The following is a 72,089-nucleotide window of genomic DNA, read 5'->3' on the forward strand; positions in this document are numbered from 1 at the left end:
TTATTCATACTATATGCCTATGTAAACATACAAATTATGATACAAAAATTGTTTAATGTTTACTAATGAATATTTAGTAATCCCATAATGCCTTTTTTTTTTGGCTACCATTTTTTGTAACACTTCTGCCATTTTGGCCCATGTACCTATGTTTGTGACTGCAATATTTTGTAACTTCTTTAGGGAGCCATAGTAGTTTTTTGTTCTATATATATATTGCATATTGCTGAATATAAATGATTTAAATGCTGGAATTTGGTATTAATAATCATCTGATTAGATTGTCCCGTAAGCATTGGCGTTTGACTTAAACTTTAAGTACAGGCGAGATAAACATCTGTCAACAATTGTACGGCGGGGCCTATGGTTTAGCCTGGCCCCCCAAAATGTTTGTAAGAACCCATTTTTTTTCGATTTACTTAATTTTTGAAATGTCTAATGACTATGTTTTATTACCGGAATGATTGTTGTATAATATATATATATATATATGATACAATAATTACATAAGTGATATTATATAATATTATATGTTACAATACGTTTATATGCATATAGTTTCGTATACTTTGTATGATAGGATGTATGCTATTGTTTTTTTATTGTGTTGTAGGTACTTATCTTAACAATATTATTACGGGGGTATCCGGTAACTTGGTCGAGAACTTATTACGGGCGACCGCGTGTCGATATCAGGTTTACGACGGCGTTTTCCGCCGATAAACAAATGCTGGGTACCTATTATATTGCTAAGTGTTTACGCGTCTTATAAACTGTGTCGGCCGAGATAACTATATTTTTTAAGGTCTTGTAAATTTTTAATTGGCTTTTCGTGCTCCTAGGGAGTAGGGACTCCGTAAAGTATTTATTAAAATATTAAACTGTACGTAATTTTTAGGCACAATTTTTCATTACATGGCCCAGGGACGTAATTTTCGTTACTCAGGGTAAAGAACATTTCAACAAATTGTCATGCAAATTTTTTTGGGGCCTTTGTATTTCATATTGGGGTACCTTAAAAACTGATCCATGGTCCTTTGGTGTGCCAGGCCACTGATCGTGAACACTAAAGTTTCACTTAATCCGGGTGTAATGACTCCACACGACCACACATCAATTTTTTCCTATTGGCTATAATATTATAAGAAAAATACGTTTACCCGGGATAACACTGTAGTCTGTAATGGTACACAAATAAAAAATAAAGTAAATTTAAAAACAAATTAGGTATACTGGAAAATATCAAATATTTTAGTATATTTTTGTCATACAGTGTGTATCTCTATGGTTAGGATTGATAAGCGATATGAAAAGTCGATAGTTTTCATACAATCTAACTTTAGATTATTTAACTATACCATTGATTTTATAATACATATTTTATATTATAAAAATCAACGACCATACCTGTAGCGTGGGCTTGTAATGCATTTAAAGTGTTCAATGTATATGTCTATGGAAATTAATAATAATAGGTACCTAAGTAAGTGCAAAAACCGATAATGTTATGTTTTTATTTTAAATCGTGATTATTGGTTATGTCTTATTTTTTATTGTCTGGTACCTACTTGTTACACCAATGGACAACAGTTGAAGTAAGTTTATCTCCGTTAGTTTAAAAATTAGAGTGAGTAGACCTATTATAAAACTTTATAGTAAGAACATTATCTGTGTTTGTATGTGGGCTTTTACGATAAATTATTTAGCAATAGTTATACGTACGTACCTATATTAATATAGTGTAAATTAAAAGTGCTCATAACTCACTAAGATATTGGATTATCGTAAAAAAATCACGTACAAACATTGCAGTCACACAGATATAGTAATTGCTCTCACCACCAAGTTTCATAATAGATAAATTTACAATAATTTCTAACCCAATTGAACCCAAAGTGATCTGCTGAACTTAATTTTTATATGTTACGCAATTTTAAGATGGAGACAACAAATGGTTGTGTGCAATATTTGTTTTCTCTATATCTTTCATACCCATGCGCAAGGTAGTCAAAACGCAATCTAATAAAATTGTTTTTTTACGACTTTTGAGTAATCTTGGGGTCGTATTTACAATGTTCGGTTAAAGTTAACGGACACTTAACCGGCGAGATTCTGCCGGTAATAAAATCTGCCATCAGCCGGTTAGTGTTAACCGACACTTAACCGGGTATTCTTGTAACTTGTAAGAACGCCTTAGCGTTAAATCTCGTATAACTAAAATTATAGAAAATAATATTTTTCAGTGTTTGACATATCGGTTTGGTACTTTTTTTTATTATTTGATATTATTTGACTTTATATTCGCTTTGGAAAAAGAAAGTTATATTTGTAAATTTAAGTTAACAATTATTGTTTCAATATAATATTTGGACACACTGGTCATACCCTCAAAAATATTATTCCCTATAGGTAATTGTAATGATAAATTGTACCATGTCAAACATAAAAAATAATGATTTTGAACGAATGCGATTTGTCTGTGTTGCGAGTGGTCCAAAGCACAAAGAAAAAGATAAAAAAAACAAATGGTGCACTGACATCCTCACTATATTATACAGTTCGATCGGCCCTTAGATCATATACAATGGATAGAGTATATGCACAAAAAATCCTCAAAATATGCTTCTAAAAATGCTGTAATATGTTATAAAATATGTATTTATTTATTTATATGTACTTAAATATGCACTTAAAATTTTGTTTAAAACTATGTAAAAATATGTAACAATATTTATTAATTGATATGGTATTAAAAAAGTATAAAAAAGCTTTTAAAGTATTTTTTCCTCTTCGTCGCCATTCAACATTCTGTATCTTCAATCTATAAAGTATTAGCTCACATTAATAAAAACTGAAACAAATATTGAATTCATATTTTACCTTATTGCATTGGATGATCAGAAGTTCCTTAATGTGATCAAACGTTAAATTCCTCCGATTATCTGTAAGTACATTTTTATACATTGAAAAACTTCACTCGGCCTCAGCAGTATTTATAGGAGCGTACTTCATACATGCAATATCACTTGCATTTAAATCTTCAGGTAGTTCATAGTTTCCGTCTATTTCTTTAGAATAGAAATCTTATTTTTGGAAATAACGACCGGTGTCAATTTTATCGATTTTATGTGTCTGTGAACGTGAAAATACGACGAAAAACGAATGTATGTGTTGTAAATAATAATATGCACTTAAAAACTACAAATATGCATTCAATATATATTTAATAGTTAAAAACGTTGTAATATGCAAATTAAAATTGGTGTTATTTTAATAAGAGTGATCGAAATCTGAGAAAATTTTCATCAGATTTCAAAAAGCTTATTCCAATACATATATGCATTTGCATATAAATCCGGTCCCTAGTCATGACCTATAGATTACACGTTCATATTTATCATATCATTGGGAAAAATATGTGAATAGTCGCTTGTGCATAGATAGGTACATATTATAACTTGTGGCTTGTCGCTAACATGTACATCAAAATATTAAGCCGTGGCTCCATCCATTGTATATGATCTAAGGATCGGCCGATAGAGCGATGTGGCAACATCGCGTCGCGTGAGTGTGGTCGATACAGACACACCCCGCACCGGCACACCAACAAAAACAAGTGGCGCCAAGTGCCGTGGTCCGCGTTCCCGGATCGGCGGCGGCAACCAGTCGAACAGTACGACATTATAATATTATTATTTTAATGGTGAGAGGTGAGGCAGTGAGTTGTCGTTACCCATTGCCGTCTCCATGGCCTGACGGGCGGAGCTCCGAGCATTAACTATGTTTGATACTCGATTTAAGCGTACATTGGGGGGATTAGGGGGCTTAGCCGCTTAGCCATTTAAGAACTCCTAAAACTCTTCCAAAATATTTTGAAACTTCGTAACTATAATAAATTATGCTAATACGTGTTTATTTATATTTCTAGCCCTCCATAGACTTTTAACTAAATGTACGCTTATGTACTTGATAGGTACCTAGTATCGTAATTTGTAAGTATAGGTATGTACTTTTTAGTGATGTGCCTATACCTCTATCTACAGTAGAGTGTCTAAAAGACCAGTCGGAATTAGTCAGTTTTCAGATTCGACTCAAAGAATATGATTAAATAGTGGTGGCTACTCTAACAAAAACAGATAATATGAGGCACAAAAAGCTTTTATAAAAACAAAATTTAAACAACCAAAATGTTTTCCTGGACGTCGTACGTTAAACAATCGGATATCGGAGATATAGGTACTCTCCGATCTATACATCTTGTTGGCCTTAAATATTATACATAATACAGTATTAATATTATACATTTATGACCAATAAAGCATTTTGTATGCTATACAAAATTATTAAATAGGAAGGAGGACGAGTGGTTACCTCTAAGCTGCACATTAGGTTTCGAGTGGGTCACTATAATGAATCATGGGCCATATTGTGTTAAATTTGAATTCAATAATGAAACCACTGTACACGAAAAACGATTCTGAGTGGAGACGGCCCGTCAGCCTATATTCCTAAGTATACTTTATATGTCCTATGATATTATTGCTATTAAAGTACGTACCTAATATATATATATATATATATATATATTACTATTAATAGTATTATACAGTTGGTTGAAATGTTGAATTCATTTTTTCCAAAAATATTGTATTTGAAAAATGTATTTAAAATATAATCATATTAATAATTTGTGTATAAAATATAATAATGCATTTTAAAAGTTTCAAGTACCCACAAATAAAAATACAACAAAATAAATAAAATGGTTATTCTTTGATTAAACATAAAATTTAGACCAAATTTTCTGAAGGTCTGTCAGCGTATATTATAATAATATTTTCAAATCACAACAAAACTAACTAAGATCCTTATTCCCTGTTTAAATATCTAATTTTGACTAAATTAAAACTTGATATATCTTTAAAAATAACGGTCCAATATATTTTTTAAATTTTTGGTTCTAACATGTCGTACTACAAATTATTTATGAGTGACATTACATTACATTTTTAAGCCTTAGCTTATTTTTAACCACGAAATAATTTGTTAATGGTCGTGATGTTCACACATTTTGTTAAAATTTGATCTTTAAATGCTTTTGGGCTGAGCTAAATTTAACATGCCCAAAGCAGAGCCAGTTAACCAATTTTTTTAAGTAGTTAGAGTTTAGTTATCGTTAAATAAAAATAACTAAGCTAAGTTGAAGTTAATTTAAAAATATAAATTAATTTGAGTAATTAAGTTAAGTAACAAATTTTCAGGATAATAATAAATTGAATTAAGTTACTTTTTTCATAAATATAATACTACGGTAAAATCTCCTTATAACCCAATCGCTCGGTACTAACTGATTTTTCCGTTATAAGGAGACTAACATATACAGTAGGTGTATAGGTTATAAGGTAGGTATTATTGTTATTTTCCGTTATAAAGAGGTTCTATGGAATATCTTCGTAGAGCGTAGTTTGCAGTAAACACATTGCATTTTATGCGGGTACATAAAAAATAAGGCCCGTTGTTCCGAGGATTTTATTATTATCAATTAACAATATTAACAATTGATACATTTCGTAATTTCTTTGAAAATATATAATTACCTCAATTTTCTAATTATATTTCAAACAGGCAATAGTCACTATATTAAAAATGTATTTAATACAGGCGTCGGAGTCGGAGCATTAATCAGTAACTATTAAACTTACCATACTTACAAGATTCATGTGGTTACCTATTCATAGAATGCATGTACATCTTGTTGTGTTATAAAGATATTCATGTAAAAGTATGTTATTTTCGTTAAAGATAATACGAATATTCGTAAATAACTTTAGTTTTAACAAAATAACTATGTTAAATTTCAAATTACAATTATTTATTTATGAAATAACTTAGTTACTAACTAAGGTATTTTCTAATACTGTATATTTTTTAACTGATTTAGTACAAATTATCAAAAAAGGTAACTTATAATTGACTCTTAACTTATTAACTAGTTGCTGTCTAGCTTTGACATAGCCTATAAAAAAAGTTTAAGATTAAATTTACACTTTAGGCATGGATATTAAAATAATTATTTGTACATTTTCATCTGCAAAATTACAAACGTGTTCAACAATTGTTCAATTTCATTATTATAGCATTTATATTTTGAAATATTTTATTTTAGATTAATTGTAAAAACGAAAATCTAGTTTAATAATAATAATATTAGTTACTTCAATTAATATATTCAATGAATTTATGCTAGGTAAAAATCATATAAAAATTAGCTTTCTTTACCTGTAAATAAATTACTTCAAATTTCTATTGTAAATTCAGTAAGTTCTGGAACACCGATTGTAGTTTTTTAACTATACGACAAATCAAAAATTGGATTTAAATGGACGATTATATTACAACAACCGTTTATTGATTTTTTTTATCAAATAGGTATTTAACTGGATTGGTAAAAAAAGGTAGTAGGTAAATTGAGCCCCAGAAAAAAATGTTAGTGGTTGCGTTCATCCCATTTTTTAAATATTTAATTATTTTTATTAGAACTCAAATTTTATAAATATTGGATTTTATTATATTATTTACAAAATCTGAAAAATTATGAAATGTGAAAAAAACTATACACACTTACAATATTTTTGAAAATACAAGTAAGTTTAATGATTGTTTTTTTCTCCATATCATAAATAAATCACAACAAAACGACTTTTTTTAAACCATAGTAAAAGAAGGGTTATTAGTCATTTTACATGACGAATAACCCTTCTTTTGACTTATGACTCATGTAGAACATTAAAAAAACTGCTCTAGAATAATATTCATTATATTTCAAATTGGAGCTAGGCCCTAGGCACTGAATTTCCAACTGATGAACATATTACATAAGTACTTTACAATATGTGTACCTACAATACACTCAGTAGGTAGTTTTTAAATTGACAAACAAAACAATAAAATATTAAAAACCAGTGGCTCGTGCTAAGGTGCAATGGCGGAGTGCACTCCCTAAGTACATTTTAAAATAAAATCACCTTCACAATTATACTTCTTAAAGTAACTAGATAGGAATCAGACCGGAAGGTTTATATATTTCTTTCGAAATTATTTAAATGATTCAGAATATTGTATTGCAAAATAATAATATTTGAAGAACAACATTATCTTAATCCGGCAATTATTCCAGTGCAATAAGAATAATCTAAAAATCAAATGAAAGCTGGGCGACCAACGGGTGTAGACTCCGAAAGTATAAAGTGGGTCACAGACTTTCGTGTATAATTGTATACTGTATGGTGCTGCGGTCCGGGGCGCACACAAATGCGTGTTACACGGGTTATATTATCATATTATTATGGTTACATCGAGATGGGCGACGGTTGCGGGACTATAAATATTATTTTAGTGCGATCGTTTCTAGTAGCACATTTTCGGCGGCGACCTTTGCGCTATTTTACAGCGAGACGTGCTTAAGCGCAATATGTGGACGCCAATGATGGGGGCCGCGGGTCTTGATGCCGCGGCGAGACTATACTATATTATTATGGTGCGATAATTCTCGGCGAACATTTTTGGCGGCGGCCTGCGATTTTGTGTTTATAGCGCGACGAGTTCGATAATTACGTTTAATGATAGCTAAACAAATGTCGACTGACAGCAGTGATTGTAAAGTACTTGTTGTCTGTATTAATAAAATAAAAGTGTATTGTATTATTACTTTTTATTTTTATGAATGTATCTCGTAAATAAATATATAATTTGATGAGTAATTTAAGTTGGTCAGTGCCTCAGTGGCATCGAAGTCAAATTGTACAGGTGTGACAAATCATAGATTTAGTATTGATCTAAAATAGGTGGGGGTGGGGCAACTGCCGCTTCAAAAAACATTTTATTACACTACCATAACAAACTACCACGAGCCGTCACCGGAGCTAATATTTCACAAGGGCTACATAGCGAAGTGCTCCAACCTGAGTAGATCACAACTAATGTTATAGTGGAGCAAATAAAAATGTACAAAAAAAGCATTTTAATTTAATTAACTTTTTTCTTAGTTTTCGTTAAAATTACATTTTTTAAATGAGCACTTAAATTTCTTATTGACCCCTATAATTTTAGGTTTACAAATCTGTGGACACTTGACATGCGTGACATTGGCGTGCGCAGACTCAGGTTTCAGGGGCAGCAAGAGATTAATTCGGTCCATTCTTCAAATTCACCATTAAACCCAGCCCATAGTTTTACTATTTTTGCTATTGGGTATCAAAATTAATATTGTATTGATTATTTGTTTATTTGGATAAATAGTTGTACAGTTTTTATAGTAGACAGGTTTATTAGTTTTATACTGATAAATTCTATAATCATAAAACATTCATATCTATACTTGACCAAAAAAAAAAAAAATCATTTATAGAAATATAATTTTACTGAGGCCCATTATTTAATATTTGCCGGCCCCGGTAGCCCCAAATAAAGTCCAGGGGCAGCATATGCTGCCTCTACTGCCCCCGTGCGCACGCCTATGATGCGTGGGATAACCTTACTGTGGACATAACTTTGATATTGCGTATCGCCGTGTCCTAATTGAATGCGGGCGTTGTGATAGAAATAGAACAACATGGTGTCATGGTCAGAATTGAAATCGCTACCACTCCAACGCATCACCCGGATTCAATTAGGATGTAACGTAATGTACTTATGTCCTTGCTAGTGAGGGCGACTGCGTACGATTTCTATTCTGGCCATGCTGTTCTGCACGCAGTTGGTTGCCCGCTTGTGGCGAAACACAAGTTATTTGAATTTCCCCGCATGCATGCAAATCAGAAAGAACATCGAGTAACTGAATGCTATGTTTTTGTTAAAAATTAAATCAATCTATACTGTAAATTGTAATACTATTAGTAAAATAAATAACTTAAACTTTTAAACATAGTAATATCAAAAATGATGACTATCTTGTAAAGACAATAAGATAACACTATAGTACTAATGGAGTATACTGTATATACTATATACTAGACGCCAGCGGTTCTCAAACTGTGGTACATGTACCAATAGTGGTACGTGAATGACTACATGTTAGTACATGGAAGGCCTTAGATAATACGGAACCAGATATGTCATCACTAATATCAAATCTACAAATCCATGGCTTCCATTGAACATTTGTTATTTAATTCATACCTTCATTTTTAAACGCTAATAAATTTGTATAAATAAATAAATAATAATTATATTGTAGTATTTTACTGCATATTTATTTAAAATAAATGTATTTAACTCTGTAAAGTTTGTATCTTTCTATTTTTTTAATCATCAGTGGTACGCTACTGCTTGATAATATACTTGAGTGGTACACGAAAAAAAAGTTCGAGAAACGCTGCTATACGCCGTAACCTTTATACTCTTTAACAATATGTTTATTGTTTGCAGCCAAGTAGTCAATACCTAGGGCTGTAGTTAGTAGTTAATTGGAAACAAATGCAATTATGCAAAAATAGCACATACCTACTAATTTTTTGTTTTTACAAATAATAAACCAATTAATATAAACTAAAATATCGGGGGCCATACCCACAACAACACACTACGGTCACCCATGACAAAAATATAAAAAACTACTAAATTTCGAACTTTCAATTCGTTAAAAATGTATGTATCCACTGTATTTTTACCTGCCACATTATTGTTTTATGTGACTATATATATTGATGTAAGCAAAATATATTAACATAATAACATGTAATACCATTTATCTACCTATTATTTTATTATCAGCACAAATAATATTACTATTGATAAATATAACCAACTCGTAGTCGTCCGATTAATTATTTCAATTGAGTGATCGGGCAAATAGTACAATATTACTCACAAATAGTATAAATAGTATAAAAATATATTATACAGTGCAATAAAATATGATTTAAGCGATTTAACACAAAAATGTAATATTCACATAGGATGCGTTAAAATGGATAATTTAAAGAATTTGTCGGTTATTAGAAAGGTTATAGTACCCCACGACGGGGTAGAAACGGTGCAGAGACGGTGCTACACAGCACCGAAACTGCAATAATATGACGGTGACCGACCAGGAGCGTATGCTGTGAACTGTGATGGTGATGATCGCTGAGCGTTCGAACTATAGTGCGGAGTGGCAGATACAACTACTGCCGCCGACACCGAAGAACAGAACAGTAACGCCTTGTGCGTGCGACCCTGGTACACGGAGTCGGTAAAGTATACTGGGCGTGCACCCGACGCGTGACGTGTTTCAAAAACAAGTATTATCAATACCAATGGCCAATGCCCGCCAAGTATCCACTGACTGTAGCAATTGTATATATAGGTACAAGGTACTTTACAACGAGTGGGTTTTTTAAACAATAGTCATTTAAGACAACAGTATGAAATTTAATTAATTTTGCGCTCAACCGTGTTGTGTTTTTTAAAGGCAAAAAGGTAAAAAGTGCACAATCGTTACTCCTCAAAAAAAAGGCTTCATATCAATTGCGTTCCCGATATAAAAATTGCAAGTGACATACTAATAGCGTCCAGGTTTTTCTAAACGATTATACTAATTGTATCTCGATTATTTGAAATCAGAATATACCTACCAATGATAATCTCAATCAATAATAAAATAAAATTTTATCTTAAAACAAATATCGGATTATATAATGATTCCTCTGAACATATTTTCAATTTAGCACTTGTTATGGGATCTTTCCCGAATATTTTTAAACAAACTCTTATTGTTCCATTATTTAAAAGTGGTGATAAAAATATTTGCTCAAACTATCGCCCCATTTCATTAACTTTTACACTGTCGAAAATTTTGGAAAAATGTATTAAAACTAGATTGAATAACTTTCTAGAGCAATCATTTGTTTTTTCTGATAATCAATTTGGTTTTAGAAATAATAAAGGCACTTCTAAAGCTGTGCAAACTCTTGTTAGCTGTATTAATAACAAGTTAGATGATGGAAATAAAGTACTTGGCATTTTTCTACATGTCAAAAAAGCGTTCGATTGTGTTGACCATGAAATTTTACTTTCCAAATTAGACAAATATGGTATAAGGGGTGTTGCTAAAAACTTAATTGAGAGCTTCTATCAAATCGTCATCAACAAGTTCGAGTAAACAATATTTTTAGTAACTATAAGAGTGTTAAGTATGGTGTTCCACAGGGTACAGTACTTGGTCCACTATTATTCATTATTTATATTAATGATTTACTTCTTTTAAATTGTGAAGCTCAAATTTTTTGTTTTGCTGATGACACTACGCTTATAGTAAGTGATCGAGATAAATCAAATTTAATCTCCAAATCAACTAATATGTCAGTTATTAACAAATGGTTTATTGCAAACTCTCCGGAGATAAATTTTAATAAAACTATCTGTATCCCTTTTTCAATTTCTAAGGCTAATATGTTTAACGTTTATGATTGTATCAAAATACATGACTCAAATTGTATAGGCTGTCTAACTATTAATACTACCTGTAACTGTACCTCTTTAAAATCCGCCGATTCAATTAAACACCTTGGAATAGTTTTTGATAGATTCTTAAAGTGGAACTTGCACATTAATGAATTAATTAAAAAAGTAAGATGTATGTACAGTAAATTTAAAGTACTTAGTAGATTCTTATTGCCAAGCACAATGCGTATGGTTTTATGTGCCCTAGCTCAATCTGTTTATTCTTATGGAATATCTGCGTGGGGTGGTGCATATGAAGTACATTTAAAAATATTAGAAACTACAATAAATTCCTTGATAAGAATTTCATTTAATAAACCTCATAGAACAAGTACTGACATACTTTTTAAAAATTATAACCTAAAAACGCTAAAACAACTACATGCTAAGGAAATTTTTCTAAATTTATATCATATGAGGGCATGAGGCGTAGTGCAGTTTCTTTTACACATAATTATCATACTCGTCAAGTTGAAAATAATGTTTTTAAACTAAGAAAGTGTAAATAGAATTTGGTAAAAGAGACCCTTTTAATATTAGCATCGAAATTTGTAATATATTAGGGATTAACATCAGCAACTATAATAGTTTTAATAGTTATAAAAAATATATTATTGCTAAGATTAAATCTCTATCGTAAATTTAAAATATATATAGGATACAATATTATTATGTATTTAAAATTAGTAATTTTTTTAATTATATAATAGTTTATTTACTTGATATGTTATGTGCTATGTTATGCTATGTTCTTTTCTTTATCTCTTTTTTAGTTTTTTTACTTAAACATACTGTACACTCTTATATTTAAACAGGTTTTAGTTATAATTTTTGACAATTATGTAATTAATTATAGAACTCTGTGTCTCCTTCACAAGCTTTGCTTTTGGAGTCATCATCATTTCAAACTTTCCTAGTGTTATATTTTCTTTGTATATTTGTGAAATGAAATTTAAATAAATATTATTATTTTTTTTTTTTTTAAATAAGTAATAATAAAATCGATACGAGCATTTAATTATGACTATATGAGTACTTATGAAATAATAATGTATAGATACGTTTAGTATGTCTTTCAATTGCGTCCCGTCGACTGCAATCGGGCGTTTTTTTGTTTCTATTTCTTAAAATTGAAAATATGAATTTAATTGTGAGTGACGTTATGATTAGTGAAAAAAATAAAACATAGAATTTTTGTAAATGATTATAAATTTTGTTTTCATAAATTACTGAAAAATGATATACAGCATTTATATATTTCATATACCAGTTATGATTTAACTTTAATTCGCAAAACCAAGCATCTGTTATTCCCAAGCTGCAAAATAATATATTAGGTTTCCATGATTTATTGAAAGAAAACATCAAAAGTATTCAAAATGAACATTTTATGAAAATAATACATATTAGTTTTTTCAACAATAACTAATCTTAAGTTCTTAAATCAAGTTAACACAATACTTGTTGATGGAAGTTTTGAAAGTTGTCCTAAGTTTTTTACACAATTGTTCAAGTGTAAAAGTTTTGAATGGGAAGGAAAATAATTTATTTACATTGAACGCAATTAGTGAAGTTGTTTATTAATTAAATAATAATTATTATTGGATTGCAATTCACTCCAATTTTTTAATTAAATGAGCTAAATGTAATCTGCTGAGCGTAAAATTTGCTCTGTACATTAAACACTTGTAAGACGGAGACAACACATGCAGGTATAAAGTCCTCTTAAGGGGATTGGATACCGCCATATTCACCGTTTTTAAGAAGTTCAAAGCACATGTGCAGTTTTCTACGTACTTGCGAGATGCTTGTATAAATATGTGCGCAGAAATAGTGTATAAACGAAATATTGGAGCACTCCCGCATTTGCACACATATGTCAACGAATTACACAAATATTAATTAGATTGTCGTAAGTATCAATCTTTTAATTCTTTTGCCAATCACATAATTGAAAACTAATTTCTTACGTTTTTAAATAAACCTTACTACACATCAGGTATAGATATGAACATAATTTGTATCCGGCGCGACGGTAGTGGCGCGAAGCTAAGTAAAAAAAAAAAAAACTGTGTAAAAATAGTGAAATAGCCACTAACGTATAATAACTCAGGACACCGAGTTTTAACATTGAAAAATCGTCCTAATTTATGTCAATTCTTTGCCAACATCTAAAGGGCAAATTGCTGAACATATAAAGTAGTATGAGGTATCAATCGATCAGAAATATTGTACAAGTGGGAACAGAAGAATTCGCTAGCAGATTGGTTTGATAATTTGTAAGTTATAAGCAAAAATGTTAAAGTTCTTTTAAGACCGAGTTTGCGTACGGAAGAGTGGGGATAAGCGATGAGCCGATGTACTACGACGATGCACGGACGATATTATTACTCCACGGTGACAGCTGACAATATTGCAAAAACAAACAACAAACCATTTCGTAACTTGCAGTTTATTATAGAATACAAGATAATTAACACATCAACATTAAAAATAGTTGATATCACACCAAAAACACTTCGTTATAACTTCGTGTAAAAAAAAAGCTAAGTTGAAAAAAAAAATAATAATGATTAAAGATTTAAAAGACGTGATATAATATGGAAATTAAGTAAAATGACATTTTATAATATAACAAACACCTATGATGACAAATAAGATCAATTGTAATGTTAAATACTTAGTCAACATATTATGTTTAACTATTTGGCAGGACGTAGAAGTATACTTAAATAGTTAAATAAATACAATTAAGTTACCTCTACAGTATTTACAGTAATTCATAATGTATCAACAATATGTTGACTAAGTATTTAACATTACAATTGATCTTATTTGTCATCATATAGGTATTTGTTATATTATAAAATGTCATTTTACTTAATTTCCATATTATATCACGTCTTTTAAAGCTTTAATCATTATTTTTTTTTTTTCAACTTAGCTTTTTTTTTACACGGCGTTATAACGAAGTGTTTTTGGTGTGATACAATATACATTTCAATAAAAATTGAATACCTGAGAAGTTTATTTTAATAGAATTAAAAAAGTACATCCTTGTAAAGTCACACACCATTTTTATGAGTAATTAAATTTCTGATAAAATGTTGAGTTATTACACATAATTATTGAATATTAAAAAATATTGTACTGATCATCAAATCTAAAATATATCTACACTTTGTTCCCTAAGACTAATACATAGGTATTAATTTAATGAAAAATAAGTTTACATAACATGCATTTTTGTACATCAGTTTAACATAGTACAATAGCTACTGTTTGATTTCAAATCAATAGACATAAAATATTATTATTGTTGTATAATGTTGTCAATTACTGTGTCAATGATTGAACTTTTATTTTTAATAATTAATTAAGCACATATTTCTTACTATTTCTTAAATAATAGTTATACCTTAAAACAAATTATAGAAAGTAATAATGTGAAAATATTAAGTAATAATAATACAATTATAGTAAGTAATAATGCAAAAATATGATGTAACATTAATACAATTATAGTAAGTAATAATGCAAAAATATTAAGCAATAATAATACAATTACAGTAAGTAATAATAATACAAATGTAGTAAGTTATAATAATACAATTATAGTAAGTAATAATGCAAACATATTAAGTAATAATTATACAATTACCGTAAATAATAATAATACAAATATTCGCTATTAATTAAAAATAAATGTTAATATTGGACAAAAAAAAAATTAATACTGAGGTATCCAAACTATAAAAAACCAATAAGAGTACTAATTTATTATTCATAAAAGTATAAATATGTATATTTTTTTAAATAACTTAATTTATTATTTTTATATTATGTTTTTACTATAAGCTACATTACTTAAATTATTGAATGTATCGTAAAGGGTGATATAATTTATTACCAAGTAAATTACAATACTATTAATTTTAATTTGCACTGATTTATGCTAAAAAATAAAAATATATTATAATATAGGCACTTATAACTAAAAAAACCAATAATACATACATAATTTAAGTAAAAGAATAGAACATTTCCAGTGGCTTATTAACTTTCCAAAACTTATCGTGTACATTTCGAAGTGTTTGATTGCCACTGAGAGAAATAAATTGATCAGCAGTAGGTGCAACATAGATACAAAAATTGAGGGTTTGTTCAGGAAGTTCCGAGCCAAGATCTACCGTCAATCGCATAGCTAAATACTTACTCAAATGATCAACTAGAAAAAAAAATCATAAACATGTAAGGACTGTTTTAAAAATTTGACTTGTACTACTTTATTACACAAAATTATTGGTTATATTATTCATGGCATTAATTAAATTAATATCAGTAATGAATTTAATTAATTCTAAAAAAACCAGGTATGAAAAACATCTGAACAATAATAAGAGAAACTTATAAAACCTGGCTCTCATATTAATCTAATGTGTTAAAACACTCTTGGGTTTGTAATGGGACTGACTAAAGAATTTTCTCTTAATAACACGATAAATACGTTATATTCTACCTTAGTGAGACCCATTTTGAAGTACAATTCACTAATTTGTGACCAACATACAGCAAATACTTTTACTCAGCTTGAAAAGTCCAACGTAAATTTTTAAAGTATACAAGTTTCATTTTAGGCATTTAGTGTCTCCCGCACAATTACACTCCAGTCTCAAAGATTCTTTATCTTAAATCTCTAGACCGTAGACGGATGTTAGGTTAAGCTTTCCTTAGAAGCTGTTATCTACTGATACTGACTCTCCTACTCTTTTATCCATTATAAACTTTAAAGTTCTACAATTATCTATCCGTACACCTATGTCCTTTCATATTCCCCAATTCAAAAGCAATTATATGAAAAATGAATCTTTAAGACGCTCAACGTTTATCGCCAATGAGAATCTCTAGTTTCTAGTCAAATTACCTTTACTGTTTAATTACTTTGGAAATTGTGTATCTTCTTTTTAGCATTATTATTATTATTATTATTATTATTATTTGTATTACTTTATATATTTCTTATTCTTTACATAAACCTCTAATGTATTACTTAATTTTATTCAGAGGGCCCCACCTGTCAATTATTAATAAAATAAAATATAGAATTTCAAAGGATATTTCTTTCTGTACTGTTTTGTCATGATTAAGTTCCTAATTTAATTCAAAACACTTACTAGTTGCATTAGCTGTTGTTTTTATATAACGGACAGAGTTTTCTTTCAAAATTCTGATCAATTGATTGTCACTGGCCATTTCTGTAGGATGAGGTTTAAATACTAGCTCTATTTCATCTGCTAACACACCTTTAGTTGTACCGTCACATTCTGTTATATCCGAGGTGTCAACAGTTGAAGAGGGCCCTTCTTTTTCTGAGATCATAACAGACTTCATCTTCTTTGCCACTTTTGTTTGTACCATTGTTCTTGTAACATTATCTTGACCTGAACTATTTGAAGGTTTTGAAGTAGTCAATGAATTACTTTCATTTAGTTCTTCGTGTTGGTTCTTTTTGGTGCGCTGCAGTCGATTTTGAGTTTGTATTTTAATACCTTCATTTATTGACTGAACTAAATTAGCCTGACTGTGACTATTATTTAACTTTTCCAATACCCTCGTTTGATGTGCTTCATATTCATCACGGTTAGGATAGATCTTAGAAATGAGAAGATCAAAATTTGGATCAGGACGTAGGGACCGTTTAGATACTAGTTTCTTGCGACAAGTAGGACATTCTTTATTACCAGAACGAAGAGCAGTCACAATACAGTCTGAACAGAATCTAAAAAACATGTATTCATTTATTTATCATGATATTGTATACATTAAAATAGGTATGATATGTAATTACTAGGCTGAGGACTTCTAGTACTTATAAACCTGAAAATATGTATGAATTTATATACCTTAAATATGCTCTAAAAAATAAATATAATATGAATTTTGGCTCTTAAATTATACAATTAGTATGATAACAAAAATATAAAAATATTTAGTAAAGTTATTCAGAAATTCACTTACACTATCTGCTACACCTGCTGTATAATAATACGGTCTGACGACCGCTGATCATTATTGTCAGCCCTAAGTCAATAAGATAGTATAATATGCTGTGTATATAATTAGTGTAGAACTATTTTATTTCTAAACAATCAATTTTTGAAATGTGTACATTTATGCTTTTCATTTGTCAAAGACAAACATTTTACACTTAACATTTTTCAAAATATATTTTAATTTGTCCAAACTAACCTTAGTACATCCGAAAATGGTAAAATATGTTCTTTTCTAATATTATGCTTAATATGCATTTATACACAATAACTACAAAATATGAAAAAGCTAGAAGTCCTCGGCCCTAGTAATTATGTAGCTACGTAGCAATTTTAAAATTACATAGGTACAATGCATTATAATTACCTATGAAGACATTCTTTAGTAGTCATAGTTTTTTTCAACATATCCAAACATATTGGACACATTAGTTCATTATGTAGACTTCGTGGGGAAACAGCAATTTCAGTGTTATCTGTAATTGCTTCTTGAGGAGATCTGTGCAATTCGTATAGTGATAGTTCCCAAGTTTTGGTAAGACCCATTGGATCTACTGAAGACATGATGAAAACAATTTATTTATACAGTTGGATTAAAATAATTTTAAAATAATCTAGGTATGAATATTATTGTATTACTACAAATGTATGATATTTAATAAAATACCCAATAATAATAATATTAATATTAATTAATTAATTAAACTATATTTATAAATATTATAAATTAAATAAAACACTTTATAACTTAAAGTTAACTTTATGTTTATATCAAAATGACCAGAAGAATAAGAAATCGATGATCTTTAGTGCATAGACATGTAGACTAAGTTAAGTTTAGTATCTACAAAAAATACTGTGTCGTTGTCATAAACATCATATTACACACATCACAGACTAAAGACGAATACAAACCACACTACTACAGTATTACACAGTATTAAATACTATAGATTGGTAAAAAGTATTTGACCCAAGGGAACGCTCACAGTTTTAACATACAATTATCAACAAAAAGATTTTTAGGAAACTGTTTGTTTACGGTAGGTACCTTTACGAGAACGATCTTTACATTTGCGTGTTGTATACTAGTGTGATAAACATAAACATAATGCCAGTGTTATCACACAATGATACAATATTATTATTATTACTATTTATTTATTCGGCATTTGCGTATACCGGATTAAAGGAACAAATTCCTTGTACAAGTTTTATTTAATTTAATAATGATTAATAAATGTAAAACACTTTTTATATGGGTCTTAAGTACTCAAAAACATTAATTACCTACCTATGAAATAGAATTAATTTATAACAACGCTGTGTAACATTTGAATTTATATACACATATATTATTATTGTACTTCCTATTTTATAGATTGTATAATATATTCCTTTTTCTTAATATAAAAAAAATAGTTATATGTCTTGAGAGAAATTATTCTTTTAAGATTGTCACAAAATAATCAAGAGATTAGTTCATATCATACATAATTATAATCTTCGTAAATAGGTAGCACTGTATTAGTCGATTAACCGTCACAGCGGGAAAAAAAACGCTACGTACGAGTTATTATATTGGATCACTGAGATAGATACATATATACTCAAATACAATAATACGTACACAGACACATAGTAACTATGTAATATTATCCATCTCAGTGTTCGGGATTTTGGAAACATTTGTGTTCACCTCGTAAGTGATAAGCTGCTCCTGTCGTGCATCTCGCTTACACCCTATTTGCAGTAGGTACCCTATTTAAGGTTCCCACACACTGCAGAGATAGCGGTGGCATTCAAACGTCGAGTCCGGACACAATTTCCCGCCACCGCGGCGGCACCGCCGAGACAAAAGAATTTTACCGCCACCGCTGCAGCGTGTGTGGACCTTTACATTGTGTCCTACGTGAACGCGGCCAGTGCGGGCGAATTCTATTCTGGCCAAGCTGCAGTGACGTATTTAGGCCGGGGAAACCAATGTACAATTTCCAAGTTGGGAGGGGGTGGGGGAACAGCACCTTTATCATTACATTCAAAAAAAAATGCTGAATATTTTTTTCGTTATTTCATATATATTTGTAAAAAAAAATAAATTGATTTGAAATGGGAAAAAAATATACAGGATACAGCGGTGACGTTTATTACTTATCTTATGTTATTATTTAATTAAATAGGTACGTCAATGGTTTTTCAAACGAGCGACTATAAAGCAAAGAGCTATACAAATGGATTATCATAACTATAACTTGTACTTAAGAAGTAATTGTAGCACAGCTATTCAAGAATATTATTTCCAAGGCGTCTACTATCATGTATTAGGCTACTCTGCTACTTAGCTCTAAAACACAATTAATGAAAATATTGTGGTTTGTGCGTCTTCGCCTCCTCACAATCTCATAAAAAGCTCATACAAATTTTATTCGACTTTTCTGTAGACAATTTTTGATAAAAGTGGATAAATTTCTAAGAAATATTGTATTTAATTTCAAAATCTTGCATATAAAAAGAAAAATTTACCTAGGTGATAATTAAATGTTCCCCCGGCTGACCCAAAAACTTATGTCTCTATTAGTCCCTACGTCAGCCGATCGTATAGTGAAGATCGATAAAAGAAAAACGCCGATCGTCTTGGTATTGTGTAATAAAAACCATATGTACCATAATGTGTTACACTAGTTTTATTAATTGTTTTTATTTTTAAATATTATTACTCAACACCAAATATCGATAGTTATTGCCGTCGAGTCGCCGTAAAGCCTTCTTTGGAAATTAAGACCGATAAATTAAACAGTCGATTTTCAACATAACCATCCAAATTTTGTATTACGTAAGAACGTTTTTTGTCCAAAAATGGCAAAATCCAGTCGAGACAGTTAACATATTTTCAATGCGTTTTATGGGCGTTATCGTTGGCCAGCATTTGCGACAATTGCACTACGCCTTATGGTTTTAGTATGAGTGGCATAATAATATAATAATATATGAACTTCAGCAGTAAATGTTGGACTCCCATCGACTAGGGTCGTATGCATGTACTAGTAGCTTCTCGATATAAATTCATTTGTCTACTTTCAACGTCCGCGGCGGCGGCGAGTGTCGAAGGCGAAGCCTCGCTGGAAATCACGACCACAGCATAAGTCCCTGTTACAAATATTCTGATGACTGATGATGTTAGATCGTTTTTATTTTTTACAGTTTTTCATTCCTTCCATTCCATGCTACTCGCATGTGTTGTACTTTACAAATGTAAAACATGACAAAAACTGTTTGCGCGGGATAGAACCAATCAGGCTGTAATCCAAGCTAAGCTACCAAATTTTCATATTTTTTATGATCGTCTGAAGTTAAAATTTTGATTAAAAAAATTTAATTTGGGTACAGCTTCGTGGGTGTTATACAAGTACCTATGATAGTTGATAAATTGTTAGTATTTTTATCTTCACATGAGCAACTCGAAAAGTATAAATAATATATTCTTAAAGATATAGCTTAAAAAAGATGTATAGGTATATAAATTAAGCACTAATATAAATTAAAATTAATTTCCAATTTGTATAATGTTATGTACCTACTACCTAATATATTAGTCATAGATTTTAGTAAGTATAGTTCAGGACGACCCTGTGTTTAAGAGAGTTACATATTGAAAATAGCTGTGTACGCCACTGACTACTGTTGATTTTGTCTAACTACGGTTATAGTGTTATCATACATTAATACGCATTATTACGCCTTATGGCTTTAGTATGAGTATAACACAATTGCCACACAAAGTGTCTATATTACCACTACGGCTAAACATAATACAAAAAGGTTAGGCCATGAACATGTACCGATAGAGCTCGCCGCAGTGATATAATAAATATAATTTACTAATTTAATTTAATATATTAACATCAGCAGTGAATGTTGGACTCCCATCGACTAGGGTCGTATGCATGTACTAGTAGCTTCTCGAATATACCTTCATTTGTCCAGTTTCAACGTCGGCGGCGGCGGCGAGTGTCGAAGGCGACGCCTTACTGGAAATCACGACCACAGCATAAGTCCCTGTTACAAATATTCTGATGACTGATGATGTTAAATCGTCTAAAACATGGCAAAAACTATTTTGCGCAGGATAGAACCAATCAGGCTGTCCTAGCTAAGCAACCAAATTTTCATACTATTTAGAACATAATATTTACTGTGTATCGTTATTTTTATTTTTTTTGATATCACAAATACAAAAAAAGTTATTCGAGTTTTAAATAATTATTTTTTAAACATTAAAAACTTTTCTTGTATTTGTGATACCGAAAAATGTTAAACAGTAAATGTTCACCTCCTAATAGTACGCAAATTTGGTTACTTAGCTTAGACTATAGAATGAGTGGTTCTATCTCGCTCAAAACAGTTTTTGCTATGTTTAGACGTTCGTAAGACGGATACAAGTATACAACTCATATATGCGGGTGTGACGACATCTTAACCGAAGATCGAAATATCCGACTGTGAACACGTACTGCACAGTCATATACTCATATCCCGATACGAAACGTAATTTTGTCCGAAATTATTATTGGGTATTCAATATCCTAATGTCTCTACAGTTAGTGAGAATTACCAACTGTGTGTCTGTGTGGTTTGCTTTTTAAAATTCTTGTCAAAATATATAATTTATTCACTAACGTCTATCCCGGTGGCTGGTTTTTATACAGTTTTTACAAATGACTTTTTACTCAGTCCGTCACTCAAGTAAACTATAAATGTGGTTTTTTAAAACTAAAATGTAGATAGTATAAAAAATTGTATTTATACAGGTAATAAATATTTAAGTAGCGATTCTAAAAGTAAATTAATAAAAAAACTATTAAAATAAAGTGAATAATGATTAATTAAAGATGATTTGTATAATTTTAATAATATTGTAATAACGTTTTATTTGGAAGTAATAAAGTTGTTTTATTGAATAAATAATTATTTTCCGTTTGGTGGACTGGGGTATTGAGGATAATAAAGAAAGAAAAGAAAGAATGTAAATTATATTTTTTTATTTTTATTTTTGTATTATAAATATTTATAATGATTGATTATTTGATTATCATTTTGCTCAATCGGCATAGTAGTTATGATTGGCATATGATAACTAAAATAGGAAACGTACATTTGCGACTGAACATTGTCGATATAACGCGTAAAAATTACATCGATTGTTGTGCCTGATTTGGTTGTCTATATAGTTGGATCATTATTCAATTGCAAACTGAATTTGTCTAAGTTACGAGTGGTGCCGAATCAGAAAATGCAAAATTAACATATTATAGAATATATATATGTATAAAATAAAATAATATTATGTAGTAGATGTGTCATATTATGTACATGATACGCTTCGTATAATTATTTATCTCATTATGACGTATTCAATATTATCGTTAGCATTCAATATAAATTACGATTATTTATTTATTGAGTTGTTTAGTAACCCAACCAAAAAACCCATAGTCGTTTACAAAATACAGCTACGACAATCCGCGGCTCAAACGACATGTCCGTGTTCGCGTTCGTGCGGCCGCTCGTTCGCTTTTTTTTCCTCACTACCCTGTGTAAAGAAGTTTAACTTCAAAAATTAATTTCCAGTTTGTATAATGTTATGTACCTACTACCCCATATATTGTCCATAGATTTTAGTAAGTATAGTTCAGGACGACCCTGTGTATAAGAGGGTTACACATTGAAAACATCTGAGTATGCCACTGACTACTGTTGATTTTGTCCAACTACGGTTATAGTGTCATCATACATTAATACACATTATTTCTTTATTGTTATTAATGTTTAATCGATCGATTGTTAACACTAATCTTCATGATGTAATTGGACCACGTCCGTTTAAAATTAAAAAGACGGAAACGTACATTAGAGACGCCCGCCGCGGCTGCGCGTCGGCGGCAGGCTCATATAAGTGAATCATACCACACAATGATAGTAATAATAATAATATTGTTGGTCTGTTGTAAAATTGAGTTGATCGGAAACACTGAGTTCTAGTGGGGTTATATGAAAAAAATACAGGGGCGAAGTACCAGAGTCTCATGGGCAAGTCGCCACTTTTCTTCAGTTTCGGGCGTTTCGGCGGCATCGCGCGTCGGTGCCTGAGGTCGCGACGTAACGCGGCGGCTGTAACTATTCGTGCAACGGCCGTCACTACCATAGCATACATTCCTGTTACATCTAGTAATCGTCATTCGTCGATGGTCCTGGACCCGTCACAGCATCGACAATAGTGAAGAATAGTGTCAAGAAACCACTGTCTCATTAGAACCGTCGTTAAAAACCGTCATTTAACAGGAGTTTTGATTTCTTGTTTATACCTCTAATAAATTATAACTAGTGTCTTTCCTGTCTTGACTTCTTTGTTCGAGTTTGTTCCACATAACGTGATGACATATTAAATTAACCTAGCCTAACCTAACGTGATGACATGAATACGTGATGACATATTAAATTGTTCGAAACTGTTCGAAATTGTCTGTGCGTTTGGTTTGCCCATACAATATTATCCTGTCTGCTTCAGAGTTCAGAGCAATCAGAGGACCTCCACACCCGCACGTGTTAAACACACTGTGTTGTCTCCGTCTTATAAAATATGTACAACACTACAACATAGCAAATAGTAGTAAATATTGTTTTGCGTGAAATAGAAACACTCGAGCTGTAGCACCTAACCTAACCAAATTTTCACACTATAAATAAAAGTATATTTACTGCGCAACGTCGTTTTTATTTTTTCGATATCATCAATACAGGAAATATTCTTATTGTTTGAAAATTCATTATTTCAAACTTGAATTACTTTTTTGTATTTGTGATAACGAAAAAATAAAAACAATTTTGCACAGCAAATGTTCTTTGTCGATAGCTTGGAAATTTGGTTGCTTACTTGCTTAACTTGGACACTGCTGTGATCGTAGAATCAACGGTGTTTCATTAGCGATCGTAAAATTGATAATTCACTGGCTATCTGTAAGTTTTGAAGTTTTTCTAGTCTAAAGCATTTAATTATTTAAACATTGAGATTTGAATGTCCATGAAGATAATATCATTTATACTGTGATCATATCCATGTGTAACCATTTTCAAAATGTAATTTAGGTTCGAGTATATTAAAAACAAAAAAGTATGATGTTATTGCCGTTATTGATACGAGATTGTAAATCGGTCATTTTGGTTATTAATGATGATAGTTCAGAAAACAATGGATTTTTTCAAGTAGGATTGCTCATTGTTTTCAACTAAATTTATTCCTGTTTTGTTATCAACCGAAATTAGTTGATTAAAGTTAAATTAGCTAACGCTACTTGTTCGACAATATCATTAATTTAAATGTTTTGAGCTTATTAATTGATTATGATGAGTGGTTCATAATTCATTTATTGTTTTTATAAAATTATTTACTTTAGTTTCCATAATTAATAAATTAATAAATTATAATCAGCGGTTACTGGTGTTAAATGATGTGAATTTATAATAAACTATTTCAGTATGAACCAGTCTATGGTCAGGTAATAATAAAAATAGTTAAAATCGACAATATCAATGTAGGTAATCGTTATCGTCTATCAATACTGATACATTATAAGCAACCGAATTAAAGATATTATCTTTAATACCGAAGTTGTCGTTTGTGCATCTATTATTAATTTTGACATATTTTGTAAGACACCGTGCATTGTTCAATATTTCAGTTATACATCGTTTGTACATCAACCATTTAAAAGGTCGTACATCATTTTCTCATCAATATTATTTAACGATAAATATTATAAAACTAAAAAAGGGTGTATATTCAAAAGCTCAAGTTGTTTTCTAACTTTAATCTTAAAATGTACACATCTCTAAATTAAAATTTTCAAATATTATACAAGTATTTCTGTTTTAAAATATATTTATACTGTAGTAATATTTACATATTGTGTACGTCAAACACTTGACTGCATTCAAAAACACTGGTTTAAGTATGCCATCGGTGAAATAAACAAGTTTCATTTTGTAAAAATAAAGTCACATTACAATATATCAAATATTGATTTATAATATTACTTTTAGTACTTAGTTTACTGATTTTTATTCAATTTTACGTTAGTATTATAATAATAATAGGTGTAAAAATGGAGAGTAAAAAGTAAAAATATTTTAAAATTGTATTATTTATAGAAAATGATAAAATAAATTTTAATTTATGCTTAGAGTATAATTATTGGAAAAATTGAAAAATTACCAATTCTATGTACTATGTAGGTATGTCATTTATAAGCGTCATATAGCACATGCCGTGTATACACTAATATAAAAGTATAATATAATCAGTGTTGGGGAGTAACTTAACTTAAGTTCCAAGTTACTGTAACGAAATTACTTTTTAAGTAATTTTATGGTAATTTAATTACATTTTATTGTAAGTAATTTATATGTAATTTAAGTTACTTTTTTGTAGTAATTTTTACTAAATTACTCGTTACTTTTTTTTTGGATTAATACATTTCTAGAACGTAGGTATTGATAAAGAGTGTAAATATTAAAATATATCATATACCTAATTATTATAATTTATAAGTAGAATTTTCTGAACTTGTGATACTAAAATACTTTTGTTATTATAGCTATTGACTATTTGACGATAATATGTACAACAATTTATTTATGTTAATTTCGGTAAATAACAACAATTTTGAAGTAAAGTGTAACCTTTGTGTAAATTCTAAAATGTACTCTACTTCTACTAAGAGTAACTGCTTTACCCTCAAGTGATTCTGTTGAACGTTTGTTTAGCATAGCAGGAGATATATGCACTAAAAAGCGACCGAAAATTACTGACAGTAATTTTGAAAACGCACTGTTGTTTAAAATAAATTTGAAATATAAAAATTAAATATTTAATGTGCAGCAAAATTAGTATTAATTGTTAATAATTTAATATTGTTGATTGTCATTATATAGTTTGTGTATTGTCAAATAGACAAAAAAGTTATTAAGCTCCAGTGATATGAAAAAAAAAAGTAACTTCTATTGTAATTGAGTTACTTTTAAAACTCAAAAGTAATGTAACTTGACAAAATGAAAAAAAAGTAACTTAAAAATAATTTAGTTACAATTTTAATTAGTAATTAGTAATGAAATTTAATTACCCAAAATAAGTAACTTCCCCAACACTGAATATAATACTATAAAGTTTGAAATTAATGAACAATTTTATTTTAATTAAGTCAAATTTACAAAACACAGAATTAACTTAACTTATTAAATTAAGAAGTTATATTACAAGCTTGACTTTAATGTATTAACTCCTTAAGATTCAACTGTTGCTAAATAAAATGACTAAATGAAAAATGTCGAGCACCTATTGTCATTATAGGTACATGTAAAAGTATTCAAGGGAAAAATTAGTAATAATTAAAAAGAAACATCAACCAGTTCATATTTTCTTGTTTCACACCGCAATTAAATAGTAAAAACGTCCTAAAAAACATGAGTATAAATTATTAAATTATAAAACAATTTTTATTTGATTATTTGAGCTTTGTTTGGAATTATTTTGAAAATCCGTTTATATTTTTTTGAACATACTCAATACAATTGAAGATTATATGTACACAAAAACTAATTATATTGCATGAAGCTGTTAATTATAGCCACCAAAAACACTCAGTCAACTACGTGTAAAAACCTCACTTAGAAAAAAAACTCAAGTAAGAAATCGATTTTGGTTTTTTTTTGTAACTCTAAAAAATATTACTCTGTAGGGTAATATATCTATAGACACCTACATGAAATTTTCAATCTTCAATGAATATATTAGCATTTTCTATACACCGCAACATTTTAAAAATATTTTGACTCATGTCGAGTTATTTATAGGTACATGCAATTTCAGATTACTTTAATTTTTTTTTTAAAATTAATATCGATAAAAAATATTTGCTTGATCAAAAATTTTGAAATTGTAATACAAGGTTCCTCATAAGTGTAAGTGGCAATTTTAAGTTCAAATTTGTACGAAATTACATAATATTAAAACCAAGAATAATGATTTCAGTTATTTTGTTCATTTGTAATTTATAAATATTATTCTTGGGTACTTGAAACTTGAGAGTAGGTTGTAGGTATATTATTATATTTTATACACAACATGACATTTCAAATGCACATTTTCGACAAAAATTAATTTAAAGTAGGTACTATTATAGTCAGTGCCGGCGCTAGGTCGACAAGGTATTAATACATTAGGTACCCCAGAGGAAGGTAAAATTCTATCAGGATTTAAAAAAAAAATATTTTTTTCTTCGAATTTTAAACATTAAAAATAATAATATTAGGGTTTTCCTTTGTTTTTCTCGGTGCTTTTAAATACTATTAAGAATTTTTTATTCTTGACACCCTGAAGTACCAATTCACTGAAACACTCGAAAATAATTTAATTTAAATTACAATTTAATTGGTTATGTACACAGAAACGAATGTGCACATCAATTATTCCACTATGATTTATAACGCGGGTTGCGTATTTTGATTTTTACACTGTACAAAATATGTAGAATGTAGATATACAGCATTACTAGGTATACAATACCGTTCCGGAGTGGACAACGGCCAGGCCGTTTGCATTTCGAAATATTAAAATCCAAATATTATATTATTTTCATATTCTGAATTTCTATATTAATATTTTTATATTTTGAAACATATTTTTAATAACATTACAGGTACTTAGTTGTAAAATTATGATTAATGTTTTCAATATTTCTTGAGTTAGGGTAGGTAGTGCACGTGCACTTGTCACATACACTAGTCATCACTGGCCTACTATCAAAAGTATTTATAATCACATTGGTATCAGCAACAACTAAGAAGTAACATTAAAAAAAAAAAACATTTCTCTGAAGTATTAGTTTTAATTAATTTTACAAATGTTATTTAATTGACGAAGATATTCGTAACTGTTACAACACAAAAAAAAAATATTAAAAGTTATTGAACTTAGATTTTTTTTTGTAATTAATAAAATATTATTAGTAAGGACTTGAAATTTTCTTTCATTTAGTATATTATTTATTTATCATTTTGCAATGTATATTTGGGCTAATTTTAAGTTATTTAATCCTCGAAATTATTCACACCATTCTTCTTTATATATATATATATATATTGTATGATGAATTAATAATATATGCAATGCTCTAGGGTCTAGCCAAAAATTAGTTCAACTCATAGTCATGGTAAGTTATACTAATAGAAAAATAAATTAATAGTAGTAAAGCAATAGTAATTTATAGTCAATATGTTTAAATTCCGCCAATTTTACGGTCCGGAATTTCGTTATCAATGCATGTTATGCTTCACAAAATACATAAGGTGTCAGCGTATTTTAATATGTTTCTATTTTATAATACTGTAATGTTATAGTCCAAGATTTCATGATTTCGGTGGTTTTCCAGGATTTTACGGAGTCCCGTTACTATAAAATCACATTAGTCAACCGAGTAAAAAACAAACCATCGATGCGTCTTTTTTAGCAACTTTTTACTACAAATTACTCTCATTACAATCATATATTTAGGCACAATCCATGATAAATAATCAATTTGCATGTTATTAAAAATTATGGAAGTCACTGTGGTCAAATCTTTTCTGTATAGGTAAATGCCTCGGTAAACGCAAATGAAATTCAAAAGATATTAAACTATACCTAGTACAATATCTAATATAATAATATATCCTAGAGTCCTAGAGACGTAAAAAATGGTTTTTTTTATGATACTGACATACCATTTTATACTATATGGTCTATGATATCTAGATTTAGTATATTTACCTCATCAGAGTTTATTTTAAATAAAAATTATATATTATCAGATAATAATAAAAAATTATTAGGGATTATTATTTTAGACTATTCACAATAGTCTTTAAAAAAATATCAATAATATTATTTATTATTATTATATATGTTCAGAAAAAAGGACATAGAAGGATCTATCCTCTTCATCTTCCCCTTAACCACAACCGGTCGTTTCTCTACTATGTCTTTACTCATTGTCCTCAATACAACAAAATATGACGTATAACATAGTGACATTGAGTTCAGAGGATAATCAATTTTAATCTGTTATTTTTAATATTAGACATTACAGTGAATTAACTTGTTTTAAATTTAAAGCTAAGAATTTTATGTATTCGGGTATTCCCCAATAGGATTTCTATCATATTTCAACTTTGACATAAGGAACGATCATGGTAAAATTCTAAATTGTTTGCTGATAATATTCTTTATTTATTAAAATAGTAACAATAAATTGTCAGCCAATACTTACTCCGGTCAGATGACAAAAGGTCGTAATAGGTACACTACATTTTAGTAAGAAATTGACAATTGTCATAATAAATTAAATAATTTGGCACGTGGAAGCAATTAACGAACAATGGGTGTAGCTATAAAGTATCCATCCTATGTATTTGTGTAGAATATATTAATATTATTATTATCAATGTGAGTACAAGTGTACAACACGATCCCGTACAGTAAATAATAAGGACCACACATTTCGAGTGTACCAGTGTACATTTACAAATTCACGGGCCCAGTTCAGTCAAAAAATATCTTGGGCCCCTAAATTATTATACAAAATTGCATTGTTAAACACATAATTGTTTAAGGGAATTTGATATCGTGATTTTCTGTCGTTGTCTTATACAAGAGGGACATAGGATTTTAAACGTGTTTTTTTGCTTAACATACGAATTACTATTGATCTAACGAAGCCATAAGAATTCTAAAAACGGATTTGATTTTTTCATCAAGACTGCTTGAGATCGACTTTTCTACATTTTTGAAATTATCCCGAAAATTCCTTAAAACGCTATATTAAAAAAAAAATAACTAAACAATTTTCGTATTTTAATTTTCAGAGAAGTTAAAACCAAAAAATTAAAAATCTGATATAGCCGGTCTCAAATACAATTGCCGAAATATTCAAATTTTTTTTTACAATTTTTATCGCTTCACTATAATATACTTTTGGCAAAGAACACGGCTAAAACCCTATGTCACGGGCGTGTGTTAGACAAAAACCGAGATTCACTACCTATACATTTTTAAGTATGCTTAATTTAAAGTAATATTTATATTAAAATTGTTCTTAAAAAATCTTTTTATTTTTATTTTAATAATACTTATATAAAATTAAGTGTTTTAGGGTCAAATTTGATTTAAGTGTTCATCAACATTTTCTCGTTTTCCGTTCTGGACACTCGTCAATAATGTCATCGAAACCTAGGTTTGTTGCAATATAATTTTCCGATTTTTGATTGATAATACTTTTAATTTTTGGCTCGTCTAAATTTAGTTGGCCCAATTTTGATCATTATTGCATTATTATTATTGGATTTTTCTAGCCCTCCCTACAAATTTAACCAAATGCCCGAGGCCCCAAATGCCCGAAGAGGGAACTTTATAGAGAAAATCAAATCTGTAACAAAATTATTCAAGTAAAATATTTAGACATATACAACAAATATTCTGTAGTAGGTTAATAAATACAAGAATCACAAAAAAGTTTGGTAGGTAACTTAAAATAAAAATGTCTATGATTCACATACTGTGACTATCTATAAGAAAAAAAAGGTTGAATTGGGTGGTGTAATATACTTTTTGCTGAAGTATTATACTCAAATAATTGTCTTACTAATAACTGTGTAATTTTTTATGAATTATTATCAATCACTAGTTACTTTTAAAATAAATAAACTGTAATTTATCATTACTGTTACAAGTTTATTTATTTTATCACTGGTTTCATAAATTAGTGTTATTGTTTTAAATTGTCCACTCTTTTTAAGAATTAATTATGTTCTGATAATATTCTATAAATATAAAATAGTATTTTGTAATTTAAATTTGAGTCAAAATATTACAGTAAAATTATCATAATTATCTTGAACTCAGTAATTAATTATTAAAAAGTAAAATTTAACCTAATTTTACTTATTGTGTATATTGAAAATGGGTGGTAAACGTGTGAAATTATGTGAAGGTGATAAAACTAGTGCCTAGTAATAATACTACTGAATAAATAACTTTATTTCGATGGCAAATTTAAACAATGTATAAAAATTGGATAAGTTTTGTTAACGCTTGGAACTGGGACAATAATAAAGTCAAGTATTAATGCCATAAACATTTTGAAGTTAATGATACAAACAAAACTTTTGACTGTTTAACTATTGAAAGAAAACCTCACAATTCAAAAAAAATAAATAATTTTGTTAGATATACATTGTACAATTACCTATTAAAGTGTAAATAAAATATTTAAAAAATGATAAAAATATTATAATTGATAAATATAAAAATTATGAATACACTCAATGTCAAAGGTGTATATTCAAAAGTTGAGTTAAACTTGAAGAAGAGATAGAAAAGTTATCTTTTAGTTTATAGTTGTAAGGTTACCATAAATATATTTACAAGAATTACATAGCTAGTGTTATTATTGCTTTATTTAAAATAAATATATATATCTATAATCTATATACTCGGATATTTTAGGTATAGATTTCCAGATTGTTATTTAATCTATGCATATATTTTAATATATTTTGCTATTATTCACAAATAGTCATATATATATCTATATATATATTATTCATCTGATTTGAATAATAAGATTTAGTGGCAATAACTTCTGCAGATTTTTCTATGGCCATATTTTGAAACTCTTGTTGAGAAATCATTGTCAACTGATTGGATTCATTCTAAACAAATTAATTATAAATTTGTATGTTCTATTGTTGTCCACAAATATGTTTTTGATGAAATAAATTTTATTAATAATATTAATGGCTATTTTGTTTTATAGAGTGGTTCATTACATAACATTTTCCCGATGAATATCTTCATTTCATTTATTTTTTTATTAAGTTGTCACTTTCAGTGGCTGTTCTTAGTTCTTTTTTGCCAATTATGTTACAACGATCTGTATTCTGTATTTAATAGTTCACCATTGTTTTTCGACTGAATGATTGATTATTTTCCTGGGTTCTCGAAAGGTCGAACGATTGTAGTCAATGTGGTTGTCAAGTTTGGAAACCTTTGTCCCACTCCAAGAATTCTTAATGAAACAAGGTTATTCAAATTTTCCACAGTTCTAAGAAAAATTGAAAATTAAATTTTATATTTTAGTTGCTACTTAAATTATAATACTTTTTCACTAATATACTGCTCGATACCTAATTAGAGGGGTTTGATACGGTATATTATATCGAAAAAAACTACCTCACAGGAATAATTATCAGGCCTTGTAGAATTGTGGGAATTTAAAAACTATTATCTTTTCTGAAAGAAGAAGGCATCCTACATGCTGCATGGAACTCCGTTTTTTAAATTTATTTTAAAAATGGTATAGTGTAATTTGTAAAAAAAGCATAAAATTGCATTAATTTTGTAAACATATTATAAAGTTTGAGATAAAAATATTGAAAAACAGAGTTCAATGTGGCCCGTAGAAAATTACTCTCTATTAGTTAAAAAAAAAATTATCTAATTTGGTTAATTCTACATCTATATAACAGGATATCATTTCCATAAAGCGTATTTTAGTGGACAAAATAACATTTGCACTGGGAACCTTAATATCAATGTTTATTTCAACACACAGTCCCTGCTTATATTATTACTATATGTACACTTAATACTTGAATCATGTACCAACAAGTTACGACACAATTTAATAGTATACTATTATGCTTAATTAATGGCCTTATACATAGTTGGAAATGTCTACTATGACTATGGTGAAAAAAGTTACTGGTTGAAAATCAAGTTTAAATGACAATAATACAGAGAAATTGTATTTATGCTTCAAAATTCCATTACCAATTACTTTGTCTAAATTGCAAGTTATACACAAAATTTAAAAGTTCTGCAAATTGATATCCATTCCTTATATGATGCTCTGTCTCTAATGATTTCTTACAAAGTATTTTCATTGAACCGCGGGGCACATTTATGTAATCATTAGTATTTTTAAGAAAGAATTCAAGTTTGATCAATTTATTTATTTTACCTATGTACAACTATTGTTGTAAGTATAAAATTACAATATTCCATATTATTATTATAATTATCTAAACATTGTTTTATTGTTGATTAATTTTTCAAAGTGGCAAATAAGTAATATCATAATATTTTATAAGCCTTATTCACAGTTATGCCTATATCAAGATTCTCATACCTAGATAACAAAAATGTTAGATATTTATTTATTTATTTATTATTTATTTAAGTTTTAAACGGGCCAGGCCCAATTACATACATAATAATAATAATAACGACAATCGATCGTTAAGTAATATACATAAACAGAATAATTATAGAGAAAAACAAAAAAGGTAGGTACAATATTAATTATTATACATACATATTATTTAACATACTTATAGCTATGAATTAACAAGTAAGGAATTACAATAATTTTTGAATGAGTTGAAGTTTGGTGATATGAACAGATCGATATTTAATTTATTTATAGTTTTCATAATTCTATGATGGGGAGTATTGCTTGCGTAATTAGTTACTTCTGTGTTTAGATAGAAAGTGTTTTTAGACCGGGAGTTACGAATAGGGGTATGGAAGGAGAAGCGACTTAGGAACTCAGGACAATCAATATTTCCTGAAAAAAGTTTATACGAAAAGTACAAATCTAATCGCAGACGACGTTGTTCAAGTGTTTCGAGGTTGAGAATTGTTAGTAGTGGAGTATATGAAGAATGGGGTTCTCTGATTATGGAACATTTAAATGAAAGGAAACGTAGGAATTTTTGTTGAATTTTTTCAATGGTTTGCTTATGACCCGATTGATAAGGAGACCATATTATTGAGCCATATTCACAAATAGAGCGTACCAAGCTACAGTAAATAGACTTTAAAGCTAATGAATCGTCAAAATCAGCACAATTACGACGGATAAAACCAAGGATTTTATTTGACCTGTTAGCAATGTTGGTAATATGACTGTCAAATTTAAGTTTAGGATCGAAATAAATACCGAGGTCTTTAATAGCCCCCATAGTCCGAAGGAGTGTTTCACCATTAAGGTTGTAATCAAATGAAGAAATAACTCGAGCTCTGGAAAATGTCATTATCTGGCATTTCTTAGTATTAAGAGTAAAATTATTGTTAATGCACCACTCATAGAGAGTATTTAAATCGAGCTGAAGTAAATCAGAATCATTCTGATTATCAACTATACGGAATAACTTCATATCATCGGCAAACATTAATTTAGTGCAATTATGGAAATGAATGTCATTAATAAAAATAAGGAATAATATTGGTGCTAAATGGGACCCTTGAGGAACTCCTGATGTAACACGAATTGGAATTGACCAGTGTTCTTTGTAAGCTACTATTTGCTGACGATCTTCAATAAAGGAGATGACCCAGGATAAGAAAGAGCCACAAATACCAATTTGTTTCAATTTAGTAAATAAGATTTTATGGTTAATTTTATCGAACGCCTTGGTAAAGTCTGTGTAAATGACATCAACATTCGATCCACGAGAAAGAGCATCAGATATAAAATTTCGAAAGTTTAGCAAATTAGTAATCGTACTTTTATTTCGTCGAAAACCATGTTGATCATCTATGATTACATGATTCAAAACAGATAATACCTTATTTGCAACTATTGATTCAAATATTTTAGGTATGAGAGAAAGCAAGGATATTGGACGGTAATTTGCAATGTTGGATAGATCAGATGAAGATTTAGGAATTGGTCGAATAAAACTAGTTTTCCAGCTATCAGGGAAAAGCCCGAGAGAGAGTGATAAATTAAATAGGTAATGTAATGGCGTGGAAATGACAAATTTACATTCTCTTAGGAATATGCTTGGAATTAAATCGGGCCCAGGACTGGAATTGGAACTTAATGAACCTAATGCTTCAAATACTTCAAATAAATCGATAGAGCAAGAATGTAGTGAAGAAATAAGAACTTTGGGAGGAGTTTGCTGCTTGTAATTTACATTAATATTATCATAGTTTTCATAAACACTAGAGAAGTAGTTCGCAAAAGTATTAATAATATCCTTAGGAGTATTAAATTCATCTGTGTTTAAATGCATACAATTAGGTAAAAAATTATTTCTACGTTTACTGTTTATGAAATTCCAAAATTTTTTAGGATTGATTTTTAAATTAGTTTGAATTTTATTTATATAATTAAGATAATCTTTTTTAGAGAGAAACTTACATTTACTACGAAGATTAGAAAATTTATTGTAATCACTCACCAAACCAGAACTCTTAAACACTTTATGAGCAATTTTTTTTTTAAAAATAGTTTCTATTAAATTTTTACTATACCACGGAGGGTAGTATGACTGACGTTTAATTATTTTAGGAACAAAAATATCAATGATATCATAAATAATAGAATAGAACAAGTCGACAGCTTCATTAATACTAAGATCATTAAATAAAGTATTCCAATCTATCGATGCTAAGCAAAACGTTATATCAGCGTAATTACAATTAAAAAAGTTATACATGCAAAAATTATATTTAATTGGTTCACTTATAACTATAGGAATATAAATTAATAAGCCCGGATGATAAATGTCACACGGAATAAGTGGATTTACAGATTTAATTACGGATAAATTACTTAAATCAGAGAGAACTAAGTCAAGCATTGAACCAGTTTTGTTATAAACATTATTAAATTGATAAAGATTTAAAAAAGATAAGTTCGATAAGAAATCTGATTCAAAATTACTTAAGTTCAATAGATTTGGAAAAAATCCGATGGAACTAGCAAGCCATTGTAGTTTAGGAAAATTGTAGTCACCAACCATAATTACGTTAGTAACATAAGGAAATTTTAAAAGTAAATTATTAAAAATATCAAAATGTGCATTGTAAATTGAGATATCAGTATGAGGAGGAAAATAAACATTACCTATTATAATATAACTATTGTTTACTTTTAAAATGACAAATACATGTTCAACAGGGCTGATAGGTAAAGGTAATAAACGTGAATGAAATTTATTATTAATTGATAGCAGAACACCCCCACCTCTAGAATGATTGCTAGTATTATTGTTTCGGTCACAGCGATAAGTATTATAGTTAGATAAACCTAATTCAGAAGTATTAACATTAGGAGATAACCAAGTTTCAGATAAGCCGATAAAATCATAGTCTGATAAATATACATTACGCATTAAAACATTTAATTTGGAATTGAGTCCGCGAACATTTTGATAGTAGAAATTTAGGTTATTAATAACTGGCCCGTTTGTTAGTTTTTTGAAATGGTCGGTACACCTTTGACAAACTTCATCACTAAGTTGGTTTCGCCGGCTGTTTTACGTTCCTCGAGTTTCACTATGATATCACGAAGTTGATTTCGTTGCATAATAGTACGATCTGGAGATATACGAATGGAACTGTATGTAGAAGACGTGCGAAGTTTGTGTTTATTTTTAAGTACAATAAAAACATCGGATGGCTCATGTAAAGTAACTTTAAGTGGCCGAGGTTTACTTGATTTTTGGCCTAGTCTAGAAACTAATGCTGGAGCAATATTAGGAGTTATAGAATGTAGAACAGATTTAATTAGCGATATATCATCTTCAGTATTTCCATCAGATTCTGCAGCATTAAAAACAATTAAATTACGTGATCTTGCCTGACGATCAATAACTTCGGATATTACGGTCTCGTCCGCTGAATAGTTTGATGATTTAGTACTAGACAATTGATTTTCTAATTGGGTGACTTTATTTTCGAGCACTAAAGTACGAGTCCCCAAGTCCCGCAGTTGAACAGAAACATTGTCGAGCTTCTTATTGAGTGACGAAAGCGAGGTTTCATGTTTAGAAACCGATTGTTTAATATCATTTACTGTCGAAAGTATGGTATTAATTTTAGATATAAACAACAATGCCCAGAAGTTCTGACAAAATAAATGAATACAACTATCTATAAAACTAAATGAGATTAAAAGATCAATCATCTCATGGCCCATATATTAGGACCTCTCCAGTAGATAATAAACAATCATCAACCGGCTCAAAATTAGGACATACATCATTAACAATCTTATGACCCTACCATCTGCGACACCTATAGTGTACAGCTCACAGTAAAATATATTCCAACTGTATGTCATCATTTCTAACAAGAACGAGAAGAAAATCTTTCCTATACAGCTCTACCCACCTTCAAGTAATCCTCATCCCAGACTAAATGTGTATTTTGTGTATCAGAAGTAGATGCAAAGCTGTCTGATAAGCTTTAAAGATGATTCAACTGTCGTTCAATAGGTTCACCAAGTTCTAGAGAAGCTGAGTATTACTACTACTGTAGTACCATTAAACTGAAAATATAACGGTTAATCTTAGTGATGAAGTTGTATTAATAAGATGATATTATGTTTCAACACACCTGACATAGATTAATTAGACACGATTAAAAAAGACAATGTCAGTGACAATTGAGTCACAATTTCAATTTCTACATTATAATCAAAAACAGCGTTGGAATAATAAAATAATGATCTATATGAACCTAACAAAAATGTACGACATTTTAATGAACAGTGTAGGACAAGGTCTGAACGCCTCTGAGCTGTTTGCATAATACACATTGCTCAGCCTAGTAAACATTACTAAATTGCTTGGCCCCTAGAAGATTATCACCTTATCTTCAAACTGATAACACTCGCGTCTCTCGCCTTGTTGGAAAAAAATAATACGCACTTAATTTTTGACGAGTTTTTTAGTTTAAATAAATTCCACCGTGAGCGCCACCATTAACGAAGTCTGATTCTACGTGAACGCGGTGAACGCGAGCGACTGCTATTCTGACCCATGCTGTTCGTCCCCCGAACGAGCGACGAAAAACAAGCCGTTTTGTTTTACGCCGCGTCGCCCGCGTCACATTGGACACAACGTTATGTTGTCATATAACAACATGACTTTAATGCGATGCTTACAGCATTAGTAGACATCAATTTCACTTGAGAATAAATTTAAAAATAATTACATGTTTTCGTATAGGTACCCAAAATATTACTTAACAAAAAACTAAAATCAGTAAATGTAGGTAATATGTGCAAATCAATTTCGAAGAAGGATTAGGTTCGATCTAAGGTAATTCATATTTGGATAGGTATTAGGTAATTTTTTTATTACATGGAAATGTTCTTAAGAGCCCACCAAACGGAAAATAATTATTTATTCAATAAAACAACTTTATTACTTCCAAATAAAACGTTATTACAATATTATTAAAATTATACAAATCATCTTTAATTAATCATTATTCACTTTATTTTAATAGTTTTTTTATTAATTTACTTTTAGAATCGCTACTTAAATATTTATTACCTATATAAATACAATTTTTTATACTATCTACATTTTAGTTTTAAAAAACCACATTTATAGTTTACTTGAGTGACGGACTGAGTAAAAAGTCATTTGTAAAAACTGTATAAAAACCAGCCACCGGGATAGACGTTAGTGAATAAATTATATATTTTGACAAGAAATTTAAAAAGCAAACCACACAGACACACAGTTGGTAATTCTCACTAACTGTAGAGACATTAGGATATTGAATACCCAATAATAATTTCGGACAAAATTACGTTTCGTATCGGGATATGAGTATATGACTGTGCAGTACGTGTTCACAGTCGGATATTTCGATCTTCGGTTAAGATGTCGTCACACCCGCATATATGAGTTATATACTTGTATCCGTCTTACGAACGTCTAAACATAGCAAAAACTGTTTTGAGCGAGATAGAACCACTCATTCTATAGTCTAAGCTAAGTAACCAAATTTGCGTACTATAAGGAGGTGAACATTTACTGTTTAACATTTTTCGGTATCACAAATACAAGAAAAGTTTTTTTAATGTTTAAAAATTAATTATTTAAAACTCGAATAACTTTTTTTGTATTTGCGATATCAAAAAAAAATAAAAAATAACGATACACAGTAAATATTATGTTCTAAATAGTATGAAAATTTGGTTGCTTAGCTAGGACAGCCTTATCGGTTCTCTCCCGCGCAAAACTGTTTTTGCCATGTTTTACATTTTTTACATTTGTAAAAGATTTAACATCATAAGTCATCAGAATATTTGTAACAGGGACTTATGCTATGATCGTGATATCCAGTGAGGCGTCGCCGTAGACACTCGCCGCCGCCGCGGACGTTGAAACTAGACAAATGAAGGTATATCGAGAAGCTACTAGTACATGCATACGACCCTAGTCGATGGGAGTCCAATATCCAGCGAGGCGTCGCCGTGGACAATCGCCGCCGCCGACGACGTGAAAACTGACGAACGAAAGTATATCGAGAAGCTACTAGTACATGCATACGACCCTAGTCGATGGGAGTCCAACATTCACTGCTGATGTTAATATACTATTAAATTATTATTTATATTATTATTTATATTTATTATAATTATTTTATTTATTATCACTGCGGCGAGCTCTATCGGTACATGTTCATGGCCTAACCATTTTGTATAATATTTAGCCGTCGTGGTAATATAGACACTTTGTGTGGCAATTGTGTTATACTCATACTAAAGCCATAAGGCGTAATAATGCGTATTAATGTATGATAACACTATAACCGTAGTTAGACAAAATCAACAGTAGTCAGTGGCGTACACAGCTATTTTCAATATGTAACTCTCTTAAACACAGGGTCGTCCTGAACTATACTTACTAAAATCTATGACTAATATATTAGGTAGTAGGTACATAACATTATACAAATTGGAAATTAATTTTAATTTATATTAGTGCTTAATTTATATACCTATATATCTTTATTAAGCTATATCTTTAAGAATATATTATTTATACTTTTCGAGTTGCTCATGTGATGATAAAAATACTAACAATTTATCAACTATCATAGGTACTTGTATAACACCCACGAACCCACTGTACCTAAATTAAATTTTTTTAATCAAAATGCTTAGCTTGGACTACAGCCTGGTTGGTTCTATCCCGCGCAAAACAGTTTTTGACATGTTTTACATTTGTAAGGTACAACACATGCGAGTAGCATGGAATGGAAGGAATGAAAAACTGTATGAATAAAAACGATCTAACATCATCAGTCATCAGAATATTTGTAACAGGGACTTATGCTGTGGTCGTGATTTCCAGTGAGGCTTCGCCTTCGACACTTGCCGCCGCCGCCGCCGCGGACGTTGAAACTGGACAAATGAAGGTATATCGAGAAGCTACTAGTACATGCATACGACCCTAGTCGATGGGAGTCCAACATTCACTGCTGATCTTAATATATTATTATATTATTATATTTATTATATCACTGCGGCGAGCTCTGTCGGTACATGTTAATGGCCTAACCATTTTTTATTATGTTTAGCCGTCGTGTTAATATAGACACTTTGTGTGACAATATTGTGTTATGCCACTTATAACTAAAGCCATAAGGCGTAGTGCAATTGTCGCAAGACGCAAATGCTGGCCAACGATAACGCCCATAAAACGCATTGAAAATGTGTTAACTGTCTCGACTGGATTTTGCCATTTTTGGACAAAAAACGTTCTTACGTAATACAAAATTTAGATGGTTATGTTGAAAATCGACTTTTTAATTTATCGGTCTTAATTTCCAAAGAAGGCTTTACGGCGACTCGACGGCAATAACTATCGATATTTGGTGTTGAGTAATAATATTTAAAAATAAAAACAATTAATAAAACTAGTGTAACACATTATGGTACATATGGTTTTTATTACACAATACCAAGACGATCGGCGTTTTTCTTTTATCGATCTACACTATACGATCGGCTGACGTAGGGACTAATAGAGACATAAGTTTTTGGGTCAGCCGGGGGAACATTTAATTATCACCTAGGTAAATTTTTCTTTTTATATGCAAGATTTTGAAATTAAATACAATATTCCTTAGAAATTTGTCTACCTTTATCGAAAATTGTCTACAGAAAAGTGGAATAAAATTTTAAGAGCTTTTGAAGTTGAAATGTTCACAACATTGAATATTTACTCGATTTCTCAAGTAGCGATTTTTCTTATCTTATTTTAATTCAAAAACGAATAATTGTAGATACTTGTAATTTACGTTGCATATTTATTTAATCAATTCACATACTTGATAACATTTTCAAAATATATTGATTGGTTTAGAGCTGTTTACGGACATTTTCAATTTTCAATTTTTTAGGTTTTTTTTCTATAAATGTTAATACAATTTTATTTGTTAAATTGAAAGCTTGAAAATTTAATACAAGGATAGGTAATGATAATTTTTTACATTGTCCGTTGACAAATATTAAAAATTCATAGTTGGGCATGAATAGTTGCGTATGAATTCAATCAATGTAAACTAAAAACGCGAGAGTACGATACTTCGTCCATGTTAGACGGCCCTTAATGTTCTCATGGCTCATCTTATCTCAACTAATTTATTGATTTCTTGAAACAATTATTTAGGTACCTACTATAGCTATTACCTACCATTTATTACTTTTAATATAAAAATGTTTCATTTTTTTATATAGAAAGGTTTTTAATAATTTATTAATGTAATATTAATGATTTTAATAAGAAATATAAAAATGCAAAGACGTGATGCCCGAAACTCGTGAAATAAAAATAATATTCACATTACCTAATATTATTATTATTACTTCTGATAAATTCTAATTATCGTGACTCGTATTAGGAATACCTATCGGCTTTAACTTTTTAGTGCCTAACAATATTGCAATTATTACTTATGATACTAAATTTTAGAGTGTTCAGTGGTGTGCATAGCAGGTTGGCCTGTTTTCAAATAGTTATTACTAATATTTTTTACATCATTAACTGTACTTATAAAAATTAAAATAATTTTAACCTGGCCATTCCTATATTTTGATCCTGGCCACTCATCTGGAAGTGATTATTTTGAATTTATTTGAACTCTCTCGTGGACTCGTTAATAGTTATCTATTAGATATTTAGATAACACTTTATCGTGACGTCGCTACTCATATTTCACTTGCATATTTCCATGTATAAATAGTCGAATCAATTCCCGAAAGTCAACCGGTGCAACAGACACCGACTTCCAAAAATGACTACTGATTAGGTATTCAACGATGTACCTACAACCTATATAAGCGAAATAGCAAAATATAACATTCTGATTTAATATTTAGATTGAAAAACTTATTTTGTAACTATAATTTTTTTTCATATTTATCATTTAGCCTCTCCTAATAACATTTTCTAGTTTCGATTATTATAGTCAATTAGTATTTAGTTGACACATACCATGAATCACGACGAGACGTATCGCCATGTTTCTTCGTAGCCTCTCAATACGAAAATTCTGGGTGGCTGGAAGTCTTCTTAAGAATAGTTTTCAAATGTATCCAGAATACGTATTCAAATACTTTTCATTACAATTACGTATTCGAAATTCGAATACTGTCTTTCAAAAAAATTTAAATATATAAAGGTACACAAAATATATATTTTAAAAGTATTCAAAATACTTTAAAAGTGCTATTTTTGTATATTAAAATATTTGTACATTTATGACAAATGTATATACCTACATAACATTATTATTAAATATTTGAATGAATGAATGAATTAATAAATTGAAAAAAATCAAGAATTTTAAATAGATAGCTGATAGCAGGGGTTAAAGTGAAGGGACGCAGGAGGACTCAGCCCCCTACCTCTGACGGCGGTTTAAAAGAGTCCCCTTTAACAAATTAGGATTTTATACATAAGACATTATTCATAAAATTATATATGGAATGCTTAAAACTATGTGGAGACATTAGTCCCCTCTGGAATTTTTTCTACTTTAAACCCTGGCTGATAGATATACATTTTAGGTATTATGTCAATACATCATCTACGTATTTGATGACGTATTTTTATTTTTTATGATCAATTGGCAACTATGACAATTATCATTTTGTAGGGGGTTACTATTGGTTTAGGAACACCTTAATGTGAAGCTAGGATTTGTCATTAAAAAATCTTGGTGGTCACTCATCCGAGAACTAATTATTTACTACAGTATTTATTATTTTTTATGGTCGCTGGAAGTAAGAATTCTGATAAAACTCGTTAAAATCAAGAACATTTTCAAATTATTTTGAGCTAAAAATTCATAAAGTTGTTTCTATCTATATATCTAAGATATGAACATTTAATACAAGATTAATTGTACGTTTTCCTAGTTTTAACCCAAACCACCAAATACGTCTACCTAAAAGAAAAATTAATTTTTTAAGAGTGTTTGAAGTTCAAACCATATTTCAACCTTATTTTTCAGTTTCTGATGGAACGCTTTATTTTTATTTTGTTACTATTCAAAAACGAATAACCGTAGATGCTTTATTAGTTTATTATTATTATATTATTAATATTATTATTAGTTAATTTTCTATAAATGTCGTTAATTTTTTTTTTTTGAGGGTTAAATTCGAAAACCTCGTAAATAATATATACTCGTAATACAATGTTCCTCATACATCATTACCAAAGTATTTAAAAAATATTAAAAATACATAGACATGATTTTTTTTCAGTATAATTATAAAGCTTAGTTGCACACTTTTGAATTTTATCAGCGTATATCTAGTACGAGGTGTACCTATATATTACTTAGGTGACTACTACGATTATTACTTTAATACGCAAAGTGAATCATCAATTATTGATTGTACCCATTAATGTGATCAGATTCTCATAATTTGGTACTAATAATAGTACTTAAAATTTGCTGAAAACGACGCCTTATGTTTGCTTTTTACTCGATTGTCATTTAATGTAGGGACGAAATCATGCGGAGGTCGATCAGAATTAAGAAATATACGTAACAGGAGTGTATGCTGTGATCGTGATGGCCCCGAACATGTGGCTGCAACTAACGCCGCGAGCCGAGGCCTCAATTACTTGCACCGACGCTGCCGTTACCGAAAATGAAAAACAGTAGCGACTAGTGCGTGCGACCCTGATACGTGTGGACTCTTGTAAAGTACGTACAGGGCGATGGTATTAGACGAAACGAGATTCATGTATGCTGTGATCGGGATGACTAGGGCTTGGAAGTTATAGGAATTGCATTCAGTTAAAATCATCAAAATGCACTAATTATTTTGAGTGAAGAAATTCATAAAAAATTTTCTTTTTACATCTAAGATTTTAACACATGGTTCCTCATAAGTTTATCTACCTTAATCAAATACAAATGTTTACTGGAAAATAAAATTAATTTTTTGCGAGCGTTTGGAGATTAAATTTTTACAATATTGTTCAACTCAATCGGTTTCTCGTAGAGTAATTTTCTTCTATTGTTGCAATTCAAAAAAGAATGACCGTAAATACTTGAAATTTTATATTTATTAATAATAAGAAATACATTATTAATGTTAAAATGCTTATAAATCTTTATTTTTTATAAATTACTAGTTGGCCCGACAGATGTTGTCCTGTATATGAACTATGAATATATTGAATTCGAATTGGTATAAATAAAAAAAATATTATTCCAAAAATTGTTATACATCTAGATGGTAAATTGTATTTTTGGAAGTTTTATAAAGGGCCCGAACAAGTTAGCACAGAGGCCCAGAATTATGTGTGAAGGGCTTGCATATTATCATATTTATATATTTGAAAACATTTTCAAAATATTTTGACTGGTTTTGAGATGCTTACGGATATTTTCAATTTTTTAGTTATTTTTCTATAATTGTCAACGCATTAATGCAATGTTGATAGTTGGGTCAAACAGCTTGAAGACTTAATACAAGGATCCTCATACATTGTTTATTGTTAAAATATCAGTTCAAAAGTATAAAAATACATCGCCAAGATTTTTATTATAACACTTAAAATTAAAATGTTGGCTAGATCTTTAAAATTGCAAATTATTTTATAGTTTAAAGTTTGTAAAATGTTTGATTTTTATATAGCTAATAGGATTGAAAAGTGTAGAAAGTGGTTTAACTTTAACCAACAAATCTAAAAAATATAATAATTATAAGCACAGTTTTTTTATAGACATTTTAAGATGAAATTTGGATGTAATTAGATATTTAAATGAAGATTAACGATTTTAGTTGTTTTTTTCATTTGCTGTAATTATTAAATATTGTTCCTGAGCACTTGAAACTTTCAAAATCAATTTATTTGGCGAAAATTAATTTAATATAGTTATAGCTAAATACATTGATACAATAATGTCTTATACGCTTAAAAAGAACAAATATGCATTTATTAATTTTTTTTACTCACAATTTTCATACACACACATATATCGAACTAAAATTTTTTTTCTTAATACCTATTTTTTATTAAACAGGAAATCGTAAGTCAACTAGGGATTTGAAATCCGATTATTCTACGGGCCTTGAGAGTCTTTCCTGTAAGACATGTTTTTGTTTTAAACATACATCGGCTCCAACGCCTTTAACCTTATTATTACGATACAGTAAAAATACTAACTTAAGCGGTAAATGTAAAATTTTAAGGTGGGTTGAGATAGAAGTTTGCATTTAGCATTAGTATAAATTGGGTATCAAAAGTAAAAATTATTGTACTTTTCAAAAATTATGAATAAACACAGAAATACTGTGTAATCACTACAACTTTTCGTCAACTTAATGTTTTTTTTTGTAACTCAAAAATTGATAACCACAGAGCTTTGACATTTTCACCAATTTATTGTATTAGCATAATAATATTATCTAGACATGATAAAATGTTCAAATTATTTCTAGCTCTACTTATGTTAAGTATTTGAGTAGATACCTAAATGTACCTTTTTTTATGTATTTATTAAGAGACCTGCTCGTGTATCTTTAATAAGGAGCAATATTTAGGCAATATGCCGTCGCAATATTGCTGCCACCCATGGCATTTGTAGTCACTCCTCAATGATGATTAGTGTGAGTGTGATTGTATGCCCGCACATATCAACGGCACTGCCGACCAACAATGAAAATCGTAATTTTTACTCAAAACGTGCTTTACAGGAAAAACTCTAGGGCATCGTAAAGTGGTCAAATTGAATTGAGTTTTTGTTGTTAGAAATGAGGATAATATTCTACAGGGAAAATTGCAGGACTTATTTTTAATTTCATTGCTTATTACAGAAATACCTAATAAAATAACTAAAGCATGTGAAATTCGGTCGTATATAAAATCGTATTTTATATTTATATGGTTCAGAAATATAACTTGAAAATCCATGACACACTGTAAGATGTGTTCTCTTTCCAAAAAAAGTCATTGAAGTCGGATCACTGAACGAAGTGTGAGAGGTTTTCCTGTAAGGCATATTTTGGAGAAAAAAAACCGGTCACGTGTGAGCCATTTAAGACATTAATTGTACATGATTTTTCCGAATTTTCGATATTTTCTTTACCTAATTTTAACGAAGAAAAAATATTTTTAACTTATACATTAGTTTGAGCTTACTGTTACAATACATACAATATATACATATCTATATAATACCTACACAGGTACACGTGTGACGTGTCCTATACTAGTTGTATTTCTGAGCTTTATTCGATTCAAAGTGTTTTGGAAAAAAAGTTACATCGATTCCGTCGGGTAGTGAAAGTTTCCAAAATCCAAAATCCAACACTTTTGGGTACACATTTACAAGACACGTTTAGTTAAAACAAAATTAATGAAAATAAAAATATATATTCCATCAGTACAGGTATAATTTTAAGCAACCTATCGTCTCCTCCAGTTTGAATTTGTAAGTACTAAATGTCGAACAAGTACCTACTAAGTTTAGGTAGATCTGCAAGAAAGTAAGCGGAACATATTATAAACTATTCCCTAACAAAAATTACAAATCATAATTTGATCTATCATTTTTAATTGACATAGACATTAGACGCATTATTAAACTTACATAATATTAAACAGTTTTATTGGTAATTGGTTTAATGCCCGATTTTGTGAACAATCACTAAACATATTTGAATGAATCAATACTGAGTTAATGGTTCCTTAAATATGATTAAGCGGCCCTTCATAGATCCATTAAAATTTATTGAACCATTCAATAAATCAATTTTTCATGCGACTCGGCATTAAACCAATTAAAAATTATAGTGTACTACTTAGAGTCCCCCCACCCGTCGCTTATGCCTTCAATACATGCACTTCCGGTTCATCGTACACCAGCATCACAGCCGCTCAACCAATATCGAGTATTTTTTTTATTTAGCATTTTAAACAAATTCAAAACAAATTCTCCGCATAATGGTAATAGCAATAATGTTTTAAACATCTAATTAAGCGGCACGTAATTGTGCCGGCGCAGGCTAAAGTTGAATTCACTGCAATACGTCGTATGTCATGTCATATTGATTTTATCTAACTATTATTGGCCGTTGTAATCGTATTATAATTCACTAACCATGATCTACCAGACAATTTCGAGAGTTGGACATAGTGCAATAATAATTTTTTGGACACGATAGAACAAACGACGTATATATCTGTGAACTAGGCTAACCCTTTGCTCTTTGCTGGCCGGGCCAACGGGACTACCTATAGGTAAAATAAATTCAATACCATTTGACCATTATGACTTATATAATAATATTAGGTAACAACATTTTTAATCGATTATGTTTTGACAAATTTCCTGTTCAATCAATAAATGGCGTTACATATATCACCTTAAAAATAAATTTCGATCATAATAATTATGAATTCATAGCAGTTGCCTCAATACAGACCACCATAGTTATGCAATAACATTGAGTTGCATTATTATTATTTTCATCAAAATTTCGAGAAACACATTTATTATGATAGTAATTTAAATCATAAAAAAATTATTACTTAAACAGTTATAGGTATGTAATAAAGATATACTATAATTTTGAACATCGTACCCTCTCTACTTTTTAACAACAATGGGAAAAAATTGATTATTAAGTATTTAATATAATATGGTAAGGCTATAATTATTTCCTGTATGCATGCTATATGCTGTTTAACACATGAACTATATTTATATTGAACATGGTAGATATATTTTTAATTACCTAATTAATTAATTAATTTCAAACTAATTATTATTTTTTTCCCAATGAGTATAAGAAATGTGTAGTATGTCGCTGTCTTACAAACTCACATAATCACGTACAAAATTGTACGTTCTGAAAAATAAATTTTACTCTGTTATGTATATTAGAGTGAATTATCTGTTATATATTATCAAAATAAAAAGTAAAAATATTATCTATAGAATCGTATCTATATTTTATTTTATATAATTTCACTTTCAAGCATTAATTATGTGAGCATTTTAAAATGATCAAATAAATACCCTATTTAAAATTAAAAAGCTTCACCAAATAATATTTTTGTTTCTAAATTTGATGATAAATCAATTCAATCAACAAAAACCAATCAAAATTAAATTATTTTTCAAAATTAGAATTGCAGCTCTAGAATAGTATGTTTTTTTTTTGCAGAACATTAAGGGGATCAGTGGTGGACAGTTATTTCCGCCAAAATATACCAATATTTTGTTTATAATTCGACCGGCCAACTATTGTGATAATACTTTTTAAAACTGATTTAAATTCAGTGTTATGTCTTCTTGAGATCGGTCAGTCTACTTTTCCCAATTTCACTCTCACATTGCTGCGTGTAATACCTGTGATGGTTAGGTACTAATGATCACTTACTACGCACACATTTACAACACCCGCGTGCATGTAATTTGATAATTGCCTATTTCGAACTCCTTAAAAACTGTTCGCCAGCGATCCCCTTAATAATTATTGCATAGGTACAAAATATTTTTGAATGAGCAGTAACGATCAAATTATAAATTGCCTACATTTGGCCCCTTAGACAATACATATGAATCAAATAATATGTAGCAATGAGTTCTATGTGACAATATCAAAATTGTACTGTAAAGCGTTTTTAAGATTTGAAAATTGAAAAACGTGTTTCCACACAAGTGATTTTGAAATTGTTGACATTAGACAATCCTCAAGTTCCATTCCATCAATTTACTTTTGGATATTGAAAAGAAAAGGTCCTTTTAAATACGCATCCAAAATACGAGTACTAACGAACTTCAAAATTCCGAGTTTGGAAACAATATATAGTTTCCACCGAAAGAATTTTTTATTTCTAATTTTTCTTTGTTTAAAACAAAACGGCTTATCGATAGTACGTCATATATAACCCATATTAATTAATTGGTACTTTAAATTATAATCAGATAAATAACTCTTTGATTGCAAAGTTCACGAATAGTCACTAAGATTCACAATAATAATAATAAGCAGTAGCGGATCGTGAGTAATTATTCTGGGGGGAGACATTATTTATTAGCTTCTACAATATTATTATATCCTAATAAATCATGTCAGCGTACAGTGGCTAACTGAAATAACGACGACGCGGCGAACGGCATAATGTTATAATATTGTTGTGAACCCAATTAAATAGCAACACATATTATCGCTTATATTGTTCTTCTTCAGCTTCAATAATTGTAGCAAGAAATAACATTTCTTCTTCGGAATCAATCATACTGAACTGATTCAACCTATAAGGAAAACTGGAAAAATAATAATTAACTACTAAATAATAATGATATGGACATTTGGAAAATACGACTTTTACGGTATTACATATTTAAACCTATAATAAAATGAATTTTCATTTATAAAATATGATAATACACGTAAAGATCTTCGCCGGGCCGTGCATCACTCAAAGGGCGAACTTCACTCACCGCTTCGCACGAATAGATAACTCTTAAGATATAATTCACTACCCGTGTCCACACAGACGACGCCGACCGACATGAATAGTTGCCGTCGTGAAAGAACTATGCACGATAGTGTGAAAATGAATAAGTAAGATAGTGTGATAGTGTGTAGTTTGATAGTAACTATCGTGGAGGGTGATACTAAGCTGTTGCGAAAGCAACTATCTCGTTTTACTATTGCGGTACGACAGCGGCGTGTGTTACGATTTAAACTGTCGGGCGGAATTTTCACTGAATCGTCGATTGTCGTCCAAATTACTTAAATAATAACATTTTCATAGATCATTCATAGGGTTTTAATTTCTGTAGCCTTTCATAGTAATAAACAAAAAAACGGTGTAATATATTTTAAACTCGGATAAAAATACTTCTTTACATTTTATTTTTAACTTGTTATAATTTACAAAAAGGTTGGTTTTTTAAAGGGAGACGCAATCTCAAAATCTCAAAGTCTCCTCTGATGAGTAGCCTGTAATAATATGTGAAATTGTGAAAATAATACTATAAACCTCGACTGACGATGACAATGTATATTATCCTAAAGCAGGAGTTTCATGTGCATTTCAATTTCAATGTTTTTATTCAAACGAGATAAACAACTGTCTACTGGATTAATCAATGCCTAATGAGTAATGAATGAAAAAACATCAGAAAAACTGCACAGATGACGATTTTGTAAAAATCATCAAAATTTCGAGGTTGGAATTGAAGTTATTAAACGTAATATGCAAAGTTTTCAATGAAAAATCTTTGTGAATTCTGGAATCATGGCGGCCGTTTCTCGAGTTGCCGCATGGACTGATCCCTCACTCGATTTTGTTTACGCGGCGCATTGTGTTTGTTCGAGGCGGGAAAACGACAGCTGCAGTTCCATATTATTATTACTATTATTATTATTATTATTATTATTATTATTATTATTATTATTATTATTATTATTATTATTATTATTATTATTATTATTATTATTACTCGACTGCAGAGTGCAGACATGGCCGACGCCACGTACTCGCACTATTGCCACCGCAACACGAAAAAAGGTGTACTTACGTTTTTCTTAAACCGGTGTCCAACCGTATAGACTTGTACTAGAGTTTAGCGACTGTGGAGCTCAAGATTTGAATGTGCACGTTGGCGACGAGTCGCCCGCAGGTAAGTGCCCTCCACAGCACATGCGTTAGGCAGTGACTGGTATCATATTTATCCCGAATCCCAACACTAACAGTCATAGGCTTGTATTATAAATGGATATGTGAGTTAGAGAAGATGATAGCGTTGTCGTACTAACTATAGCAGGTGACACTCGCCTGCAGGTGACTAGTCGCTAACATTTTATCGTGTCGATGTTCTATACGTAATCAATAGTCCTATGAACTAAACTCGGGAGTTCCCCGTTTCGACAAAAGGAAGCCCGGATTAAGATAACTTTGGGCTCGAATTTTGGGCCAATTAATTATTATATACTTTTCCATTATCCATATATTACAGAAAACGTAGGTACTACCTGCCGGAGACTATTGCTTAATATATCTAACTATTGCTCGATATCTGTTGTGGGCCCGGGTCAAGCCCCACCAACCTCCCCTAATTAAGGCTTGACCGAAAATGCATACCTTTCCCTTACCGCCAAATCATAAATTGAAGAATTCTGTTTTCTGCCAAAACTTTAAATTTCTCTTTTCTGCCAATACTGAATACCTACACTCATTTTCACCATATTATGAAAAATAAATATGAGATAGCATATTAGAATAATATTGAATGAATATTCTTATATTCGTATAAATATTGTACTTTAAGACACAATATTGTACTTACAGTTGCGGTGAAAATTAAATTGGAATTCATTTCCGGAAATAATAAGCTATTGTTATTATTAGATAAAATATCAATTATTAGCAATATATTGATAGTAATAAGTAATTAAATTATTGTATCATTCCATTATCTATAGCATATCAAATAAGAAATGTACTTAATTTTAACTACTACTCATAATGTATGTATATTAGTCTGATGAAAATAAATTTAAAATTTTTAATTAATAAATAAATTTGATGAATCACTTGGATGGCCACAGGTAAAAATTGTTAGGTGGCGGAACGAAATGTTTGAACAATATTTGTACAGTTCAAATCAAAGATCCCCCAAGTAAATTGAAAAATGTTTGATAATTTAAATAATTTAACACTAGTGTAGTTTTACACGTCATTATGCCAGGGCAATATGAACGATGGATACTAATCATTTTTAGAAAATGTATTATGACTGATAATTATATAATATTCATAGCAAAAACAAAAAACAAAAAATAATGTATTATTAGTTAATTCGATAAAATTGTTGGTATTATTTTATTTTATTTTATTATTAGTTATTAATTATATTATGAATATCTTATAACAATAATTGCTGATGTTAATAATTGTATTAAATATAATATAGATGAAACCATGCCATAAATAAATAATTTATACAATTAATTATTATACTAAGATTATTTTGTTTCAATATTACCTATATAATTATTAGTGATTATAAATTAAATAAAAAAACGTAGCATAAAAATTATTTAATTGTATTTGAGATTCAAATTGTCCGAAATACAATTATCTGTGAATACAGCATACTATTATATTCTATGCATTCGTCGTTTAGCTCGGATTATGAAAAATAAACGTTCTCAGAGAGTTCATTTATATAGGGTCAGAGATAAAATTGCCATTATTTTAGTTTACATGCAGTCGTTAAAATGAAATATTGAACATGATTATAATAATGTGTACAATAAGTGTACAATTGCCGAAATATTATATTATATAACAGTTTCATCTTCGTCGGATTAATATATTTCAAGTTACGAAACAACTGCCGATTGCGTACGTAAACATATCATTATAATATCGTTTCAAATCATTGGGTCATTGGTCGGGTTTTCTCGTCATAGTGTTCGTTCGTTCGTACCTATTATTTTCTACGTTGTGAACACGTGCCGTTTTTAAACGAGTATAATTGAAATGTGAATAAAAGTTAAGCAAACAATTAGAATCGTTTAAACTAACGCTTGTACAATGAATATTTTGAAATATAATCCTTGGCTATATAAATTATAATTGTTATAAACTACGTAGGGGCAACTATAATATGAAGGCAAGTGCGACAATCCGTGTTGATTACGTGAACCCATCATCATTACTTCTGATTTGTGAGTTTGTGGCAGTGTGGCATTCAATTAAATTTTGAGTATTAAGAATATTAAAATTATAAAAAAAAACGGCTATAAATAATATATCCGATTTGTTGGTGATCGAAATTAATTCAGTCTTCAATCAACAGTATTGTTACGACCATTATTTTTGACAGGAAGTATTTATGTTGGTTTGTCAACAATTATTTAAAACATATTTTGTAACACGTTGAAGAAATGTCGACAATTTATGATTTATTTTGTCAAAGAGAATGATCGGGAAATCAATAACACGATCACAAATTATTGAGTGACCATTTCATGAAATATTTATACATATATTGTCAAGTTTGAAAAAGCCATTTCCATCTATGTTTAAATTATCGATTTCACAAAGTGGCTATGACATGGGTAGGTCCGTATTATATTATTCGTTACGTCGGTGGTCGGTGTCGGTTCGTTCTAAAACTGCCAACTTAAAAGCGCCGAGCATGAAGATGGGCGTAGCAGTGTACCACGCACGTGTCTATAAAACGTGCATACTGCGTAATGAATAATGATATAATAATAATTGTACATTAAGTAGAGATAAGTGTACCAATATTTTGAGCGTTAACCTGTACCATTCCACTCCGTTCAACTTAACTTAAAATATACTTATAAGTTATACCCCATAAACTATACTCGTCCACAATTCGAATGGTATACGTCGAAGTATTATTAAACTTAAAAGGAGTGAACAATTTAAAATAATAATAACGATTAAAAATAGTAAAAAATAAATTTTAATAGAAAAATATTTTTTATGACTTAAAATTAAGTAAATGTAATATAGCGCAAAGTAATGTTAATATAACATTTGAGATAATTAGTGTATTGTGTTAAATCGATCATTTATAGAATTTTAGTTATCAGGTAGTATTTTATTATTATAAATTTAAGGCTCAGGTGTACTTAAAAGGACGATTTACAAACAATTGTTGTCATATTATAGGTATGTAACATAACAGATTTACTGAGAGCAGATCACTTTTAGAGTTTTAGCTACCTTAGTTTAAATATTAGAGCAAATTGACCTATTATGAAACTTGATGGCGAGAATATCAAATTTACCCAAGGTTGGGCAAATTAATGAAAATAAGTAAGGTTAATTAATTAAATTTAATTCCTTTCAATTAAAAGTTAAAGGTCAACAAAAAAAGAATTTAACTAGATAATTTTTAAGTTCAGATGAAAAATAAAATTAACTTTCCTAATTCAGTTTAAAAAGTATATAGATAATTTTTTTCAAGCTACAATATTTTTAAGTCACTAAGTGCCAGTTTTTTTTAATTTACATACACAAATATTTACTAAGACGTTTAGAAGTTAGAATTGTGAAAAAAATCAGATTATTACGATATTTATTATCAGAAAATAAATGATCAAAATCGAAAAAGAGTCAATGAATGAATATTGTCTGTTAGTTCCGCATGATCCGAAAAGAAAATTAACTTAACTGCACGATAATTATAATTAACTGAAAAAAGTTAAATTACGACAATACACATTTTAACTGAATAAGTTAATAAGTTGTAAACAAAAAGAAGCCTTTGTCAGTGCTTGAATGTAGGTTTTTTCGACAAATACACAGATAAAGCCATGAACATTAGGGTATGTGAAGAAAGCATTTCTAAATGTATTTTTATAAATTCCGATCAGGTGATTTACACAATAAATAACATTATCGTCGTACCAATGTGACAACAGAGGCGCCAGTTGAAGAAACTCTATGTAATAATATACCTATATTCTATAAATTGGAAATTAATGCCTTTATTTATGCTTCGTCTACAGTTCGATTATATCCGAAACGACAGTTTAAACTGTTTCCAAATGGAGACGTCTGCGATAATTTTATTGAAAGAACATTATCTGTGTTCCTATGTTGGTTTTTATGATATTTCAATCATTTAGCAAGTTCTGTGTATATAATATAGCGTAAATTAAAAATTCAACCATCGTAAAAAACCTACCTAGGAACACAGATAATATTCTAACCATTGATTTTTATAATAGGTGGATTCACTCTAATTTTTAAACTAATGGAGATAACCCTGATCTGTTCAGCGTAAATTTGCCGTGTTTAATAACCATTTGTAAGACGGAGACAACATATGCGGGTGTCTTTTTAAGGGCCAGCGATATAAGGACAAAAAAAATATTAATTATTATATCGTATACAATGTCCACCCTAATTATCTACCGTAGCATTGCCGTGTAATATGTCTCCTATATATATATATGCATTTAATTAAAAATAATCGCCTCTTGTAATTTATAATATTATTATGGTATTATTTTTTTTTCACGTGGCACAGCACTTCTGTGAAACGATATTAGATGACACATTTCTGACACAAAAACTCGGAAATCGGAATCAGTTTGTAGTCAGTAACCAGTACAAAGGTGTTTTATAATAGATATCGATGTATTCGAGGTCACTTTGATGGCAAGGGATAGGTACGTCGATACCTACTTCAGAAACCGAAAAAGGCCGGACACAATATTTACCATACTATTTTCTTATTTTATTTTTACTACCTGTTTATTGTGGGTACAATTTACAATTCCCAAAAACTAATCTGTTCGAGATACCTAGTCTTGTTAAGATTAAGTATATGTATATTGTATTTGTATATACATACCTATTACCTACAGTCGAGTCTCGATAGCTCGAATTCTTTCGTATCCCTTGAAGTGTTGTCAAGGTGAATAACTCAAAAAATACAGAAATCAAATTAATTTTTATTCCTCTCGAGATTCCAGTTTTTGAGACACAAATGTAAGTATTATATTTTAACCTATATATTACCACTGCAGTTACACCTGCTGGCAAGAATACATGGAATACTTATTGTAAAACGAACAATAATACATCGCACCTTTAGGCGCGTTTCATATTATATTATATTATGTTATTTATTAATATAGCAATGCGAGTGAACATAAAACTACACTTTATGTTTATATATTATATATATATATTCACCCTTATAAGTATGGGACATGGGAACCTATATATCTATTATTCTCAAAAATAAGCCGGTTGGCGCCGACACGCATCGATAACTTCAGTTTACCTACCTGTGTATATTCTATATAGGTATGAATGTACCCTACGCCCTAAATGTATGTTTAACAATAAATAATAATTGTTGTTGGGATTAGGATTTATACACATTCAAAAATGGTAAAATATATTTCTCATAATGTTTCACCAAACGCCAAACACAAAATATATAAAATATTGTATCTGCAATACGGCAAACACACGTCCACAAGCCTATTAAGGCAAAACGTTATCTTTATTTATTTAATGTAACCGTACATTTCAGTTCAGAAAGAAGTATAGTATAATATGTTTATGACATAAAACCATGATAACAAATTATCATTAGATAAATATTTAATTTTTATATTAATTGTTCAAATAAATATACAAGACATTTTAATACGAAACGAGTATAGCTATATGATTTCGACAAAAAAGTGCAAAATAAAAACTGTTATATTCAATATGAATATGTCTATAAATATTATTTTCTTGTCACAAAGTTTGAATATATAATACAAGGTTCCCATTTTCCAAATAATTTGTTATAATATCAATTTTAAAAAATTATTAAATAAGGTAAAATTTGTCTTACAAGAATTTCTTAGTTCACATTTTGACAAAATGTCATCAAAATCATGAAAATTGTTCTAGTTGTATAGCTAAGGATAAAAAATTAAAAACAAGGTTTCTCGTGAATGTAGCGTATACTTAAATTAAAAAATCTTAAAACCTTATATTATCATGTATACTACTACAGTTGTCTTTCTATAGGCATTTTAAGTTCAAATTTGGACGTGATTAGATACAAAGAAATTACGATTTAGTTATTATTTCGTTGTAATATAAAAATATTTTAAATAATAATTTTATCAATATTTTGTTTACTGGTTCAAATAAAAAACATAACATTGGTATAACTAAAATAATTTAGTATAATATATAATACTGATATTTACAAATATCTATGAAACGTGTTTATAAATAATATTTTGTCATTCACAATTTAAGACTTGACTTGCTGAAATCTATGCGTAGGTAGGTATTGAATATAATTAATAAAATGATCTGTTTATTTATCGGGATGTTAGTTGGTATCATTACGACGGTAAGCGTAATGTGTTGGAAAGATCAGATGATATTTTATCATATTGTGGAGATATTAGTTCCGGGGATATCAATCAGTTATGAACAAGAAGAACTTGATAAACAATCCGATACAAAGTGTGACAGCCAATGCTTGGACTTGAACATTCCATCACTGGTATCTAACGAAGTTGCGAACCTAATGGACGAACTCTGTGAAATGAATAAAGCGGTCTGTGAAGGTTTTGAAAGAAGATTTGAGGCTGTGGAGGGTAATATCTAATATTGTTTTATATAATACGATTATAATATCATGTCATGTTGCATTGAAAAATAATGTGTCACCTTTAAACGGTATTATACAGAAAATGTGAATTTAAACAGACGTCTTCTGCAAGCCGTTGCCCGGAGACTGGAAAAGAAAACCGCCTGATTCGAGGCCGAAGATAAATACATACTCTTATGGCTTCGTCCCTAACGCTGATCAAACTATGTAATTGTGAATATTATAAAATGTATGATAAATATTGATGAAATATACGAGTCGATATTGAAATATTTTTGACAGCACAACTTTAAGTATTTATTAGTTAACACCATAAATAATACTCGTGCAATCATGTCACTGATATTTTATTAAAATTGTTGGTTACGTATATACAATAATATACAATGCACAGTTAAAAGCCAAAATATTGAATTATTTACAATTTGTAGGTTGTACGTAATCATCGCCGATAAAGTGCAATATATTAAACCGTAGTCATATTATAATAAAATTAATTTCATTTTTACGTGGATACCTGAGTATAGCTTTATTGAATATTATAATTCATAGACTAATATTATCATTATGACTAAGTTCATTGGATTTAAATTGAATACCTGTCTTAAATCGGAAAGACTTGGACCGCCACTTGTTTATAGACTTGCTGTAGGTATTCCGGGTTCCCCAACAAAAGTTCAAAAGTCCTGGATAATGGATAAAGTAAAAGAAAATTGTTTTAGTGTTTCTTCGTTTACCCAATTAGTTATTAATAGGTACCTACGATTAGTTTAAAATGTATACATTTCAACTGTATAGGTTTCGTTATATTTTATTTTGGGTACCGTAATATCGTTTTTTTTTTTAAATTACATACTCGCCTAATATTTTAAATTTATTTATGTTCGCAATTGAAGCACTGAAAAGGTATTAAAGGTCGAAATGAGATGCAATAGGACAATTATCAATTGAATTTGGACTAGTCACCACCGAGAGGCCATATGCATTGTCCAGAGCAGCATTTAAAATATTAATATTAGCTTTCTTATTGAAAAATAAAAATTACGTTCCTTAGTATTTTTTAACGCTGTTAAATCAAGTACAATCAGTGCTAAATGGTAACAGACAAAATATAATATTCGGATAAATATTGTATAAATAAAATGTCTGACTGTATGATGGCTCTAAATTCTAAATTTATATTTAAGTGAACATTATGCTTTTGACCTGTTATATCATCTATATTAATCATTGTGTCTTTGTACATTCCTCACACAAACACAAAAAAATAGATTAAAAATAGAGACTATAATATGGTACATGACTATTCACTTTCAAATACTCAACAATCATTTGTTTTTTCAGTATAATTTAACTGTCACATTAAAACAAACTAATGGATATGGGACATCACGTTTCTCTGTTCTACGTTAAAATAAATAATTTTAGCTGTTTTTGTATTATAATTGTGAAATGGTTAATTTAAGTATAATTATGTAATTATATATTTATAAACGAGACAGTATTAAATAGTAATGGCTAATACGTATTTAGCTTTTAATTAGAGAATACATGATTACATTCAAATATTAAACATTCGTTTGCCTTATCAATATATTATTACAACTATAATATCAAAACAAATTAAAATTATTAAAATAACAAAAACTAACAGACATCAGGTTTCTTTGTAAGAAATTTAAAGTAATAATTTTTAACTGTTGTATTTATACGTTATTTTAATAGTCCATTTAAGTATAATTAATAATTATATCCAACTATATAAATATAGTCGATAAACTAAATTAAATAATGCTAATGTTAAACTTTTCATCTGTGAATCAAAACAAAAAATCAAGGATATATTAATGCTATTGAAATTTAATTTACTATATTTTCTCTTTTATTTTTTTTAATATTTCTTGTTGGTTTATACGTAGGCCTATACCAAAACGATTAAATCTTCAAATAAAGAAATCTAATTTAAGAGTGGCTAGCCCTGAGACGTATTTTATTTGTGGATAATTTATGTAAATATTTTTAAAGTGGAATGTTTTTTTTATACATTGTTTGAGTATTCGAATATATATTTTAGTCGGTATATGTGAGCATAAAACATTAATTTTAATGGATTGGTGATAGGTGAAAGAGAGGTAGATAACTTGTTAGATATAGTTAGGTATATACAATATATACTAATTATATACAAACAAACACGTACCAAGACACTACGTATGGTGTTTTAGATCATTTTTTCCCAGCAAACCAGACGGTAAAAGTAAACAAACACATTAAAAACCACCGATAATACTATATGTAAAATGAAACAGACCATTTTATGTAATTTATCTAATATAGATATCCATTTCACTCACATGTATAATATCAGTGGATCTATACAAGTGTAACTTGAAATTATAGAAATTAATACAATATAGATCTCCTACATTTTATAGTGTTTACTGTTTATTGTTCCCAGGATTTTTATAAATCACCCAAGGGCACTGTGAACAAAAAAAGGTTGAGAATCACTGGATTATATAATAATATGCTTAAAAACGCACTATAGAGAATTAGGCTCGGTTTTTTTCAGCCACACTTTTTTATTTTATACTGCACAATAATTTTACCCTCTATTTTTATGTCCTTGTCTGTATAATATATCGTCTGTCCTTGTCTTTTATTGTTATGGTTAAAGATTCCTCAGCGTTCTTCTAGATCTACTGTTTACCCTTTTATACTTCTCAATTTCTCATTCCATCACCAACTACATCGTGTGCAATGAACGTTATAAACTGGCGATTAATGTGTTCTAACAAATGCAGATAGCTCTTTTCTACCTAATTTTATATTTTAGACGAATATAACAATTATAAGATTATACAATAAATTTGTTTGTAATTTATTTTAATTTGCTACCATTGAAAGTATACATTTGTGCATTATATATTCGTGTTATTAAAAGTAAGTGTCCATATAACATAAAATAAATAGATTAATTAAGCTGGATGAATATTACATATTATTTCATTATTATATTCATCACACAATACCTACAAAAACCTAATTACAAACAAATATCTGAATATGTTGTTGGAAGAATAATTTGTATTCTAAATTTATAAAGTTAATTGTTTTTACAGGTTTTAGGTGTACATAATATATATGTACTATATATGTATACAATTTTAAAATAATAATATAAAAATATGTATTTATAAATTCTGTACGACAATAAAATAATATAAACGTTAAAATAATGAAGTGTGCAATAATTGATATGTAATATGTGATATTATGGCATTATGCAATCATGCTATAGCGATTACTGATTAGAATATTTTTTGTGTTTTGGTATATACACGACGTGATTGTTACGTTTGTACATAGTTCAATGTAAACAATATTTTACTGAAACTGGAGTGGTATCTTCATCATTATGCCCACCAATCGTCATGATAGCTAATAGATTCCCCAACTAAAACCTAAAACCTTATTATTGTGAGTTTACCGTATTTTCACATAACTTCGTTATTATTATACAATATATAAAATGTAAGTGTAGTTATTTATTAATAATATATGTTACACCTACTCAGTCGATAAATCGTGTTTTTCTATTAATTATTTTTCGAAACATTTTGTTTCGTTACAACACATACACATTTAGGTATAGACACTATTAGGGTGGCGCTCTTAGGTCAGCCCGAGAAGACTGTAAACATTACAACTACCTGTGAACACAATTTTTGTGCAGGGCAAGGCGGGATATGTCCGGACTATTTCTATATATACATCCCAGCTCTCGAGACACTGTGGTCTATGTATACACACCAGCACCTCTAAGGAAAGTAGATCTTGGTTATCGTAGTTGTATAAATTATTGATTTATAATAAACGATTCTGCACGGGGGATCAGCAATGTGTGAAAACGGTTCGGCCCTCTTGTAGTGATGCCAAAAAAAAAAGTGTATACACCAATACACCACACGACACAATAGTGAATCCTCGAGGGATAATCCAATATGTATGTCTGATGTGAGTTGCTGCACGACAATATTTTAGCCGGCAATTGCCGAATTTCGTCCCGGGCTGCTGAAAAAGACCGAGTTCCGTCCCGAGACTTCAGTCCGAAACTATATCCAAATTCCGTCCCGGGTGCGAAGAAACTATGTCCGAATTCCATTGCGGTTATGTTCTTTTCTTAACCCTTTTCTATACGTTTTTTGCATTAATGGGCTGGCTAATAATATTTTTATACCGTTGATGTTTTTTTTATTGCTAAATAAGCTACTAACATCTTATGAACGAGTGTTTTAATATCTTCTAGAAAAAAAAAATTTAAATAATAATTAGACATAAGGATGTTTTGCCGGATTCTAAATTTTTGAACATGCCTGCAAAGCTGCCAGTCGTAAGCCTGGAGAAAATGTGAAGGAAAATGTTGCCGCCACCTATATCATAGTTACTAACAGCCAACAGGTAGTAGGAGTCATGGGGCGGTATTCGGACATGGTTTTTCAGCACCCGGGATGGAATTCGGACTTCAGTTATGAAATAATAGAAGCCCGGACCGAATTAGGTACCAAACTGTTAGCTGTAGGTGAGTTTCGGACATAGTAATTATCATCAACTATGTACCTATGGCCTATGGACCAATGTACCTATGACCAATGTGCGGTAGTTACAAGCGCCTATACATAGAGATAAACGAAATGTTCGATCCTTATGGATAGTTATATCTTAATAAATGAGACCAAGATAAGAGCGATTGTTTTATCGTATTATTTGCTTTATGACTTGCATTAACTACGATAATCGGATAATTTCATATGACAAAATGAAAATTATCAACGCGTAATCAGTTTGAAATCAATCTTTGTTCCTATTAGTTTGTATCAATTTAATATATTATACTTATTTGAATACAATTCGTCGTGGAATTTGTATACAGTTAAAAATCGAAGCCTCTTATTATAGATTTTTTTTAACATTTTATTATTATATTTTATTCTAAAAATGACAAAACAATATTATTTATAAGAACATTTAAAAATATTATCTTATTACTAACAACGAATGCAATGAGGATGACTCTTTGTTTGAAATGATATGATAATATTAACCTATTGTTTAAAAAAAAAAAATATAGTTTTAGTGTATTATATTTGAGTTAGGTTTTGTTATAATTGTATTATATTTTTATGACATTTTATACCATTAAAATATAATTTCTATGACGTAAAATGCAAATATGTAATTATGTCATAATTATTAGAATATATTTTTTGTTTTAGTGTACACATGTGATTTTTACGTTTGTACAAGGTTCCCAAATAATACAACTGAGACTGGAGTCTTATCTTAATTATTATGGACACCAATCGTTGTGATAGCCAAAAACTTGACTACCTAAAACAGCCAAGCCCCAAAACACAATAATTGTAAGTATACGGTATTTTTGGGTTTTTGCTCACGGCTTAATTGTACAATATATAAAATGTAAGTGTATGTTTTGTTACGTCAACTCGTTCGATATATTTTTTTTCGAAACGCTTTGTGTCGGCTGGGGAATTATCCAAGGGTGACTTTTTATTTGAATCAGAGTCCTCAGTCACTCTTGTATTCTTTATTATTTACAATAATGTGTTTGATTTTGTTGTCGAGCAATTTCATTCGAGCCTAACACACGATGCCGAGTTTAATATAGTACCATTCTCATATTATTTTACATTAGCATTTAGCACACGTTGTTGCACAGCTGCTCTGACTATAGTTCAATAAATTTATTGAAAACATAAATCAATAATGACAATCACAGATGATAATATATTGTGTTCGACGTCTGTTTTTCTAACAATGCTACGGGAATGGCTAGTACCTAATTAATAATTAATTACTCTTAGACCTTAGTTACAGCGATTACAAATCCATCCATATTATACAAACTCAATATAATTATAATAATTATATTTATTAAATAAAGTTAATTTCCATATTCCCAATGATTAACAATAATATGATGTGGGGTATATTTTGTTACTAACAGTTTTTATCGAGCAATATGCAGACGTCATCGGTTAGAGAGTTTATTAGATAACATTCATTGAGTTTCGGCACATTAAAATTAATCATCATTCGTTATCGCTGCGGTATCGTTTTTCGTTTTGAAATATACGACCATTAGTCAGACCAAAGAAAAATTTATCGAAAACTCGTGTTTCCGACAAATGTTTCTTGATCTGGCTTATGCACTCGTTTTTTTTTATTTTACGATTATTCGATAAGTACTCATCAATCAGTGTCAAACTCATTAAAAAACGTCGGTTTAAAATTACTTTAAATATCCAATGGTCGTATATTTCAAAATACAAAAAAAAAATTAATGATTGCTATGATTTAACTCGACCAAAATGTCGACTACATTGGATATTTAAACTCGGCACAACAGAGTTTCAATTTAACTCATTCAAACAACCGATTTTTGTTATTTTGCTATATAAAAAAAATTGATCGTAGAAACTTGAAACATTCCACTGATACTATCAAATTGTAATTTTCTACCTACAGGATACTCAATAAAATTTCCAAAATATTTAGACTAATTTTAAGGTGTTTCATTTTCATTTTTAGGTACATATTGTCGGTTTCCATGCCCAGTTCAAAGATCCCACACAAATCTAACAAAATATATAGTAATTTAAAAATATTAAATTTACAGAGTACGATTTTTTTTATGAGCCTTGTAAGTTAAAAAATGTATTGTACTTGTAGTTCAAAATGTATGAAATTTTTAATTTTTATACCTAGGCTTGGAAATTTTTCTAGAAAGAATTAGAAATGTCATATAAGACATAAATAATACGATTTTACTTGAATTTTTATTAATTGTATTTCAAAAATATTATTCGTGGGGATTGACACTTACGTATATTATATTATTATTTCCTACACAAAAATTCATAGTGACATTTTCAAAATGTTTCGATTTATGCAACGATATAAATATTATTATATAAATTTTGAACGTGTTATTCAAAAATAATTTGTAAAAAATACGTGCGCCGTGGGCCGTGGCCGTCCCAATGAAATATAATACTTCATTAGACTATACGTCCGCTGAAAAAAATAATTTAAATATTAGTGGACCTCCGTCCCCTCTTCGCTCCCCCCTCCCCACATTCGAGTTCTGAGTATATCGGATTCAATTTGTGGACTCGTCTACATTAGTTTACAATACTCGAGTGATGTATTTGTTTTCGATATTTATTATTTAAATTACCGAGGACTAGTTTTTTTTTATCTATTAACATGTGACAGCTGAACAGTATGTATGTATATATTATGATAAACAACAATTCGATAAGCCCCTAAACTCGACGATGTTTGTATTACGATAAGCATAGTAATATATTATTATGAATGCAGTCGGGAGAAATATTCAAATTCACATTTCCCGGAAGTGAAAGTGATTAACCGAGGCCCAAGGTTATATTTTATAAAATATGAACTGATGCAATCCTAGCGCACTATACTATATATTATACGAGTATTATTTTATATTTTACAGCTGTGGTCCTCAAACCATTCCGCGTACCACTCCTCGTGTGTTCATGTCTGGATCGTACCTCAACGTACCACTTATGATTACCAAAAACAGAACTATTCAAAATTCTAATACGTTTATTACAATAATCTATGCATTGTATGCATTTAGTTATTATCTATGAAATGTAAATTAAAAAATAATAACAATAAAAAAACAATTGAAAAATCGAATGATATTTCAAATTATCAACAAAGAAAAAACAATAAACTAACACGAAGTATAAACATTTCAGTGCACATTTAAAATGGAGTTGTTAAAGTGGTTTTGTTGGGATATGCCTATTAAATCATATTGAAATATTAAATTTGTACACACTAAAATAATTATAACCCATCTAATATACGTTCATGAAAAATAATTCGTTTTGGTGTACCCAATAGCCAATGCCCGAAATCCGATTAATAACGAAGGATTATAAGGCCGATGTAATGCTGACACTGCGAATATATTTACACGTTTAATTTACGACGTCTTGGCTGTTAGGACACGAATATGGTTGTTACTTTGTTAATTAATGAGACAGTTGACACGTTGTTAATTTAATTTATTTTAAGTTAAACTTACAAAGTACAAACCTATAATATTGTATTTAAATGTTTAAATTAATTTTAAAACAGAATAACATGCCTGAGACCATATAATATAATTGCGTATCTCTACAGGAAATGGACCTTATGTGAAGAAAATTATGTATTCTCCGATGTGACTACGACAAAGTCCACTACTTTTAAAATCTCTAAAAATAAGATACTAAAGACAAAGGTCTGCCTGAATTTGATTCTATAGTAGTCATATTCGTTTCCATAAAAAAATATTCATGTTTCTATCAACTATTGTTTCCGCTAAAGCTAAACAAAGTTTGTATTAAACACTAAAATGCTGTTTTTTATTTTGGACTTTGATTATTTCTATATTTCTTATATCGAACATCATTGCCTCTTCGTAATGGTTTGCCATACTTAAAATTAGATAGGTATATAATTTTTACAATAATATTTTTTTCTATTCTATAGAAAACAGACTCCAAGTATTGTTTATCATACACTTGACACGATACTGTACACGGCTACCCACTGAATTCTTAAAATACCATAAGTTTAAGCCATAGTCGTGATTTACACTAGTTATAAATATTAAGTTGATAACGGATCATTCGACTACATTTTGTCAGATGCGATATATGCACTAGACAAAATGTCGAACGTTTTTTTGTTCAAAAAAAGTAATAATAATAATCTTACTCGTGTCTACATTATTGCGAAAATTCTATCATAGGCCAACTCAGGGGATCCTAAACTTTTTTCCGGGAGTGCCGTTTTTTTAAATCAAATTCAGCCACGGTGCCCCTTGCTGTGAATACCGTGAGAAACATAATTATTGAATTTACACTAATTATTCTCATTGATAGTCAATTTTTATAATTTTATTGAACACAATACAATGTAATATATAGGTTCTAAATATTTTTATTCAGAATGATAAAAAAATATTTTTAAAAGAAAAAAAATATTTTAAACATGAATATTATAACTAATGAGATGTAAATGGCTGCCAATGTATGCAAAGTCGTCAGGTTGCATTATTGACAACTGGAGTGTAAGTCGCAGGGACCTGCGTATTGTGACTGTGGTAGTGTTTGGTTTAAATTGCCGTGTAAGCCGAAAATTTCGACTTATAAATCGAGTGGTGGTTGAACCGTTGTCCACAGTTTGGGAATCGCTGCCTTAGACGATCGAAGGTCGATATTGGTCGAGTTCTGTTATGTATCGAATGCCGTGACAAAATTCAAGAACGGGTCCCGTCTAGGTCTTAAATGTAACTCGTGATGTCTTCAACTGTATACCTAATGTAGAATTCACCCAACAGTTCATATTATTATAAATTATAATAATATATTCATTATTCCTATCTGACACTATTACACTACGTAACTTACAAACGTACATAATTAACGGTTACTTCAATAACGAGTTTAATGTATTATTTACTACTGCAACAACCATAATATACATATATACGTAGTATATGCTACGACGTAGGCCTATAATATTCTGACTCCAGTATTTTGTAATTTGTAGTCATATATTTTACCGTCGCGACATCAAGATAGTTTCGATACTATCTAGTAAAAAATAATGGAATTCCATAGTATAGGCATTAAAAAGTTACCTATACATAAATTAGTCGTCAAAATGTAGTCACACGAGTATTTTTGGTAATTTATTCTTGTTTAAACTTTTTGTTTTTTATGGTTTCGTGTAAAATGTTCACACAACCACCTCATTTCAAATGATTCTTTATGATTTAGACTTGTGGAATAGGTAATTGCGTAATATAAATACTATAGCTATTATACCTACTTATCCATTATTCAATTATATACTAAGTGGCCTTCAAAATGCACGGTAACTGTAATACAACTGTTATGTTCGTAGCTCATCATCATTTTTTTTTATAAACCCATATAGCGATGGTAATTTATATAGTAAGCTGCAGGACGTCTATTCGATGGTACGACAAAAAAAGGTTATAGTAAGGTACTAAAAACTAAAATAAAAGTCACCCAAGTTAATCGGTTTTTTTTTAGATTCTGAGTGAATCGATGTATGATTTTACAATGTCGTGTCCTTTTTGTATGTCTATAAAAACACTTTATATTGTAAAATAAGTGCTTTGATTTTCTCCTCAAGCAGTTTATCGTCTTTTCTGGTAGGAAAGGTTAGGGTATATCTAGTTGAACACTTGTATGTATATTATTTTATTTTAAGTACACAATAATACTTTCAAAACATTTAGATTACTAGTATGCTATTGAGTCTTTTTAGTTTTTATAGTCTATACTTTATTACTAATAGTAAAATAAACTACTATAATAATTATTAGCAATATATTTTATATCAATAATAATACAGACTGACAGACCAGTCTGCAATAATGTATCATTAAATTCATATTACAGTGACCCACTCAATGACAAGTAAACTCGACTCCGACTGAATAGCATAATTAGAATGATTTTTCAGAATTGATAATTGTTATACTCTATATAGGTATAGATACTTTTATTTTAATGAAACGATTAGAATAATTAAAAAATTATATTAGATGCCAATTAAATCATATTTTGTTTGTCGTTGCTATGACTTTTTGAACTTTATATTAATTTCATAGTGTTTTTTAACAAATTTAATTTTGTTTTAATTACAGCACCATACAAATATACAATACACAGTCTTGAAACATTTAGGACATTTAAATTGCATTATAAATTAAATATCATGTAACAATTAGGTATTAGAAAAGTGCTTTGATTAAATGTAAACCGTTATCAAAATATTTTTTGACCATCGTAATAATCATACCTATAATTCATTATCACACTGTTGAGCTTTGGGAGTTAGGTACTATAATAGTTACGTACTTAGGAAAATAACTTACAATTTGATACACAACAATAAAATGTACTTGCTTGTACGAGTGTCCTTAAATATAGGTTACCAACTGTGGTAAATTCTTATACCAACAATAAATATATACCACATTTTGAGATGTACGTTTAGGCACACGGACAGCGCTGTTCACGCACTAACGAATAAAAAAAGTGGTTGCACGACATAATGAACATAGTATTCGGAAAAAAGCCCCAGAAAAAATTATCTTTAATTAGATAAATTTAATTAGAATCTTTATGCACATAATATTATAAACCATACCAGATACTTAAATACATATTGTGTCCTAAAATTCTCGTATCACCTTTGTTATATCCATAGCAAATCATATAGTTTTGTCTTCAGTATCTAATTTGTAACCCAATTCTAATTATACTTTTTGAACAATTTGCAGAGTGGATTATTCCCAATAAAACTACAGTAGGTAAATGACATTTAACTTTATCTTGAAAATAATCAAGTTATTACGAGTATATTACGATTACATAAATATATTATATAAACTTGAACTGTTATTAGATGTGTTACTAGATTAGGTGTTACTAGATGTTTCTAAATCAAAAAACTGTTGTATTATAATCACCAGCATTTAAAGTGTTTTGAGTTTTAGTTGAGTTTTGTAACCCCCCAAAATAACTACAGTAACTACAAAATAATTTGCAAATTTTTCGTGATTTTGTAAAATTTTAAATTCAAACTTTTATGAAAAAAATTGTTCCATATATTTTCAATATTTTTAAATTGGTAAAAGAATAACCATTGCAACCACTATAGATTTTTGGCCATCAAAAAGTTTTTTATCGATATTTTAAAAAAAAAAATATCAAAAATGACAAATGTCTATAGTTATAAATAGGTAGCTCAAAAAAGCTTAAATATTTTTACGATTAAAATGATGATAAAGGTATATTATTAATAAAAACATTTTTTAGAAATTCGAAGTACATTAGTAAGACAGTTTGGTTTTTGAATTACGACAAAATAAGAAAATCGTTTGATGAGAAATATCTATTTTATTCACCTACTCGTATTTCGTCAAAATTTAAACATCAAACACAAAAAATATCTGTGAAATTACAAGGTCAATTCGATTTCTAAGCTGTAACAAACCTACGAAGAATCTTGTAGTTCATTAAAAATATTGTAAATGTTTATTAAAAAAAATGGGAATTTTTAACAACAAAATAATCTGTACATTTTTGAGATTTTGATGAATTTCGTCTAAGTTTTAACTGCAAGCGGTAATAAGAAAATATTTTGACTAATTATTTTCGATATTGTTTGATTAGTACAAACTATTATATAAAATTGTTGTCAACAATTTTTGACGTAGCAAAACCTTTCTATAATTTAATTCTTATTTTAAATAATTCATAATTTGTGAGACGAATATGTACAAAGACTGCACAAATCAGGTAATGATTTAAAAAATAGATTTCAATAACGCATTGTTGAAAGTTGAGCACCCGTCTTTTTATTCAATTCACTGATGAAAAGTCCATAGTATTAGTAGAATTCTAAACAACTATAATACTTTATCGTTTATAAATAATTATGTAATGATACTTAAATATGCCATTAAAAAATTGTAAAACAACAGATTTGAATGTTATTTTAGTTTATTTTAATATGGTAATTAAAATATATCGATAAAATAAACGAATGTTGAATATTTGAATGTGAATCATGTATTCCTCTTATAATTTTTATTTTGTATTCTAATATTTTATAATTTCAGTGATGAATATACAAAATGCTGTACAAAGTATTATCTGTACATAGGTAGGTCAAAAGTAAAATGCTATACATTTATAAATTGAATTTAATACAATATTTATCCGAGTATTATACAAATTATAATTAGTATATTTATTGCATTTATTTGCTTTAACTGGGTTAAATAAATTCGGGAGCGTAATTTTAGTTTTTCAATAAGAAGAAGAAATTAGGTAACCTTTCTGCTGCACATACCTGCGGTTGATGTTGAGTGTACTTCGTCATTAAGTTAGACATTGTATGTATGTATAACGTCTATGTGTTAAATTTGAATTCAATGAAAATTATTACATTTAAAAGATGATTCTGAGCCAAGGCTATCTATCAGGTTACCGATATATTATGCTAAATATACTTGATTATAAGAAAAAATAAATAAATCAATCAATCATTGAACTATATGTATTTGTATATATTTTATATATTATAATTATGTGTAATTATATAATTATTATTTTAAAAGCGAAATCGTTTTTTTTTCATTATTCAATAAGACTATTGTTATTAAATGTCATAATTTATTTAAGAACTATAATGAACGTTGTTCCAATCATTAACACTTTTTTCCTTATGCCCGTATATAATCTCCAAATATTACTTTTAGCACTTCCATCGGAAATTTAATAAGTGCTTATGAATAAAAAAATAATATGCAACGATGCAGTTGAATTTTATTTTAACCACAATTTCTGAGCTTACGAGAACATTTTTTGAGAGCCCAGAGTGTCAAGCTTAAAACCGGTGGTCCCAGTCTTTCCGACAACTTAATCTTAAATTAAGTAGAAAAGTTAGTAATATATTATATAGTCTATAGATCTTATGTTTAATATTCGGTAAATATTATATACTTTACTTGCACAAACAAAATATATATGACAACTGCAGTATCATATTATGACAATTTTATCGGTCATGTGAATGACTATACAACTTTCAAATTGTAAATAATTCAGTATTTTAGCATAACTTTATTCTAATAAAATATCAATAACATGTCTTACACAGCATGCTTTATTATTTAGTGTTATCATATAATTACGAATAATTATTTTTTTATTTTTAGTTGTGCTGTAGATATAATTTTAATGACGAGCCGTACATTTTATCAACCTTTATTATTTACAGTTTACAATTACATAGTCAGTGGTCGAAGGGGGTGGGGG

At 29.3% G+C, this 72,089-nt stretch overlaps 1 protein-coding gene across 1 annotated transcript; it reads right to left on the reverse strand.

Annotated features, from left to right (window-relative positions):
* Positions 1-15,457: 15,457 nt before the first annotated feature.
* LOC111034484 (E3 ubiquitin-protein ligase RING2-A-like) lies at positions 15,458-18,095 on the reverse strand. The gene is made up of 3 exons (XM_022315750.1): positions 17,899-18,095; positions 16,656-17,260; positions 15,458-15,709 (listed from the first exon to the last, which is right to left on the reverse strand). Exons 1-3 carry the CDS (start codon positions 18,093-18,095, stop codon positions 15,504-15,506), a joined length of 1,008 nt encoding a protein of 335 aa, XP_022171442.1. The 3' UTR covers positions 15,458-15,503.
* Between the last annotated feature and the right edge of the window lie 53,994 nt (positions 18,096-72,089).

Source organism: Myzus persicae, unplaced genomic scaffold (assembly GCF_001856785.1).
Source record: "Myzus persicae strain clone G006 unplaced genomic scaffold, MPER_G0061.0, whole genome shotgun sequence".
NCBI lineage: Eukaryota > Metazoa > Arthropoda > Insecta > Hemiptera > Aphididae > Myzus > Myzus persicae.

Bases quoted from the DNA above. Each gene is read 5' to 3' on its own strand.
- LOC111034484 (XM_022315750.1), bottom strand. From the start codon at position 18,095: ATGTCTTCAGTAGATCCAATGGGTCTTACCAAAACTTGGGAACTATCA. The intron at 17,261-17,898 runs GTAATTATAATG...CATGTTTTTTAG, and splicing joins ACTAAAGAATGTCTTCATAG to ATTCTGTTCAGACTGTATTG. The intron at 15,710-16,655 runs GTAAGTGTTTTG...TTTTTTTTCTAG, and splicing joins AACAACAGCTAATGCAACTA to TTGATCATTTGAGTAAGTAT.